Raw genomic sequence first — 71,941 nt, forward strand, 5'->3', positions numbered from 1 at the left:
TGCCGGTTTGAAGTTCCTGCAGTTTGCACTGTAAAACCGAGTTGGAGCTAGTACCTCCCCATATATATGTATGGAGTGGAGTTTGCAAGTGAAAAGAAACTTTGTGTTCCCAACAAGCTAGGTGAAGGACGGCTTTCACACACACTTATCTCTCAGAACTGAGCATGTGGAGATTCGTTCGTTCATGTAGCACAAAGAGAACGGGTTGCATGGGAAACTTTTACTCTGGTTTCTCAGTCTGTTTCCTAGTGCCGGTTTGAAATTCCTGCATTTTTCACTGTAAAACCGAGTTGGAGCTCGTACCTCCCCATATATATGTATGGAGTGGAGTTAGCAACTGAAAAGAAACTTTGTGTTCCCAACAAGCTAGGTGAAGGATGGCTTTAACACACACTCATCTCTCAGAAATGAGCATGGGGAGAGACGTTCGTTCATCTAGCACAAATGGAATGGGTTGCAGGAGAAACTTTTATTTTGGTTTCTCAGTCTGTTTCCTATTGCCGGTTTGAAGTTCCTGCAGTTTGCACTGTAAAACCGAGTTGGAGCTAGTACCTCCCCATATATATGTATGGAGTGGAGTTTGCAAGAGAAAAGAAATTTTGTGTTCCCAACAAGCTAGGTGAAGGACGGCTTTCACACACACTTATCTCTCAGAACTGAGCATGTGGAGAGACGTTCGTTCATCTAGCACAAAGGGAACGGGTTGCAGGAGAAACTTTTACTCTGGTTTCTCAGTCTGTTTCCTAGTGCCGGTTTGAAGTTCCTGAAGTTTGCACTGTAAAACCGATTTGGAGCTAGTACCTCCCCATATAAATATATGGAGTGTTGTTTGCAACTGAAAAGAATTTTCTGTTCCCAACACGCTAGGTGAAGGACGGCTTTCACACACACTTATCTCTCAGAACTGAGCATGTGGAGAGACGTTCGTTCATCTAGCAAAAAGTGAACGGGTTGCAGGAGAAACTTTTACTATGGTTTCTCAGTCTGTTTCCTAGTGCCGGTTTGAAGTTCCTGCAGTTTGCACTGTAAAACCGAGTTGGAGCTTGTACCTCCCCATATATATGTATGGAGTGGAGTTTGCAAGTGAAAAGAAACTTTGTGTTCCCAACAAGCTAGGTGAAGGACGGCTTTCACACACACTTATCTCTCAGAACTGAGCATGTGGAGAGACGTTCGTTCATATAGCACAAAGGGAACGGGTTGCAGGAGAAACTTTTACTCTGGTTTCTCTGTCTGTTTCCTAGGGCCGGTTTGAAGTTCCTGCAGTTTGCACTGTAAAACCGAGTTGGAGCTAATACCTCCCCATATATATGTATGGAGTGGAGTTTGCAAGTGAAAAGAAACTTTGTGTTCCCAACAAGCTAGGTGAAGGACGGCTTTCACACACACTTATCTCTCAGAACTGAGCATGTGGAGAGTCGTTCGTTCATGTAGCACAAAGGGAACGGGTTGCATGGGAAACTTTTACTCTGGTTTCTCAGTCTGTTTCCTAGTGCCGGTTTGAAATTCCTGCATTTTTCACTGTAAAACCGAGTTGGAGCTCGTACCTCCACATATATATGTATGGAGTGGAGATGGAACTGAAAAGAAACTTTGTGTTCCCAACAAGCTAGGTGAGGATGGCTTTAACACACACATATCTCTCAGAACTGAGCATGTGGAGAGACGTTCGTTCATCTAGCACAAATGGAACGGGTTGCAGGAGAAACTTTTACTCTGGTTTCTCAGTCTGTTTCCTAGTGCCGGTTTGAAGTTCCTGCAGTTTGCAGTGTAAGACCGATTTGGTGCTAGTACCTCCCCATATATATGTATGGAGTGGAGTTTGCAAGTGAAAAGAAACTTTGTGTTCCCAACAAGCTAGGTGAAGGATGGCTTTAACACACACTTATCTCTCAGAACTGAGCATGTGGAGAGACGTTCGTTCATCTAGCTTAAAGGGAACGGGTTGCAGGAGAAACTTTTACTCTGGTATCTCAGTCTGTTTCCTAGTGCCGGTTTGAAGTTCCTGCAGTTTTCACTGTAAAACCGAGTTGGATCTCGTACCTTCCCATATATATATATGGAATGGTGTTTGCAACTGAAAAGAACTTTCTGTTCCCAACAAGCTAGGTGAAGGACGGCTTTCACAAGCACTTATCTCTCAGAACTGAGCATGTGGAGAGACATTCGTTCATCTAGCACAAAGATAACGGGTTGCAGGAGAAACTTTTACTCTGGTTTCTCATTCTGTTTCATAGTGCCGGTTTGAAGTTCCTGCAGTTTGCACTGTAAAACCGAGTTGGAGATAGTACCTCCCCATATATATGTATGGAGTGGAGATTGCAAGTGGAAAGAAACTTTGTGTTCCCAACAAGCTATGTGTAGGACGGCTTTCACACACACTTATCTCTCAGAACTGAGCATGTGTAGAGACGTTCGTTCATCTAGCAAAAAGGGAACGGGTTGCAGGAGAAACTTTTACTCTGGTTTCTCAGTCTGTTTCCTAGTGCCGGTTTGAAGTTCCTGCAGTTTGCACTGTAAAACCGAGTTGGAGCTAGTACCTCCCCATATATATGTATGGAGTGGAGTTTGCAAGTGAAAAGAAACTTTGTGTTCCCAACAAGCTAGTTGAAGGACGGCTTTCACACACACATATCTCTCAGAACTGAGCATGTGGAGAGACGTTCGTTCATATAGCACAAAGGGAACGGGTTGCCGGAGAAACTTTTACTCTGGTTTCTCAGTCTGTTTCCTAGGGCCGGTTTGAAGTTCCTGCAGTTTGCACTGTAAAACCGAGTTGGAGCTAATACCTCCCCATATATATGTATGGAGTGGAGTTTGCAAGTGAAAAGAAACTTTGTGTTCCCAACAAGCTAGGTGAAGGACGGCTTTCACACATACTTATCTCTCAGAACTGAGCATGTGAAGAGTCGTTCGTTCATCTAGCACAAAGATAACGGGTTGCAGGAGAAACTTTTACTCTGGTTTCTCAGTCTGTTTCCTAGTGCCGGATAGAAGTTCCTGCAGTTTTCACTGTAAAACCGTGTTGGAGCTCGTACATCCCCATATATATGTATGGTGTGGAGTTTGCAACTGAAAGGAAACTATGTGTTCCCAACAAGCTAGTTGAAGAATGGCTTTCACGCACACTTATCTCTCAGAACTGAGCATGTGGAGAGACGTTCGTTCATCTAGCACAAAGGGAACGGTTTGCAGGGGAAACTTTTACTCTGGTTTCTCAGTCTGTTTCCTAGTGCCGGTTTGAAGTTCCTGCATTTTTCACTGTAAAAAGGAGTTGGAGCTCGTACCTCCACATATATATGTATGGAGTGGAGTTTGCAAGTGAAAAGAAACTTTGTGTTCCCAACAAGCTAGGTGAAGGATGGCTTTAACACACACTTATCTCTCAGAACTGAGCATGTGGAGAGACGTTCGTTCATCTAGCACAAAGGGAACGGGTTGCAGGAGAAACTTTTACTCTGGTTTCTCAGTCTGTTTCCTAGTGCCGGTTTGAAGTTCCTGCAGTTTGCAGTGTAGGACCGATTTGGTGCAAGTACCTCCCCATATATATGTATGGAGTGGAGTTTGCAAGTGAAAAGAAACTTTGTGTTCCCAACAAGCTAGGTGAAGGACGACTTTCACACACACTTATCTCTCAGAACTGAGCATGTGGAGAGACGTTCTTTCATCTAGCACAAACGGATCGGGTTGCAGGAGAAACTTTTACTCTGGTTTCTCAGTCTGTTTCCAAGTGCCGGTTTGAAGTTCCTGCAGTTTGCACTGTAAAACCGAGTTGGAGCTAGTACCTCCCCATATATATGTATGGAGTGGAGTTTGCAAGTGAAAAGAAACTTTGTGTTCCCAACAAGCTAGGTGAAGGACGGCATTCACACACACTCACCTCTCAGAACTGAGCATGTGGAGAGACGTTCGTTCATCTAGCACAAATGGAATGGGATGCAGGAGAAACTATTACTCTGGTTTCTCAGTCTGTTTCCTAGTGCCGGTTTGAAGTTCCTGCCGTTTGCACTGTAAAACCGAGTTGGAGCTAGTAACTCCCCATATATATGTATGGAGTGGAGTTTGCAAGAGAAAAAATCTTTGTGTTCCCAACAAGCTAGGTGAAGGACAGCTTTCACACACAATTATCTCTCAGAACTGAGCATGTGGAGAGACATTCGCTCATCTAGCAGAAAGGGAACGGGTTGCAGGAGAAACTTTTACTCTGGTTTCTCAGTCTGTTTCCTAGTGCCGGTTTGAAGTTCCTGCCGTTTGCACTGTAAAACCGAGTTGGAGCTAGTACCTCCCCATATATATGTATGGAGTGGAGTTTGCAAGTGAAAAGAAATTTTGTGTGCCCAACAAGCTAGGTAAAGGACGGCTTTCACACACACTTATCTCTCAGAACTGAGCATGTGGAGAGACGTTCGTTCATCTAGCACAAAGATAACGGGTTGCAGGAGAAACTTTTAATCTGGTTTCTCAGTCTGTTTCATAGTGCCGGTTTGAAGTTCCTGCAGTTTGCACTGTAAAACCGAGTTGGAGCTAGTACCTCCCCATATATATGTATGGAGTGGAGTTTGCAAGTGAAAAGAAACTTTGTGTTCCCAACAAGCTAGGTGAAGGACGGCTTTCACACACACTTATCTCTCAGATCTGAGCATGTGGAGAGACGTTCGTTCATCTAGCACAAATGGAACGGGTTGCAGGAGAAACTTTTACTCTGGTTTCTCAGTCTGTTTCCTAGTGCCGGTTTGAAGTTCCTGCAGTTTGCACTGTAAAACCGAGTTGGAGCTAGTACCTACCCATATATATGTATGGAGTGGAGTTTGCAAGTGAAAAGAAACTTTGTGTTCCTAACAAGCTAGGTGAAGGACGGCATTCACACACACTCACCTCTCAGAACTGAGCATGTGGAGAGACGTTCGTTCATCTAGCACAAATGGAATGGGATGCAGGAGAAACTTTTACTCTGGTTTCTCAGTCTGTTTCCTAGTGCCGGTTTGAAGTTCCTGCCGTTTGCACTGTAAAACCGAGTTGGAGCTAGTACCTCCCCATATATATGTATGGAGTGGAGTTTGCAACAGAAAAAATCTTTGTGTTCCCAACAAGCTAGGTGAAGGACAGCTTTCACACACACTTATCTCTCAGAACTGAGCATGTGGAGAGACATTCGCTCATCTAGCAGAAAGGGAACGGGTTGCAGGAGAAACTTTTACTCTGGTTTCTCAGTCTGTTTCCTAGTGCAAGTTTGAAGTTCCTGCCGTTTGCACTGTAAAACCGAGTTGGAGCTAGTACCTCCCCATATATATGTATGGAGTGGAGTTTGCAAGTGAAAAGAAACTTTGTGTGCCCAACAAGCTAGGTGAAGGACGGCTTTCACACACACTTATCTCTCAGAACTGAGCATGTGTAGAGACGTTCGTTCATATAGCACAAAGGGAACGGGTTGCAGGAGAAACTTTTACTCTGGTTTCTCAGTCTGTTTCCTAGGGCCGGTTTGAAGTTCCTGCAGTTTGCACTGTAAAACCGAGTTGGAGCTAATACCTCCCCATATATATGTATGGAGTGGAGTTTGCAAGTGAAAAGAAACTTTGTGTTCCCAACAAGCTAGGTGAAGGACGGCTTTCACACACACTTATCTCTCAGAACTGAGCATGTGGAGAGTCGTTCGTTCATGTAGCACAAAGGGAACGGGTTGCATGGGAAACTTTTACTCTGGTTTCTCAGTCTGTTTCCTAGTGCCGGTTTGAAATTCCTGCATTTTTCACTGTAAAACCGAGTTGGAGCTCGTACCTCCACATATATATGTATGGAGTGGAGTTAGCAACTGAAAAGAAACTTTGTGTTCCCAACAAGCTAGGTGAGGATGGCTTTAACACACATATATCTCTCAGAACTGAGCATGTGGAGAGACGTTCGTTCATCTAGCACAAATATAACGGGTTGCAGGAGAAACTTTTACTCTGGTTTCTCAGTCTGTTTCCTAGTGCCGGTTTGAAGTTCCTGCAGTTTGCAGTGTAAGACCGATTTGGTGCTAGTACCTCCCCATATATATGTATGGAGTGGAGTTTGCAAGTGAAAAGAAACTTTGTGTTCCCAACAAGCTAGGTGACGGACGACTTTCACACACACTTATCTCTCAGAACTGAGCATGTGGAGAGACGTTCTTTCATCTAGCACAAAGGGAACGGGTTGCAGGAGAAACTTTTACTCTGGTTTCTCAGTCTGTTTCCTAGTGCCGGTTTGAATTTCCTGCAGTTTTCACTGTAAAACCGAGTTGGAGCTCGTACCTCCACATATATATGTATGGAGTGGAATTTGCAACTGAAAAGAAACATTGTGTTCCCAACAAGCTAGGTGAAGGACGGCTTTAACACACACTTATCTCTCAGAACTGAGCATGTGGAGAGACGTTCGTTCATCTAGCACAAAGGGAACGGGTTGTAGGAGAAACTTTTACTCTGGTTTCTCAGTCTGTTTCCTAGTGCCGGTTTGAAGTTCCTGCAGTTTGCAGTGTAAGACCGATTTGGTGCTAGTACCTCCCCATATATATGTATGGAGTGGAGTTTGCAACTGAAAAGAAACTTTGTGTTCCCAACAAGCTAGGTGAAGGATGGCTTTAACACACACTTATCTCTCAGAACTGAGCATGTGGAGAGACGTTCGTTCATCTAGCATAAAGGAAACGGGTTGCAGGAGAAACTTTTACTCTGGTATCTCAGTCTGTTTCCTAGTGCCGGTTTGAAGTTCCTGCAGTTTTCACTGTAAAACCGAGTTGGATCTCGTAACTTCCCATATATATATATGGAATGGTGTTTGCAACTGAAAAGAACTTTCTGTTCCCAACAAGCTAGGTGAAGGACGGCTTTCACAAGCACTTATCTCTCAGAACTGAGCATGTGGAGAGACATTCGTTCATCTAGCACAAAGATAACGGGTTGCAGGAGAAACTTTTACTCTGGTTTCTCATTCTGTTTCATAGTGCCGGTTTGAAATTCCTGCAGTTTGCACTGTAAAACCGAGTTGCAGCTAGGACCTCCCCATATATATGTATGGAGTGGAGATTGCAAGTGGAAAGAAACTTTGTGTTCCCAACAAGCTATGTGTGGACGGCTTTCACACACACTTATCTCTCAGAACTGAGCATGTGTAGAGACGTTCGTTCATCTAGCAAAAAGGGAACGGGTTGCAGGAGAAACTTTTACTCTGGTTTCTCAGTCTGTTTCCTAGTGCCGGTTTGAAGTTCCTGCAGTTTGCACTGTAAAACCGAGTTGGAGCTAGTACCTCCCCATATATATGTATGGAGTGGAGTTTGCAAGTGAAAAGAAACTTTGTGTTCCCAACAAGCTAGTTGAAGGACGGCTTTCACACACACTTATCTCTCAGAACTGAGCATGTGGAGAGACGTTCGTTCATATAGCACAAAGGGAACGGGTTGCAGGAGAAACTTTTACTCTGGTTTCTCAGTCTGTTTCCTAGGGCCGGTTTGAAGTTCCTGCAGTTTGCACTGTAAAACCGAGTTGGAGCTAATACCTCCCCATATATATGTATGGAGTGGAGTTTGCAAGTGAAAAGAAACTTTGTGTTCCCAACAAGCTAGGTGAAGGACGGCTTTCACACATACTTATCTCTCAGAACTGAGCATGTGGAGAGTCGTTCGTTCATCTAGCACAAATGGAACGGGTTGCAGGAGAAACTTTTACTCTGGTTTCTCAGTCTGTTTCCTAGTGCCGGATAGAAGTTCCTGCAATTTTCACTGTAAAACCGTGTTGGAGCTCGTACATCCCCATATATATGTATGGTGTGGAGTTTGCAACTGAAAGGAAACTATGTGTTCCCAACAAGCTAGTTGAAGAATGGCTTTCACGCACACTTATCTCTCAGAACTGAGCATGTGGAGAGACGTTCGTTCATCTAGCACAAAGGGAACGGTTTGCAGGAGAAACTTTTACTCTGGTTTCTCAGTCTGTTTCCTAGTGCCGGTTTGAAGTTCCTGCATTTTTCACTGTAAAAAGGAGTTGGAGCTCGTACCTCCACATATATATGTATGGAGTGGAGTTTGCAACTGAAAAGAAACTTTGTGTTCCCAACAAGCTAGGTGAAGGATGGCTTTAACACACACTTATCTCTCAGAACTGAGCATGTGGAGAGACGTTCGTTCATCTAGCACAAAGGGAACGGGTTGCAGGAGAAACTTTTACTCTGGTTTCTCAGTCTGTTTCCTAGTGCCGGTTTGAAGTTCCTGCAGTTTGCAGTGTAGGACCGATTTGGTGCTAGTACCTCCCCATATATATGTACGGAGTGGAGTTACCAACTGAAAAGAAACTTTGTGTTCCCAACAAGCTAGGTGAGGATGGCTTTAACACACACATATCTCTCAGAACTGAGCATGTGGAGAGACGTTCGTTCATCTAGCACAAATATAACGGGTTGCAGGAGAAACTTTTACTCTGGTTTCTCAGTCTGTTTCCTAGTGCCGGTTTGAAGTTCCTGCAGTTTGCAGTGTAAGACCGATTTGGTGCTAGTACCTCCCCATATGTATGTATGGAGTGGAGTTTGCAAGTGAAAAGAAACTTTGTGTTCCCAACAAGCTAGGTGACGGACGACTTTCACACACACTTATCTCTCAGAACTGAGCATGTGGAGAGACGTTCTTTCATCTAGCACAAAGGGAACGGGTTGCAGGAGAAACTTTTACTCTGGTTTCTCAGTCTGTTTCCTAGTGCCGGTTTGAATTTCCTGCAGTTTTCACTGTAAAACCGAGTTGGAGCTTGTACCTCCACATATATATGTATGGAGTGGAATTTGCAACTGAAAAGAAACATTGTGTTCCCAACAAGCTAGGTGAAGGACGGCTTTAACACACACTTATCTCTCAGAACTGAGCATGTGTAGAGACGTTCGTTCATCTAGCAAAAAGGGAACGGGTTGCAGGAGAAACTTTTACTCTGGTTTCTCAGTCTGTTTCCTAGTGCCTGTTTGAAGTTCCTGCAGTTTGCACTGTAAAACCGAGTTGTAGCTAGTACCTCCCCATATATATGTATGGAGTGGAGTTTGCAAGTGAAAAGAAACTTTGTGTTCCCAACAAGCTAGTTGAAGAACGGCTTTCACACACACTTATCTCTCAGAACTGAGCATGTGGAGAGACGTTCTTTCATCTAGCACAAAGGGAACGGGTTGCAGGAGAAACTTTTACTCTGGTTTCTCAGTCTGTTTCCTAGGGCCGGTTTGAAGTTCCTGCAGTTTGCACTGTAAAACCGAGTTGGAGCTAATACCTCCCCATATATATGTATGGAGTGGAGTTTGCAAGTGAAAAGAAACTTTGTGTTCCCAACAAGCTAGGTGAAGGACGGCTTTCACACATACTTATCTCTCAGAACTGAGCATGTGGAGAGTCGTTCGTTCATCTAGCACAAAGATAACGGGTTGCAGGAGAAACTTTTACTCTGGTTTCTCAGTCTGTTTCCTAGTGAGGGATAGAAGTTCCTGCAGTTTTCACTGTAAAACCGTGTTGGAGCTCGTACATCCCCATATATATGTATGGTGTGGAGTTTGCAACTGAAAGGAAACTATGTGTTCCCAACAAGCTAGTTGAAGAATGGCTTTCACGCACACTTATCTCTCAGAACTGAGCATGTGGAGAGACGTTCGTTCATCTAGCACAAAGGGAACGGTTTGCAGGAGAAACTTTTACTCTGGTTTCTCAGTCTGTTTCCTAGTGCCGGTTTGAAGTTCCTGCATTTTTCACTGTAAATAGGAGTTGGAGCTCGTACCTCCACATATATATGTATGGAGTGGAGTTTGCAACTGAAAAGAAACTTTGTGTTCCCAACAAGCTAGGTGAAGGATGGCTTTAACACACACTTATCTCTCAGAACTGAGCATGTGGAGAGACGTTCGTTCATCTAGCACAAAGGGAACGGGTTGCAGGAGAAACTTTTACTCTGGTTTCTCAGTCTGTTTCCTAGTGCCGGTTTGAAGTTCCTGCAGTTTGCAGTGTAGGACCGATTTGGTGCTAGTACCTCCCCATATATATGTATGGAGTGGAGTTTGCAAGTGAAAAGAAACTTTGTGTTCCCAACAAGCTAGGTGAAGGACGACTTTCACACACACTTATCTCTCAGAACTGAGCATGTGGAGAGACGTTCTTTCATCTAGCACAAACGGATCGGGTTGCAGGAGAAACTTTTACTCTGGTTTCTCAGTCTGTTTCCAAGTGCCGGTTTGAAGTTCCTGCAGTTTGCACTGTAAAACCGAGTTGGAGCTAGTACCTCCCCATATATATGTATGGAGTGGAGTTTGAAAGTGTAAAGAAACTTTGTGTTCCCAACAAGCTAGGTGAAGGACGGCATTCACACACACTCACCTCTCAGAACTGAGCATGTGGAGAGACGTTCGTTCATCTAGCACAAATGGAATGGGATGCAGGAGAAACTTTTACTCTGGTTTCTCAGTCTGTTTCCTAGTGCCGGTTTGAAGTTCCTGCCGTTTGCACTGTAAAACCGAGTTGGAGCTAGTAACTCCCCATATATATGTATGGAGTGGAGTTTGCAAGAGAAAAAATCTTTGTGTTCCCAACAAGCTAGGTGAAGGACAGCTTTCACACACACTTATCTCTCAGAACTGAGCATGTGGAGAGACATTCGCTCATCTAGCAGAAAGGGAACGGGTTGCAGGAGAAACTTTTACTCTGGTTTCTCAGTCTGTTTCCTAGTGCAAGTTTGAAGTTCCTGCCGTTTGCACTGTAAAACCGAGTTGGAGCTAGTACCTCCCCATATATATGTATGGAGTGGAGTTTGCAAGTGAAAAGAAATTTTGTGTGCCCAACAAGCTAGGTGAAGGACGGCTTTCACACACACTTATCTCTCAGAACTGAGCATGTGGAGAGACGTTCGTTCATCTAGCACAAAGATAACGGGTTGCAGGAGAAACTTTTAATCTGGTTTCTCAGTCTGTTTCATAGTGCCGGTTTGAAGTTCCTGCAGTTTGCACTGTAAAACCGAGTTGGAGCTAGTACCTCCCCATATATATGTATGGAGTGGAGTTTGCAAGTGAAAAGAAACTTTGTGTTCCCAACAAGCTAGGTGAAGGACGGCTTTCACACACACTTATCTCTCAGAACTGAGCATGTGGAGAGACGTTCGTTCATCTAGCACAAATGGAACGGGTTGCAGGAGAAACTTTTACTCTGGTTTCTCAGTCTGTTTCCTAGTGCCGGTTTGAAGTTCCTGCAGTTTGCACTGTAAAACCGAGTTGGAGCTAGTACCTACCCATATATATGTATGGAGTGGAGTTTGCAAGTGAAAAGAAACTTTGTGTTCCCAACAAGCTAGGTGAAGGACGGCATTCACACACACTCACCTCTCAGAACTGAGCATGTGGAGAGACGTTCGTTCATCTAGCACAAATGGAATGGGATGCAGGAGAAACTTTTACTCTGGTTTCTCAGTCTGTTTCCTAGTGCCGGTTTGAAGTTCCTGCCGTTTGCACTGTAAAACCGAGTTGGAGCTAGTACCTCCCCATATATATGTATGGAGTGGAGTTTGCAAGAGAAAAAATCTTTGTGTTCCCAACAAGCTAGGTGAAGGACAGCTTTCACACACACTTATCTCTCAGAACTGAGCATGTGGAGAGACTTTCGCTCATCTAGCAGAAAGGGAACGGGTTGCAGGAGAAACTTTTACTCTGGTTTCTCAGTCTGTTTCCTAGTGCAAGTTTGAAGTTCCTGCCGTTTGCACTGTAAAACCGAGTTGGAGCTAGTACCTCCCCATATATATGTATGGAGTGGAGTTTGCAAGTGAAAAGAAACTTTGTGTGCCCAACAATCTAGGTGAAGGACGGCTTTCACACACACTTATCTCTCAGAACTGAGCATGTGGAGAGACGTTCGTTCATCTAGCACAAAGATACCGGGTTGCAGGAGAAACTTTTAATCTGGTTTCTCAGTCTGTTTCATAGTGCCGGTTTGAAGTTCCTGCAGTTTGCACTGTAAAACCGAGTTGGAGCTAGTACCTCCCCATATATATGTATGGAGTGGAGTTTGCAAGTGAAAAGAAACTTTGTGTTCCCAACAAGCTAGGTGAAAGACGGCTTTCACACACACTTATCTCTCAGAACTGAGCATGTGGAGAGACGTTCGTTCATCTAGCACAAATGGAACGGGTTGCAGGAGAAAATTTTACTCTGGTTTCTCAGTCTGTTTCCTAGTGCCGGTTTGAAGTTCCTGCAGTTTGCACTGTAAAATCGTGTTGGAGCTCGTACCTCCCCATATATATGTATGGAGTGGAGTTTGCAAGTGAAAAGAAACTTTGTGTTCCCAACAAGCTAGGTGAAGGACGGCATTCACACACACTTATCTCTCAGAACTGAGCATGTGGAGAGACGTTCGTTCATCTAGCACAAAGGGAATGGGTTGCAGGAGAAACTTTTACTCTGGTTTCTCAGTCTGTTTCCTAGAGCCGGTTTGAAGTTCCTGCAGTTTGCACTGTAAAACCGAGTTGGAGCTAGTACCTCCCCATATATATATATGGAGTGGAGTTTGCAAGTGAAAAGAACCTTTGTGTTCCCAACAAGCTAGGTGAAGGACGGCTTTCACACACACTCATCTCTCAGAACTGAGCATGTGGAGAGACTTTCGTTCATGTAGCACAAAGGGAATGGTTTGCAGGAGAAACTTTTACTCTGGTTTCTCAGTCTGTTTCCAAGTGCCGGTTTGAAGTTCCTGCAGTTTGCACTGTAAAACCGAGTTGGAGCTAGTACCTACCCATATATATGTATGGAGTGGCGTTTGAAAGTGAAAAGAAAATTTGTGTTCCCAACAAGCTAGGTGAAGGACGGCATTCATACACACTCATCTCTCAGAACTGAGCATGTGGAGAGACGTTCGTTCATCTAGCACAAATGGAATGGGTTGCAGGAGAAACTTTTACTCTGGTTTCTCAGTCTGTTTCCTAGTGCCGGTTTGAAGTTCCTGCAGTTTGAACTGTAAAACCGAGTTGGAGCTAATACCTCCCCATATATTTGTATGGAGTCGAGTTTGCAAGAGAAAAAAACTTTGTGTTCCCAACAAGCTAGGTGAAGGACAGCTTTCACACACACTTATCTCTCAGAACTGAGCATGTGGAGAGACGTTCGTTCATCTAGCACAAAGGGAACGGGTTGCAGGAGAAACTTTTACTCTGGTTTCTCAGTCTGTTTCCTAGTGCCGGTTTGAAGTTCCTGCAGTTTGCACTGTAAAACCGAGTTGGAGCTAGTACCTCCCCATATATATGTATGGAGTGGAGTTTGAAAGAGAAAAAAACTATGTGTTCCCTACAAGCTAGGTGAAGGACAGCTTTCACACACACTTATCTCTCAGAACTGAGCATGTGGAGAGACATTCGTTCATCAAGCACAAAGGGAACGGGTTGCAGGAGAAACTTTTAATCTGGTTTCTCAGTCTGTTTCCTAGTGCCGGTTTGAAGTTCCTGCAGTTTGCACTGTAAAACCGAGTTGGAGCTAGTACCTCCCCATATATATGTATGGAGTGGAGTTTGCAAGAGAAAAAAACTATGTGTTCCCAACAAGCTAGGTGAAAGACAGCTTTCACACACACTTATCTCTCAGAACTGAGCATGTGGAGAGACATTCGTTCATCTAGCACAAAGGGAACGGGTTGCAGGAGAAACTTTTACTCTGGTTTCTCAGTCTGTTTCCTAGTCCCGGTTTGAAATTCCTGCAGGTTGCACTGTAAAATCGAGTTGTAGCTAGTACCTCCCCATATATATGTATGGAGTGGAATTTGCAAGTGAAAAGTAACCATGTGTGCCCAACAAGCTAGGTGAAGGACGGCTTTCACACACACTTATCTCTCAGAACTGAGCATGTGGAGAGACGTTCGTTCATTTAGCACAACGGGAACGGGTTCCAGGAGAAACTTTTACTCTGGTTTCTCAGTCTGTTTCATAGTGCCGGTTTGAAGTTCCTGCAGTTTGCACTGTAAAACAGAGTTGGAGCTAGTATCTCCCCATATATATGTATGGAGTGGAGTTTGCAAGTGAAAAGAAACTTTGTGTTCCCAACAAGCTAGGTGAAGGACGGCTTTCACACACACTTATCTCTCAGAACTGAGCATGTGGAGAGACTTTCGTTCATCTAGCACAAATGGAACGGGTTGCAGGAGAAACTTTTACTCTGGTTTCTCAGTCTGTTTCCTAGTGCCGGTTTGAAGTTCCTGCAGTTTGCACTGTAAAACCGAGTTGGAACTAGAACCTCCCCATATATATGTATGGAGTGGAGTTTGCAAGTGAAAAGAAACTTTGTGTTCCCAACAAGCTAGGTGAAGGACGGCTTTCACACACAATTACCTCTCAGAACTGAGCATGTGGAGAGACGTTCGTTCATCTAGCACAAAGGGAACGGGTTGCAGGAGAATCTTTTACTGTGGTTTCTCAGTCTGTTTCCTAGTGCCGGTTTGAAGTTCCTGCAGTTTGCACTGTAAAACCGAGTTGGAGCTAGTACCTCCCCATATATATGTATGGAGTGGAGTTTGCAACTGAAAAGAAACTTTGTGTTCCCTACAAGCTAGGTGAAGGATGGCTTTAACACACACTTATCTCTCAGAACTGAGCATGTGGAGAGACGTTCGTTCATCTAGCATAAAGGGAACGGGGTGCAGGAGAAACTTTTACTCTGGTATCTCAGTCTGTTTCCTAGTGCCGGTTTGAAGTTCCTGCAGTTTTCACTGTAAAACCGAGTTGGATCTCGTACCTTCCCATATATATGTATGGAATGGTGTTTGCAACTGAAAAGAACTTTCTGTTCCCAACAAGCTAGGTGAAGGACGGCTTTCACAAGCACTTATCTCTCAGAACTGAGCATGTGGAGAGACATTCGTTCATCTAGCACAAAGATAACGGGTTGCAGGAGAAACTTTTACTCTGGTTTCTCATTCTGTTTCATAGTGCCGGTTTGAAGTTCCTGCAGTTTGCACTGTAAAACCGAGTTGCAGCTAGTACCTCCCCATATATATGTATGGAGTGGAGATTGCCAGTGGAAAGAAACTTTGTGTTCCCAACAAGCTATGTGTAGGACGGCTTTCACACAAACTTATCTCTCAGAACTGAGCATGTGTAGAGACGTTCGTTCATCTAGCAAAAAGGGAACGGGTTGCAGGAGAAACTTTTACTCTGGTTTCTCAGTCTGTTTCCTAGTGCCGGTTTGAAGTTCCTGCAGTTTGCACTGTAAAACCGAGTTGGAGCTAGTACCTCCCCATATATATGTATGGAGTGGAGTTTGCAAGTGAAAAGAAACTTTGTGTTCCCAACAAGCTAGTTGAAGGACGGCTTTCACACACACTTATCTCTCAGAACTGAGCATGTGGAGAGACGTTCGTTCATATAGCACAAAGGGAACGGGTTGCAGGAGAAACTTTTACTCTGGTTTCTCAGTCTGTTTCCTAGTGCCGGTTTGAAGTTCCTGCATTTTTCACTGTAAAAGGAGTTGGAGCTCGTACCTCCACATATATATGTATGGAGTGGAGTTTGCAACTGAAAAGAAACTTTGTGTTCCCAACAAGCTAGGTGAAGGATGGCTTTAACACACACTTATCTCTCAGAACTGAGCATGTGGAGAGACGTTCGTTCATCTAGCACAAAGGGAACGGGTTGCAGGAGAAACTTTTACTCTGGTTTCTCAGTCTGTTTCCTAGTGCCGGTTTGAAGTTCCTGCAGTTTGCAGTGTAGGACCGATTTGGTGCTAGTACCTCCCCATATATATGTATGGAGTGGAGTTTGCAAGTGAAAAGAAACTTTGTGTTCCCAACAAGCTAGTTGAAGGACGACTTTCACACACACTTATCTCTCAAAACTGAGCATGTGGAGAGACGTTCTTTCATCTAGCACAAACGGATCGGGTTGCAGGAGAAACTTTTACTCTGCTTTCTCAGTCTGTTTCCAAGTGCCGGTTTGAAGTTCCTGCAGTTTGCACTGTAAAACCGAGTTGCAGCTAGTACCTCCCCATATATATGTGTGGAGTGGAGTTTGAAAGTGAAAAGAAACTTTGTGTTCCCAACAAGCTAGGTGAAGGACGGCATTCACACACACTCATCTCTCAGAACTGAGCATGTGGAGAGACGTTCGTTCATCTAGCACAAATGGAATGGGATGCAGGAGAAACTTTTACTCTGGTTTCTCAGTCTGTTTCCTAGTGCCGGTTTGAAGTTCCTGCCGTTTGCACTGTAAAACCGAGTTGGAGCTAGTACCTCCCCATATATATGTATGGAGTGGAGTTTGCAAGAGAAAAAATCTTTGTGTTCCCAACAAGCTAGGTGAAGGACAGCTTTCACACACACTTATCTCTCAGAACTGAGCATGTGGAGAGTCATTCGCTCATCTAGCAGAAAGGGAACGGGTTGCAGGAGAAACTTTTACTCTGGTTTCTCAGTCTGTTTCCTAGTGCAAGTTTGAAGTTCCTGCCGTTTGCACTGTAAAACCGAGTTGGAGCTAGTACCTCCCCATATATATGTATAGAGTGGAGTTTGCAAGTGAAAAGAAACTTTGTGTGCGAACAAGCTAGGTGAAGGACGGCTTTCACACACACTTATCTCTCAGAACTGAGCATGTGGAGAGACGTTCGTTCATCTAGCACAAAGATAACGGGTTGCAGGAGAAACTTTTAATCTGGTTTCTCAGTCTGTTAAATAGTGCCGGTTTGAAGTTCCTGCAGTTTGCACTGTAAAACCGAGTTGGAGCTAGTACCTCCCCATATATATGTATGGAGTGGAGTTTGCAAGTGAAAAGAAACTTTGTGTTCCCAACAAGCTAGGTGAAGGACGGCTTTCACACACACTTATCTCTCAGAACTGAGCATGTGGAGAGGCGTTCGTTCATCTAGCACAAATGGAACGGGTTGCAGGAGAAACTTTTACTCTGGTTTCTCAGTCTGTTTCCTAGTGCCGGTTTGAAGTTCCTGCAGTTTGCACTGTAAAACCGAGTTGGAGCTAGTACCTACCCATATATATGTATGGAGTGGAGTTTGCAAGTGAAAAGAAACTTTGTGTTCCCAACAAGCTAGGTGAAGGACGGCATTCACACACACTTATCTCTCAGAACTGAGCATGTGGAGAGACGTTCGTTCATCTAGCACAAAGGGAATGGGTTGCAGGAGAAACTTTTACTCTGGTTTCTCAGTCTGTTTCCTAGAGCCGGTTTGAAGTTCCTGCAGTTTGCACTGTAAAACCGAGTTGGAGCTAGTACCTCCCCATATATATATATGGAGTGGAGTTTGCAAGTGAAAAGAAACTTTGTGTTCCCAACAAGCTAGGTGAAGGACGGCTTTCACACACACTCATCTCTCAGAACTGAGCATGTGGAGAGACTTTCGTTCATCTAGCACAAAGGGAATGGGTTGCAGGAGAAACATTTACTCTGGTTTCTCAGTCTGTTTCCTAGTGCCGGTTTGAAGTTCCTGCAGTTTGCACTGTAAAACCGAGTTGGAGCTAGTACCTCCCCATATATATGTATGGAGTGGAGTTTGCAAGAGAAAAAAACTTTGTGTTCCCAACAAGCTAGGTGAAGGAAAGCTTTCACACACAATTATCTCTCAGAACTGAGCATGTGGAGAGATATTCGTTCATCTAGCACAAAGGGAACGGGTTGCAGGAGAAACTTTTACTCTGGTTTCTAAGTCTGTTTCCTAGTGCCGGTTTGAAGTTCCTGCAGTTTGCACTGTAAAACCGAGTTGGAGCTAGTACCTCCCCATATATATGTATGGAGTGGAGTTTGCAAGTGAAAAGAAACTTTGTGTTCCCAACAAGCTAGGTGAAGGACGGCTTTCACACACACTTATTTCTCAGAACTGAGCATGTGGAGAGACGTTCGTTCATCTAGCATAAAAGGAACGGGTTGCAGGAGAAACTTTTACTCTGGTTTCTCAGTCTGTTTCCTATTGCCCGTTTGAAGTTCCTGCAGTTTTCACTGTAAAACCGAGTTGGAGCTCGTACCTCCACATATATATGTATGGAGTGGAGTTTGCAACTGAAAAGAAACTTTATGTTCCCAACAAGCTAGGTGAAGAATGGCTTTAACACACTCTTATCTCTCAGAACTGAGCATGTGGAGAGACGTTCGTTCATCTAGCATAAAGGGAACGGGTTGCAGGAGAAACTTTCACTCTGGTATCTCAGTCTGTTTCCTAGTGCCGGTTTGAAGTTCCTGCAGTTTTCACTGTAAAACCGAGTTGGATCTCGTACCTTCCCATATATATGTATGGAATGGTGTTTGCAACTGAAAAGAACTTTCTGTTCCCAACAAGCTAGGTGAAGGACGGCTTTCACAAACACTTATCTCTCAGAACTGAGCATGTGGAGAGACATTCGTTCATCTAGCACAAATATAACGGGTTGCAGGAGAAACTTTTACTCTGGTTTCTCATTCTGTTTCATAGTGCCGGTTTGAAGTTCCTGCAGTTTGCAGTGTAAAACCGAGTTGGAGCTAGTACCTCCCCATATATATGTATGGAGTGGAGTTTGCAAGTGGAAAGAAACTTTGTGTTCCCAACAAGCTATGTGAAGGACGGCTTTCACACACACTTATCTCTCAGAACTGAGCATGTGTAGAGACGTTCGTTCATCTAGCACAAAGGGAACGGGTTGCAGGAGAAACTTTTACTCTGGTTTCTCAGTCTGTTTCCTAGTGCCGGTTTGAAGTTCCTGCAGTTTGCACTGTAAAACCGAGTTGGAGCTAGTACCTCCCCATATATATGTATGGAGTGGAGTTTGCAAGTGAAAAGAAACTTTGTGTTCCCAACAAGCTATGTGAAGGACGGCTTTCACACACACTTATCTCTCAGAACTGAGCATGTGTAGAGACGTTCGTTCATCTGGCACAAAGGGAACGGGTTGCAGGAGAAACTTTTACTCTGGTTTCTCAGTCTGTTTCCTAGTGCCGGTTTGAAGTTCCTGCAGTTTGCAGTGTAAGTCCGATTTGGTGCTAGTACCTCCCCATATATATGTATGGAGTGGAGTTTGCAACTGAAAAGGAACTTTGTGTTCCCAACAAGCTAGGTGAAGGACAGCTTTCACACACACTTATCTCTCAGAACTGAGCATGTGGAGAGACGTTCGTTCATCTAGCACAAAGGGAACGGGTTGCAGGAGAAACTTTTACTCTGGTTTCTCAGTCTGTTTCCTAGTGCCGGTTTGAAGTTCCTGCAGTTTGCAGTGTAAGACCGATTTGGTGCTAGTACCTCCCCATATATATGTATGGAGTGGAGTTTGCAAGTGAAAAGATACTTTGTGTTCCCAACAAGCTAGGTGAAGGACGGCTTTCACACACACTTATCTCTCAGAACTGAGCATGTGGAGAGACGTTCTTTCATCTAGCACAAAGGGAACGGGTTGCAGGAGAAACTTTTACTCTGGTTTCTCAGTCTGTTTCCAAGTGCCGGTTTGAAGTTCCTGCAGTTTGCACTGTAAAACCGAGTTGGAGATAGTACCTCCCCATATATATGTATGGAGTGGAGTTTGAAAGTGAAAAGAAACTTTGTGTTCCCAACAAGCTAGTTGAAGGACGGCATTCACACACACTCATCTCTCAGAACTGATCATGTGGAGAGACGTTCGTTCATCTAGCACAAAGGGAATGGGTTGCAGGAGAAACTTTTACTCTGGTTTCTCAGTCTGTTTCCTAGTGCCGGTTTGAAGTTCCTGCCGTTTGCACTGTAAAACCGAGTTGGAGCTTGTACCTCCCCATATATATGTATGGAGTGGAGTTTGCAAGTGAAAAAATCTTTGTGTTCCCAACAAGCTAGGTGAAGGACAGCTTTCACACACACTTATCTCTCAGAACTAAGCATGTGGAGAGACGTTCGTTCATCTAGCACAACGGGAACGGGTTGCAGGAGAAACTTTTAATCTGGTTTCACAGTCTGTTTCATAGTGCCGGTTTGAAGTTCCTGCAGTTTGCACTGTAAAACCGAATTGGAGCTTACCTCCCCATATATATGTATGGAGTGGAGTTTGCAAGTGAAAATAAACTTTGTGTTCCCAACAAGCTAGGTGAAGTACGGCTTTCACATACACTTATCTCTCAGAACTGAGCATGTGGAGAGACGTTCGTTCATCTAGCACAAATGGAACGGGTTGCAGGAGAAACTTTTACTCTGGTTTCTCAGTCTGTTTCCTAGTGCCGGTTTGAAGTTCCTGCAGTTTGCACTGTAAAACCGAGTTGGAGCTAGTACCTCCCCATATATATGTATGGAGTGGAGTTTGCAAGTGAAAAGAAACTTTGTGTTCCCAACAAGCTAGGTGAAGGACGGCATTCACACACACTTATCTCTCAGAACTGAGCATGTGGAGAGACGTTCGTTCATCTAGCACAAAGGGAATGGGTTGCAGGAGAAACTTTTACTCTGGTTTCTCAGTCTGTTTCCTAGTGGCGGTTTGAAGTTCCTGCAGTTTGCACTGTAAAACCGAGTTGGAGCTAGTACCTCCCCATATATATTTATGGAGTGGAGTTTGCAAGTGAAAAGAAACTTTGTGTTCCCAACAAGCTAGGTGAAGGACGGCTTTCACACACACTCATCTCTCAGAACTGAGCATGTGGAGAGACTTTCGTTCATCTAGCACAAAGGGAATGGGTTGCAGGAGAAACATTTACTCTGGTTTCTCAGTCTGTTTCCTAGTGCCGGTTTGAAGTTCCTGCAGTTTGCACTGTAAAACCGAGTTGGAGCTAGTACCTCCCCATATATATGTATGGAGTGGAGTTTGCAAGAGAAAAAAACTTTGTGTTCCCAACAAGCTAGGTGAAGGACAGCTTTCACACACACTTATCTCTCAGAACTGAGCATGTGGAGAGTCATTCGTTCATCTAGCACAAAGGGAACGGGTTGCAGGAGAAACTTTTACTCTGGTTTCTCAGTCTGTTTCCTAGTGCCGGTTTGAAGTTCCTGCAGTTTGCACTGTAAAACCGAGTTGGAGCTAGTACTTCCCCATATATATGTATGGAGTGGAGTTTGCAAGTGAAAAGAAACTTTGTGTTCCCAACAAGCTAGGTGAAGTACGGCTTTCACACACACTTATTTCTGAGAACTGAGCATGTGGAGAGACGTTCGTTCATCTAGCACAAAGGGAACGGGTTGCAGGAGAAACTTTTACTCTGGTTTCTCAGTCTGTTTCCTAGTGCCGGTTTGAAGTTCCTGCAGTTTTCACTGTAAAACCGAGTTGGAGCTCGTACCTCCACATATATATGTATGGAGTGGAGTTTGCAACTGAAAAGAAACTTTGTGTTCCCAACAAGCTAGGTGAAGAATGGCTTTAACACACTCTTATCTCTCAGAACTGAGCATGTGGAGAGACGTTCGTTCATCTAGCATAAAGGGAACGGGTTGCAGGAGAAACTTTTACTCTGGTATCTCAGTCTGTTTCCTAGTGCCGGTTTGAAGTTCCTGCAGTTTTCACTGTAAAACCGAGTTGGATCTCGTACCTTCCCATATATATGTATGGAATGGTGTTTGCAACTGAAAAGAACTTTCTGTTCCCAACAAGCTAGGTGAAGGACTGCTTTCATAAACACTTATCTCTCAGAACTGAGCATGTGGAGAGACATTCGTTCATCTAGCACAAAGATAACGGGTTGCAGGAGAAACTTTTACTCTGGTTTCTCATTCTGTTTCATAGTGCCGGTTTGAAGTTCCTGCAGTTTGCCGTGTAAAACCGAGTTGGAGCTAGTACCTCCCCATATATATGTATGGAGTGGAGTTTGCAAGTGGAAAGAAACTTTGTCTTCCCAGCAAGTTATGTGAAGGACGGCTTTCACACACACTTATCTCTCAGAACTGAGCATTTGTAGAGACGTTCGTTCATCTAGCACAAAGGGAACGGGTTGCAAGAGAAACTTTTACTCTGGTTTCTCAGTCTGTTTCCTAGTGCCGGTTTGAAGTTCCTGCAGTTTGCACTGTAAAACCGAGTTGGAGCTAGTACCTCCCCATATATATGTATGGAGTGGAGTTTGCAAGTGAAAAGGAACTTTGTGTTCCCAACAAGCTAGGTGAAGGACGGCTTTCACACACTCTTATCTCTCAGAACAGAGCATGTGGAGAGACGTTCGTTCATCTAGCACAAAGGGAACGGGTTGCAGGAGAAACTTTTACTCTGGTTTCTCAGTCTGTTTCCTAGTGCCAGTTTGAAGTTCCTGCAGGTTGCACTGTAAAACCGATTTGGAGCTAGTACCTCCCCATATATATGTATGGATTGGTGTTTGCTAGTGAAAAGAAACTTTGTGTTCTCATCAATCTAGGTGAAGTACGGCTTTCAAACACACTTATCTCTCTGAACTGAGCATGTGGAGAGTCGTTCGTTCATCTAGCAAAAATGGAACGGGTTGCAGGAGAAACTTTTACTCTGGTTTCTCAGTCTGTTTCCTAGTGCCGGTTTGAAGTTCCTGCAATTTTCACTGTAAAACCGAGTTGGAGCTAGTACCTCCCCATATATATGAATGGAGTGGAGTTTGCAAGTGAAAAGAAACTTTGTGTTCCCAACAAGCTAGGTGAAGGACGGCTTTCACAAACACTTATCTCTCAGAACTGAGCATGTGGTGAGACGTTCGTTCATCTCGCACAAAGGGAACGGTTTGCCGGAGAAACTTTTACTCTGGTTTCTCAGTCTGTTTCCTAGTGCCGGTTTGAAGTTCCTGCAGTTTTCACTGTAAAACCGAGTTGGATCTCGTACCTTCCCATATATATGTATGGAATGGTGTTTGCAACTGAAAAGAACTTTCTGTTCCCAACAAGCTAGGTGAAGGACTGCTTTCACAAACACTTATCTCTCAGAACTGAGCATGTGGAGAGACATTCGTTCATCTAGAACAAAGATAACGGGTTGCAGGAGAAACTTTTACTCTGGTTTCTTATTCTGTTTCATAGTGCCGGTTTGAAGTTCCTGCAGTTTGCAGTGTAAAACCGAGTTGGAGCTAGTACCTCCCCATATATATGTATGGAGTGGAGTTGGCAAGTGGAAAGAAACTTTGTGTTCCCAACAAGCTATGTGAAGGACGGCTTTCACACACACTTATCTCTCAGAACTGAGCATTTGTAGAGACGTTCGTTCATCTAGCACAAAGGGAACGGGTTGCAAGAGAAACTTTTACTCTGGTTTCTCGGTCTGTTTCCTAGTGCCGGTTTGAAGTTCCTGCAGTTTGCACTGTAAAACCGAGTTGGAGCTAGTACCTCCCCATATATATGTATGGAGTGGAGTTTGCAAGTGAAAAGGAACTTTGTGTTCCCAACAAGCTAGGTGAAGGACGGCTTTCACACACTCTTATCTCTCTGAACAGAGCATGTGGAGAGACGTTCGTTCATCTAGCACAAAGGGAATGGGTTGCAGGAGAAACTTTTACTCTGGTTTCTCAGTCTGTTTCCTAGTGCCAGTTTGAAGTTCCTGCAGGTAGCACTGTAAAACCGAGTTGGAGCTAGTACCTCCCCATATATATGTATGGAGTGGAGTTTGCAAGTGAAAAGAAACCTTGTGTGCCCAACAAGCTAGGTGAAGGACGGCTTTCACACACACTTATCTCTCAGAACTGAGCATGTGGAGAGACGTTCGTTCATCTAGCACAACGGGAACGGGTTGCAGGAGAAACTTTTAATCTGGTTTCTCAGTCTGTTTCATAGTGCCGGTTTGAAGTTCCTGCAGTTTGCACTGTAAAACCGAGTTGGAGCTAGTACCTCCCCATATATATGTATGGAGTGGAGTTTGCAAGTGAAAAGAAACTATGTGTTCCCAACAAGCTAGGTGAAGGATGGCTTTCACACACACTTATCTCTCAGAACTGAGCATGTGGAGAGTCGTTCGTTCATCTAGCACAAAGGGAACGGGTTGCAGGAGAAACATTTACTCTGGTTTCTCAGTCTGTTTCCTAGTGCCGGTTTGAAGTTCCTGCAGTTTTCACTGTAAAACCGAGTTGGATCTCGTACCTTCCCATATATATGTATGGAATGGTGTTTGCAACTGAAAAGAACTTTCTGTTCCCAACAAGCTAGGTGAAGGACTGCTTTCACAAACACTTATCTCTTAGAACTGAGCATGTGGAGAGACATTCGTTCATCTAGCACAAAGATAACGGGTTGCAGGAGAAACTTTTACTCTGGTTTCTCATTCTGTTTCATAGTGCCGGTTTGAAGTTCCTGCAGTTTGCCGTGTAAAACCGAGTTGGAGCTAGTACCTCCCCATATATATGTATGGAGTGGAGTTTGCAAGTGGAAAGAAACTTTGTGTTCCCAACAAGCTATGTGAAGGACGGCTTTCACACACACTTATCTCTCAGAACTGAGCATTTGTAGAGACGTTCGTTCATCTAGCACAAAGGGAACGGGTTGCAAGAGAAACTTTTACTCTGGTTTCTCAGTCTGTTTCCTAGTGCCGGTTTGAAGTTCCTGCAGTTTGCACTGTAAAACCGAGTTGGAGCTAGTACCTCCCCATATATATGTATGGAGTGGAGTTTGCAATTGAAAAGGAACTTTGTGTTCCCAACAAGCTAGGTGAAGGACGGCTTTCACACACTCTTATCTCTCAGAACAGAGCATGTGGAGAGTCGTTCGTTCATCTAGCACAAAGGGAATGGGTTGCAGGAGAAACTTTTACTCTGGTTTCTCAGTCTGTTTCCTAGTGCCAGTTTGAAGTTCCTGCAGGTAGCACTGTAAAACCGAGTTGGAGCTAGTACCTCCCCATATATATGTATGGAGTGGAGTTTGCAAGTGAAAAGAAACCTTGTGTGCCCAACAAGCTAGGTGAAGGACGGCTTTCACACACACTTATCTCTCAGAACTGAGCATGTGGAGAGACGTTCGTTCATCTAGCACAACGGGAACGGGTTGCAAGAGAAACTTTTAATCTGGTTTCTCAGTCTGTTTCATAGTGCCGGTTTGAAGTTCCTGCAGTTTGCACTGTAAAACCGAGTTGGAGCTAGTACCTCCCCATATATATGTATGGAGTGGAGTTTGCAAGTGAAAAGAAACTTTGTGTTCCCAACAAGCTAGGTGAAGGACGGCTTTCACACACACTTATCTCTCAGAACTGAGCATGTGGAGAGTCGTTCGTTCATCTAGCACAAAGGGAACGGGTTGCAGGAGAAACATTTACTCTGGTTTCTCAGTCTGTTTCCTAGTGCCGGTTTGAAGTTCCTGCAGTTTGCACTGTAAAACCGAGTTGGAGCTAGTACCTCCCCATATATATGTATGGAGTGGAGTTTGCAAGTGAAAAGAAACTTTGTGTTCCCAACAAGCTATGTGAAGGACGGCATTCACACACACTCATCTCTCAGAACTGAGCATGTGGAGAGACGTTCGTTCATGTAGCACAAAGGGAATGGTTTGCAGGAGAAACATTTACTCTGGTTTCTCAGTCTGTTTCCTAGTGCCGGTTTGAAGTTCCTGCAGTTTGCACTGTAAAACCGAGTTGGAGCTAGTACCTCCCCATATATATGTATGGAGTGGAGTTTGCAAAAAAAAAAAACTTTGTGTTCCCAACAAGCTAGGTGAAGGTCGGCTTTCACACACACTTATCTCTCAGAACTGAGCATGTGGAGAGACGTTCGTTCATCTAGCACAAATGGAACGGGTTGCAGGAGAAACTTTTACTCTGGTTTCTCAGTCTGTTTCATAGTGCCGGTTTGAAGTTCCTGCAGTTTGCACTGTAAAACCGAGTTGGAGCTAGTACCTCCCCATATATATGTATGGAGTGGAGTTTGCAAGAGAAAAGAAACTTTGTGTTCCCAACAAGCTAGGTGAAGGACGGATTTCACACACACTTATCTCTCAGAACTGAGCATGTGGAGAGACGTTCGTTCATCTAGCACAAAGGGAATGGGTTGCAGGAGAAACTTTTACTCTGGTTTCTCAGTCTGTTTCCTAGTGCCGGTTTGAAGTTCCTGCAGTTTGCACTGTAAAACCGAGTTGGAGCTAGTACCTCCCCATATATATGTATGGAGTGGAGTTTGCAAGAGAAAAAAACTATGTGTTCCCAACAAGCTAGGTGAAGGACAGCTTTCACACACACTTATCTCTCAGAACTGAGCATGTGGAGAGACGTTCGTTCATCTAGCACAAAGGGAACGGGTTGCAGGAGAAACTTTTACTCTGGTTTCTCAGTCTGTTTCCTAGTGCCGGTTTGAAGTTCCTGCAGTTTGCACTGTAAAACCGAGTTGGAGCTAGTACCTCCCCATATATATGTATGGAGTGGAGTTTGCAAGAGAAAAGAAACTTTGTGTTCCCAACAAGCTAGGTGAAGGACGGATTTCACACACACTTATCTCTCAGAACTGAGCATGTGGAGAGACGTTCGTTCATCTAGCACAAAGGGAACGGGTTGCAGGAGAAACTTTTACTCTGGTTTCTCAGTCTGTTTCCTAGTGCCGGTTTGAAGTTCCTGCAGTTTGCACTGTAAAACCGAGTTGGAGCTAGTACCTCCCCATATATATGTATGGAGTGGAGTTTGCAAGAGAAAAAAACTATGTGTTCCCAACAAGCTAGGTGAAGGACAGCTTTCACACACACTTATCTCTCAGAACTGAGCATGTGGAGAGACATTCGTTCATCTAGCACAAAGGGAACGGGTTGCAGGAGAAACTTTTACTCTGGTTTCTCAGTCTGTTTCCTAGTGCCGGTTTGAAGTTCCTGCAGATTGCACTGTAAAATCGAGTTGTAGCTAGTACCTCCCCATATATATGTATGGAGTGGAGTTTGCTAGTGAAAAGAAACCATGTGTGCCCAACAAGCTAGGTGAAGGACGGCTTTCACACACACTTATCTCTCAGAACTGAGCATGTGGAGAGACGTTCGTTCATCTAGCACAACGGGAACGGGTTGCAGGAGAAACTTTTTCTCTGGTTTCTCAGTCTGTTTCCTAGTGCCTTTTTGAAGTTCCTGCAGTTTGCACTGTAAAACCAAGTTGGAGCTAGTATCTCCCCATATATATGTATGGAGTGGATTTTGCAAGTGAAAAGAAACTTTGTGTTCACAACAAGTTAGGTGAAGGACGGCTTTCACACACACTTATCTCTCAGAACTGAGCATGTGGAGAGACTTTCTTTCATCTAGCACAAATGGAACGGGTTGCAGGAGAAACTTTTACTCTGGTTTCTCAGTCTGTTTCCTAGTGCCGGTTTGAAGTTCCTGCAGTTTGCACTGTAAAACCGAGTTGGAGCTAGTACCTACCCATATATATTTATGGAGTGGAGTTTGCAAATGAAAAGAAACTTTGTGTTCCCAACAAGCTAGGTGAATGATGGCTTTCACAAACACTTATCTCTCAGAACTGAGCATGTGGTGAGACGTTCGTTCATCTAGCACAAAGGGAACGGTTTGCAGGAGAAACTTTTACTCTGGTTTCTCAGTCTGTTTCCTAGTGCCGGTTTGAAGTTCCTGAAGTTTGCACTGTAAAACCGATTTGGAGCTAGTACCTCCCCATATATATGTATGGAGTGGAGTTTGCAAGTGAAAAGAAACTTTGTGTTCCCAACAAGCTAGGTGAAGCACGGCTTTCACACACACTCATCTCTCAGAACTGAGCATGTGGAGAGACGTTCGTTCATCTAGCACAAATGGAATGGGTTGCAGGAGAAACTTTTACTTTGGTTTCTCAGTCTGTTTCCTAGTGCCGGTTTGAAGTTCCTGCAGTTTGCACTGTAAAACCGAGTTGGAGCTAGTACCTCCCCATATATATGTATGGAGTGGAGTTTGCAAGAGAAAGGAAACTTTGTGTTCCCAACAAGCTAGATGAAGGACGGCTTTCACACACACTTATCTCTCAGAACTGAGCATGTGGAGAGACGTTCGTTCATCTAGCACAAAGGAAACTGGTTGCAGGAGAAACTTTTACTTTGGTTTCTCAGTCTGTTTCCTAGTGCCGGTTTGAAGTTCCTGAAGTTTGCACTGTAAAACCGATTTGGAGCTAGTACCTCCCCATATAAATATATGGAGTGTTGTTTGCAACTGAAAAGAATTTTCTGTTCCCAACACGCTAGGCGAAGGACGGCTTTCACACACACTTATCTCTCAGAACTGAGCATGTGGAGAGATATTCGTTCATCTAGCACAAAGATAACGGGTTGCAGGAGAAACTTTTACTCTGGTTTCTCAGTCTGTTTCATAGTGCCGGTTTGAAGTTCCTGCAGTTTGCACTGTAAAACCGAGTTGGAGCTAGTACCTCCCCATATATATGTATGGAGTGGAGTTTGCAAGTGAAAATAAACCTTGTGTGCCCAACAAGCTAGGTGAAGGACGGCTTTCACACACACTTATCTCTCAGAACTGAGCACGTGGAGAGACTTTCGTTCATCTAGCACAAAGGGAACGGGTTGCAGGGGAAACTTTTACTCTGGTTTCTCAGTCTTTTTCCTAGTGCCGGTTTGAAGTTCCTGCAGTTTGCACTGTAAAACCGAGTTGGAGCTAGTACCTCCCCATATATATGTATGGAGTGGAGTTTGCAAGTGATAAGAAAATTTGTGTTCCCAACAAGCTAGGTGAAGGACGGCTTTCACACACACTTATCTCTCAGAACTGAGCATCTGGAGAGACGTTCGTTCATATAGCACGAAGGGAACGGGTTGCAGGAGAAACTTTTACTCTGGTTTCTCAGTCTGTTTCCTGGGGCCGGTTTGAAGTTCCTGCAGTTTGCAATGTAAAACCGAGTTGGAGCTAATACCTCCCCATATATATGTATGGAGTGGAGTTTGCAAGTGAAAAGAAACTTTCTGTTCCCAACAAGCTAGGTGAAGGACGGCTTTCACACACACTTATCTCTCAGAACTGAGCATGTGGAGAGTCGTTCGTTCATCTAGCACAAAGATAACGGGTTGCAGGAGAAACTTTTACTCTGGTTTCTCAGTCTGTTTCCTAGTGCCGGATTGAAATTCCTGCAGTTTTCACTGTAAAACAGAGTTGGAGCTCGTACATCCCCATATATATGTATGGAGTGGGGTTTGCAACTGAAAAGAAACTATGTGTTCCCAACAATCTAGTTGAAGAATGGCTTTCACGCACACTTATCTCTCAGAACTGAGCATGTGGAGAGACGTTCGTTCATCTAGCACAAAGGGATCGGGTTGCAGGAGAAAGTTTTACTCTGGTTTCTCAGTCTGTTTCATAGTGCCGGTTTGAAGTTCCTGCAGTTTGCACTGTAAAACCGAGTTGGAGCTAGTACCTCCCCATATATATGTATGGAGTGGAGTTTGCAAGTGAAAAGAAACTTTGTGTTCCCAACAAGCTAGGTGAAGCACGGCTTTCACACACACTCATCTCTCAGAACTGAGCATGTGGAGAGACGTTCGTTCATCTAGCACAAATGGAATGGGTTGCAGGAGAAACTTTTACTTTGGTTTCTCAGTCTGTTTCCTAGTGCCGGTTTGAAGTTCCTGCAGTTTGCACTGTAAAACCGAGTTGGAGCTAATACCTCCCCATATATATGTATGGAGTGGAGTTTGCAAGAGAAAAGAAACTTTGTGTTCCCAACAAGCTAGATGAAGGACGGCTTTCACACACACTTATCTCTCAGAACTGAGCATGTGGAGAGACGTTCGTTCATCTAGCACAAAGGGAACGGGTTGCAGGAGAAACTTTTACTTTGGTTTCTCAGTCTGTTTCCTAGTGCCGGTTTGAAGTTCCTGCAGTTTGCACTGTAAAACCGATTTGGAGCTAGTACCTCCCCATATAAATATATGGAGTGTTGTTTGCAACTGAAAAGAATTTTCTGTTCCCAACACGCTAGGTGAAGGACGGCTTTCACACACACTTATCTCTCAGAACTGAGCATGTGGAGAGATATTCGTTCATCTAGCACAAAGATAACGGGTTGCAGGAGAAACTTTTACTCTGGTTTCTCAGTCTGTTTCATAGTGCCGGTTTGAAGTTCCTGCAGTTTGCACTGTAAAACCGAGTTGGAGCTAGTACCTCCCCATATATATGTATGGAGTGGAGTTTGCAAGTGAAAAGAAACCTTGTGTGCCCAACAAGCTAGGTGAAGGACGGCTTTCACACACACTTATCTCTCAGAACTGAGCACGTGGAGAGACTTTCGTTCATCTAGCACAAATGGAACGGGTTGCAGGGGAAACTTTTACTCTGGTTTCTCAGTCTTTTTCCTACTGCCGGTTTGAAGTTCCTGCAGTTTGCACTGTAAAACCGAGTTGGAGCTAGTACCTCCCCATATATATGTATGGAGTGGAGTTTGCAAGTGAAAAGAAAATTTGTGTTCCCAACAAGCTAGGTGAAGGACGGCTTTCACACACACTTATCTCTCAGAACTGAGCATCTGGAGAGACGTTCGTTCATATAGCACGAAGGGAACGGGTTGCAGGAGAAACTTTTACTCTGGTTTCTCAGTCTGTTTCCTGGGGCCGGTTTGAAGTTCCTGCAGTTTGCAATGTAAAACCGAGTTGGAGCTAATACCTCCCCATATATATGTATGGAGTGGAGTTTGCAAGTGAAAAGAAACTTTCTGTTCCCAACAAGCTAGGTGAAGGACGGCTTTCACACACACTTATCTCTCAGAACTGAGCATGTGGAGAGTCGTTCGTTCATCTAGCACAAAGATAACGGGTTGCAGGAGAAACTTTTACTCTGGTTTCTCAGTCTGTTTCCTAGTGCCGGATTGAAGTTCCTGCAGTTTTCACTGTAAAACAGAGTTGGAGCTCGTACATCCCCATATATATGTATGGAGTGGGGTTTGCAACTGAAAAGAAACTATGTGTTCCCAACAAGCTAGTTGAAGAATGGCTTTCACGCACACTTATCTCTCAGAACTGAGCATGTGGAGAGACGTTCGTTCATCTAGCACAAAGGGAACGGGTTGCAGGAGAAACTTTTACTCTGGTTTCTCAGTCTGTTTCCTAGTGCCGGTTTGAAGTTCCTGCAGTTTGCACTGTAAAACCGAGTTGGAGCTAGTACCTCCGCATATATATGTATGGAGTGGAGTTTGCAAATGAAAAGAAACTTTGTGTTCCCAACAAGCTAGGTGAATGATGGCTTTCACAAACACTTATCTCTCAGAACTGAGCATGTGGTGAGACGTTCGTTCATCTAGCACAAAGGGAACGGTTTGCAGGAGGAACTTTTACTCTGGTTTCTCAGTCTGTTTCCTAGTGCCGGTTTGAAGTTCCTGAAGTTTGCACTGTAAAACCGAGTTGGAGCTAGTACCTCCCCATATATATGTATGGAGTGGAGTTTGCAAGTGAAAAGAAACTTTGTGTTCCCAACAAGCTAGGTGAAGCACGGCTTTCACACACACTCATCTCTCAGAACTGAGCATGTGGAGAGACGTTCGTTCATCTAGCACAAATGGAATGGGTTGCAGGAGAAACTTTTACTTTGGTTTCTCAGTCTGTTTCCTAGTGCCGGTTTGAAGTTCCTGCAGTTTGCACTGTAAAACCGAGTTGGAGCTAATACCTCCCCATATATATGTATGGAGTGGAGTTTGCAAGAGAAAAGAAACTTTGTGTTCCCAACAAGCTAGATGAAGGACGGCTTTCACACACACTTATCTCTCAGAACTGAGCATGTGGAGAGACGTTCGTTCATCTAGCACAAAGGGAACGGGTTGCAGGAGAAACTTTTACTTTGGTTTCTCAGTCTGTTTCCTAGTGCCGGTTTGAAGTCCCTGAAGTTTGCACTGTAAAACCGATTTGGAGCTAGTACCTCCCCATATAAATATATGAAGTGTTGTTTGCAACTGAAAAGAATTTTCTGTTCCCAACACGCTAGGTGAAGGACGGCTTTCACACACACTTATCTCTCAGAACTGAGCATGTGGAGAGATATTCGTTCATCTAGCACAAAGATAACGGGTTGCAGGAGAAACTTTTACTCTGGTTTCTCAGTCTGTTTCATAGTGCCGGTTTGAAGTTCCTGCAGTTTGCACTGTAAAACCGAGTTGGAGCTAGTACCTCCCCATATATATGTATGGAGTGGAGTTTGCAAGTGAAAATAAACCTTGTGTGCCCAACAAGCTAGGTGAAGGACGGCTTTCACACACACATATCTCTCAGAACTGAGCACGTGGAGAGACTTTCGTTCATCTAGCACAAAGGGAACGGGTTGCAGGGGAAACTTTTACTCTGGTTTCTCAGTCTGTTTCCTAGTGCCGGTTTGAAGTTCCTGCAGTTTGCACTGTAAAACCGAGTTGGAGCTAGTACCTCCCCATATATATGTATGGAGTGGTGTTTGCAAGTGAAAAGAAACCTTGTGTGCCCAACAAGCTAGGTGAAGGACGGCTTTCACACACACTTATCTCTCAGAACTGAGCATGTGGAGAGACGTTCGTTCATCTAGCACAACGGGAACGGGTTGCAGGAGAAACTTTTACTCTGGTTTCTCAGTCTGTTTCATAGTGCCGGTTTGAAGTTCCTGCAGTTTGCACTGTAAAACCGAGTTGGAGCTAGTACCTCCCCATATATATGTATGGAGTGGAGTTTGCAAGTGAAAAGAAACTTTGTGTTCCCAACAAGCTAGGTGAAGGACGGCTTTCACACACACTTATCTCTCAGAACTGAGCATGTGGAGAGACGTTCGTTCATCTAGCACAAAGGGAACGGGTTGCAGGAGAAACATTTACTTTGGTTTCTCAGTCTGTTTCCTAGTGCCGGTTTGAAGTTCCTGCAGTTTGCACTGTAAAACCGAGTTGGAGCTAGTACCTCCCCATATATATGTATGGAGTGGAGTTTGCAAGTGAAAAGAAACTTTGTGTTCCCAACAAGCTATGTGAAGGACGGCTTTCACACACACTTATCTCTCAGAACTGAGCATGTGGAGAGACGTTCGTTCATCTAGAACAAATGGAACGGGTTGCAGGAGAAACTTTTACTCTGGTTTCTCAGTCTGTTTCCTAGTGCCGGTTTGAAGTTCCTGCAGTTTGCACTGTAAAACCGAGTTGGAGCTAGTACCTCCCCATATATATGGATGGAGTGGAGTTTGCAAGTGAAAAGAAACTTTGTGTTCCCAACAAGCTAGGTGAAGGACGGCATTCACACCCACACATCTCTCAGAACTGAGCATGTGGAGAGACGTTCGTTCATCTAGCACAAAGTGAATGGGTTGCAGGAGAAACTTTTACTCTGGTTTCTCAGTCTGCTTCCTAGTGCCGGTTTGAAGTTCCTGCAGTTTGCACTGTAAAACCGAGTTGGAGCTAGTACCACCCATATATATGTATGGAGTGGAGTTTGCAAGAGAAAAAACTATGTGTTCCCAACAAGCTAGGTGAAGGACAGTTTTCACACCCACTTATCTCTCAGAACTGATCATGTGGATAGACATTCGTTCATCTAGCACAAAGGGAACGGGTTGCAGGAGAAACTTTTACTCTGGTTTCTCAGTCTGTTTCCTAGTGCCGGTTTGAAGTTCCTGCAGATTGCACTGTAAAATTGAGTTGTAGCTAGTACCTCCCCATATATATGTATGGAGTGGAGTTTGCAAGTGAAAAGAAACCATGTGTGCCCAACAAGCTAGGTGAAGGACGGCTTTCACACACACTTATCTCTCAGAACTGAGCATGTGGAGAGACGTTCGTTCATCTAGCACAACGGGAACGGGTTGCAGGAGAAACTTTTTCTCTGGTTTCTCAGTCTGTTTCCTAGTGCCGGTTTGAAGTTCCTTCAGTTTGCACTGTAAAACCGAGTTGGAGCTAGTACCTCCCCATATATATGTATGGGGTGGAGTTTGCAAGTGAAAAGAAACTTTGTGTTCCCAACAAGCTATGTGAAGGACGGCATTCACACACACTCATCTCTCAGAACTGAGCATGTGGAGAGACGTTCGTTCATCTAGCACAAAGGGAATGGTTTGCAGGAGAAACATTTACTCTGGTTTCTCAGTCTGTTTCCTAGTGCCGGTTTGAAGTTCCTGCAGTTGCAATGTAAAACCGAGTTGGAGCTAGTACCTCCCCATATATATGTATGGAGTGGAATTTGCAAAAAAAAAAAACTTTGTGTTCCCAACAAGCTAGGTGAAGGACGGCTTTCACACACACTTATCTCTCAGAACTGAGCATGTGGAGAGACGTTCGTTCATCTAGCACAAAGATAACGGGTTGCAGGAGAAACTTTTACTCTGGTTTCTCAGTCTGTTTCCTAGTGCCGGTTTGAAGTTCCTGCAGTTTGCACTGTAAAACCGAGTTGGAGCTAGTACCTCCCCATATATATGGATGGAGTGGAGTTTGCAAGTGAAAAGAAACTTTGTGTTCCCAACAAGCTAGGTGAAGGACGGCATTCACACACACACATCTCTCAGAACTGAGCATGTGGAGAGACGTTCGTTCATCTAGCACAAAATGAATGGGTTGCAGGAGAAACTTTTACTCTGGTTTCTCAGTCTGCTTCCTAGTGCCGGTTTGAAGTTCCTGCAGTTTGCACTGTAAAACCGAGTTGGAGCTAGTACCTCCCCATATATATGTATGGAGTGGAGTTTGCAAGAGAAAAAAACTATGTGTTCCCAACAAGCTAGGTGAAGGACAGCTTTCACACCCACTTATCTCTCAGAACTGAGCATGTGGAGAGACATTCGTTCATCTAGCACAAAGGGAACGGGTTGCAGGAGAAACTTTTACTCTGGTTTCTCAGTCTGTTTCCTAGTGCCGGTTTGAAGTTCCTGCAGATTGCACTGTAAAATCGAGTTGTAGCTAGTACCTCCCCATATATATGTATGGAGTGGAGTTTGCAAGTGAAAAGAAACCATGTGTGCCCAACAAGCTAGGTGAAGGACGGCTTTCACACACACTTATCTCTGAGAACTGAGCATGTGGAGAGACGTTCGTTCATCTAGCACAACGGGAACGGGTTGCAGGAGAAACTTTTACTCTGGTTTCTCAGTCTGTTTCCTAGTGCCGGTTTGAAGTTCCTGCAGTTTGCACTGTAAAATCGAGTTGGAGCTAGTATCTCCCCATATATATGTATGGAGTGGATTTTGCAAGTGAAAAGAAACTTTGTGTTCACAACAAGTTAGGTGAAGGACGGCTTTCACACACACATATCTCTCAGAACTGAGCATGTGGAGAGACATTCGTTCATCTAGCACAAATGGAACGGGTTGCAGGAGAAACTTTTACTCTGGTTTCTCAGTCTGTTTCCTAGTGCCGGTTTGAAGTTCCTGCAGTTTGCACTGTAAACCGAGTTGGAGATAGTACCTACCCATATATATGTATGGAGTGGAGTTTGTAAGTGAAAAGAAACTTTGTGTTCCCAACAAGCTAGGTGAATGATGGCTTTCACAAACACTTATCTCTCAGAACTGAGCATGTGGTGAGACGTTCGTTCATCTAGCACAAAGGGAACGGTTTGCAGGAGAAACTTTTACTCTGGTTTCTCAGTCTGTTTCCTAGTGCCGGTTTGAAGTTCCTGAAGTTTGCACTTTAAAACCGATTTGGAGCTAGTACCTCCCCATATATATGTATGGAGTGGAGTTTGCAAGTGAAAAGAAACTTTGTGTTCCCAACAAGCTAGGTGAAGCACGGCTTTCACACACACTCATCTCTCAGAACTGAGCATGTGGAGAGACGTTCGTTCATCTAGCACAAATGGAATGGGTTGCAGGAGAAACTTTTACTTTGGTTTCTCAGTCTGTTTCCTAGTGCCGGTTTGTAGTTCCTGCAGTTTGCACTGTAAAACCGAGTTGGAGCTAGTACCTCCCCATATATATGTATGGAGTGGAGTTTGCAAGAGAAAAGAAACTTTGTGTTCCCAACAAGCTAGGTGAAGGACGGCTTTCACACACACTTATCTCTCAGAACTGAGCATGTGGAGAGACGTTCGTTCATCTAGCACAAAGGGAACGGGTTGCAGGAGAAACTTTTACTCTGGTTTCTCAGTCTGTTTCCTAGTACCGGTTTGAAGTTCCTGAAGTTTGCACTGTAAATCCGATTTGGAGCTAGTACCTCCCCATATAAATATATGGAGTGTTGTTTGCAACTGAAAAGAATTTTCTGTTCCCAACACGCTAGGTGAAGGACGGCTTTCACACACACTTATCTCTCAGAAATGAGCATGTGGAGAGATATTCGTTCATCTAGCACAAAGATAACGGGTTGCAGGAGAAACTTTTACTCTGGTTTCTCAGTCTGTTTCATAGTGCCGGTTTGAAGTTCCTGCAGTTTGCACTGTAAAATCGAGTTGGATCTAGTACCTCCCCATATATATGTATGGAGTGGGGTTTGCAAGTGAAAATAAACCTTGTGTGCCCAACAAGCTAGGTGAAGGACGGCTTTCACACACACTTATCTCTCAGAACTGAGCACGTGGAAAGACGTTCGTTCATCTAGCACAAAGGGAACGGGTTGCAGGGGAAACTTTTATTCTGGTATCTCAGTCTGTTTCCTAGTGCCGGTTTGAAGTTCCTGCAGTTTGCACTGTAAAACCGAGTTGTAGCTAGTACCTCCCCATATATATGTATGGAGTGGAGTTTGCAAGTGAAAAGAAAATTTGTGTTCCCAACAAGCTAGGTGAAGGACGGCTTTCACACACACTTATCTCTCAGAACTGAGCATCTGGAGAGACGTTCGTTCATATAGCACGAAGGGAACGGGATGCAGGAGAAACTTTTACTCTGGTTTCTCAGTCTGTTTCCTAGGGCCGGTTTGAAGTTCCTGCAGTTTGCACTGTAAAACCGAGTTGGAGCTAATACCTCCCCATATATATGTATGGAGTGGAGTTTGCAAGTGAAAAGAAACTTTCTGTTCCCAACAAGCTAGGTGACGGACAGCTTTCACACACACTTATCTCTCAGAACTGAGCACGTGGAGAGTCGTTCGTTCATCTAGCACAAAGATAACGGGTTGCAGGAGAAACTTTTATTCTGGTTTCTCAGTCTGTTTCCTAGTGCGGGATTGAAGTTCCTGCAGTTTTCACTGTAAAACAGAGTTGGAGCTCGTACATCCCCATATATATGTATGGAGTGGGGTTTGCAACTGAAAAGAAACTATGTGTTCCCAACAAGCTAGTTGAAGAATGGCTTTCACGCACACTTATCTCTCAGAACTGAGCATGTGGAGAGACGTTCGTTCATCTAGCACAAAGGGAAAGGGTTGCAGGAGAAATTTTTACTCTGGTTTCTCAGTCTGTTTCCTAGTGCCGGTTTGAAGTTCCTGCAGTTTTCACTGTAAAACCGAGTTGGAGCTAGTACCTCCCCATATATATGTATGGAGTGGAGTTTGCAAGTGAAAAGATACTTTGTGTTCCCAACAAGCTATGTGAAGGACGGCTTCCACTCACACTTATCTCTCAGAAATGAGCATGTGGAGAGTCGTTCGTTCATCTAGCACAAAGGGAACGGGTTGCAGGAGAAACTTTTACTCTGGTTTCTCAGTCTGTTTCCTAGTGCCGGTTTGAAGTTCCTGCAGTTTGCACTGTAAAACCGAGTTTGAGCTAGTACCTCCCCATATATATGTATGGAGTGGAGTTTGCAAGTGAAAAGGAACTTTGTGTTCCCAACAAGCTAGGTGAAGGACGGCTTTCACACAAACTTATCTCTCAGAACTGAGCATGTGGAGAGACGTTCGTTCATCTAGCACAAAGGGAACGGGTTGCAGGAGAAACTTTTACTCTGGTTTCTCAGTCTGTTTCCTAGTGCCGGTTTGAAGTTCCTGCAGTTTGCACTGTAAAACCGAGTTGGAGCTAGAACCTCCCCATATATATGTATGGATTGGAGTTTGCTAGTGAAAAGAAACTTTGTGTTCCCATCAAGCTAGGTGAAGTACGGCTTTCAAACACACTTATCTCTCTGAACTGAGCATGTGGAGAGTCGTTCGTTCATCTAGCAAAAAGGGAACGGGTTGCAGGAGAAACTTTTACTCTGGTTTCTCAGTCTGTTTCCTAGTGCCGGTTTGAAGTTCCTGCAGTTTGCACTGTAAAACCGAGTTGGAGCTAGTACCTCCCCATATATATGTATGGAGTGGAGTTTGCAAGTGAAAAGAAACTTTGTGTTCCCAACAAGCTAGGTGAAGGACGGCTTTCACACACACTTATCTCTCAGAACTGAGCATGTGGAGAGTCGTTCGTTCATCTAGCACAAAGATAACGGGTTGCAGGAGAAACTTTTACTCTGGTTTCTCAGTCTGTTTCCTAGTGCCGGATTGAAGATCCTGCAGTTTTCACTGTAAAACCGAGTTGGAGCTCGTACATCCCCATATATATATATGGAGTGGAGTTTGCAAGTGAAAAGATACTTTGTGTTCAAAACAAGCTATGTGAAGGACGGCTTTCACTCACACTTATCTCTCAGAAATGAGCATGTGGAGAGTCGTTCGTTCATGTAGCACAAAGGGAACGGGTTGCAGGAGAAACTTTTACTCTGGTTTCTCAGTCTGTTTCCTAGTGCCGGTTTGAAGTTCCTGCAGTTTGCACTGTAAAAACGAGTTGGAGCTAGTACCTCCCCATATATATGTATGGAGTGGAGTTTGCAAGTGAAAAGGAACTTTGTGTTCCCAACAAGCTAGGTGAAGGACGGCTTTCACACACACTTATCTCTCAGAACTGAGCATGTGGAGAGACGTTCGTTCATCTAGCACAAAGGGAACGGGTTGCAGGAGAAATTTTTACTCTGGTTTCTCAGTCTGTTTCCTAGTGCCGGTTTGAAGTTCCTGCAGTTTGCACTGTAAAACCGAGTTGGAGCTAGTACCTCCCCATATATATGTATGGATTGGAGTTTGCTAGTGAAAAGAATCTTTGTGTTCCCATCAAGGTAGGTGAAGTACGGCTTTCAAACACACTTATCTCTCTGAACTGAGCATGTGGAGAGTCGTTCGTTCATCTAACAAAAAGGGAACGGGTTGCAGGAGAAACTTTTACTTTGGTTTCTCAGTCTGTTTCCTAGTGCCGGTTTGAAGTTCCTGCAGTTTGCACTGTAAAACCGAGTTGGAGCTAGTACCTCCCCATATATATGTATGGGGTGGAGTTTGCAAGAGAAAAGAAACTTTCTGTTCCCAACAAGCTAGGTGAAGGACGGCTTTCACACACACTTATCTCTCAGAACTGAGCATGTGGAGAGACGTTCGTTCATCTAGCACAAAGGGAACGGGTTGCAGGAGAAACTTTTACTCTGGTTTCTCCGTCTGTTTCCTAGTGCCGGTTTGAAGTTCCTGAAGTTTGCACTGTAAAACCGATTTGGAGCTAGTACCTCCACATATAAATATATGGAGTGGTGTTTGCAACTGAAAAGAATTTTCTGTTCCCAACAAGCTAGGTGAAGGGCGGCTTTCACACACAATTATCTCTCAGAACTGAGCATGTGGAGAGACATTCGTTCATCTAGCACAAAGATAACGGGTTGCAGGAGAAACTTTTACTCTGGTTTCTCAGTCTGTTTCATAGTGCCGGTTTGAAGTTCCTGCAGTTTGCACTGTAAAACCGAGTTGGAGCTAGTACCTCCCCATATATATGTATGGAGTGGAGTTTGCAAGTGAAAATAAACCTTGTGTGCCCAACAAGCTAGGTGAAGGACGGCTTTCACACACACTTATCTCTCAGAACTGAGCATGTGGAGAGACGTTCGTTCATCTAGCACAAAGGGAACGGGTTGCAGGGGAAACATTTACTCTGGTTTCTCAGTCTGTTTCCTAGTGCCGGTTTGAAGTTCCTGCAGTTTGCACTGTAAAACCGAGTTGGAGCTAGTACCTCCCCATATATATGTATGGAGTGGAGTTTGCAAGTGAAAAGAAAATTTGTGTTCCCAACAAGCTAGGTGAAAGACGTCTTTCACACACACTTATCTCTCAGAACTGAGCATGTGGAGAGACTTTCGTTCATCTAGCACAAAGGGAACGGGTTGCAGGAGAAACTTTTACTCTGGTTTCTCAGTCTGTTTCCTAGTGCCGGTTTGAAATTCCTGCAGTTTGCACTGTAAAACCGATTTGGAGCTAGTACCTCCCCATATATATGTATGGAGTGGAGTTTGCAAGTGAAAAGAAACTTTGTGTTCCCAACAAGCAAGTTGAAGGACGACTTTCACACACACTTATCTCTCAGAACTGAGCATGTGGAGAGACGTTCGTTCATCTAGCAAAAACGGAACGGGTTGCAGGAGAAACTTTTACTCTGGTTTCTCAGTGTGTTTCCAAGTGCCGGTTTGAAGTTCCTGCAGTTTGCACTGTAAAACCGATTTGGAGCTAGTACCTCCCCATATATATGTATGGAGTGGCGTTTGAAAGTGAAAAGAAACTTTGTGTTCCCAACAAGCTAGGTGAAGGACGGCATTCATACACACTCATTTCTCAGAACTGAGCATGTGGAGAGACGTTCGTTCATCTAGCACAAAGGGAATGGGTTGCAGGAGAAACTTTTACTCTGGTTTCTCAGTCTGTTTCCTAGTGCCGGTTTGAAGTTCCTGCAGTTTGCACTGTAAAACCGAGTTGGAGCTAGTACCTCCCCATATATATGTATGGAGTGGAGTTTGCAAGAGAAAAAAACTTTGTGTTCCCAACAAGCTAGGTGAAGGACAGTTTTCACACACACTTATCTCTCAGAACTGAGCATGTGGAGAGACGTTCGTTCATCTAGCACAAAGGGAACGGGTTGCAGGAGAAACTTTTACTCTGTTTTCTCAGTCTGTTTCCTAGTGCCGGTTTGAAGTTCCTGCAGTTTGCACTGTAAAACCGAGTTGGAGCTTGTACCTCCCCATATATATGTATGGAGTGGAGTTTGCAAGTGAAAAGAAACTTTGTGTTCCCAACAAGCTAGGTGAAGGACGGCATTCACACACACTCATCTCTCAGAACTGAGCATGTGGAGAGACGTTCGTTCATCTAGCACAAAGGGAATGGTTTGCAGGAGAAACATTTACTCTGGTTTCTCAGTCTGTTTCCTAGTGCCGGTTTGAAGTTCCTGCAGTTTGCACTGTAAAACCGAGTTGGAGCTAGTACCTCCCCATATATATGTATGGAGTGGAGTTTGCAAGTGAAAAGAAAATTTGTGTTCCCAACAAGCTAGGTGAAAGACGGCTTTCACACACACTTATCTCTCAGAACTGAGCATGTGGAGAGACGTTCGTTCATCTAGCACAAAGGGAACGGGTTGCAGGAGAAACTTTTACTCTGGTTTCTCAGTCTGATTCCTAGTGCCGGTTTGAAGTTCCTGCAGTTTGCACTGTAAAACCGATTTGGAGCTAGTACCTCCCCATATATATGTATGGAGTGGAGTTTGCAAGTGAAAAGAAACTTTGTGTTCCCAACAAGCAAGGTGAAGGACGACTTTCACACACACTTATCTCTCAGAACTGAGCATGTGGAGAGACGTTCGTTCATCTACCAAAAAGGGAACGGGTTGCAGGAGAAACTTTTACTCTGGTTTCTCAGTCTGTTTCCAAGTGCCGGTTTGAAGTTCCTGCAGTTTGCACTGTAAAACCGAGTTGGAGCTAGTACCTCCCCATATATATGTATGGAGTGGCGTTTGCAAGTGAAAAGAAACTTTCTGTTCCCAACAAGCTAGGTGAAGGACGGCATTCATACACACTCATCTCTCAGAACTGAGCATGTGGAGAGACGTTCGTTCATCTAGCACAAAGGGAATGGGTTGCAGGAGAAACTTTTACTCTGGTTTCTCAGTCTGTTTCCTAGTGCCGGTTTGAAGTTCCTGCAGTTTGCACTGTAAAACCGAGTTGGAGCTAGTACCTCCCCATATATATGTATGGAGTGGAGTTTGCAAGAGAAAAAAACTTTGTGTTCCCAACAAGCTATGTGAAGGACAGTTTTCACACACACTTATCTCTCAGAACTGAGCATGTGGAGAGACGTTCGTTCATCTAGCACAAAGGGAACGGGTTGCAGGAGAAACTTTTACTCTTTTTTCTCAGTCTGTTTCCTAGTGCCGGTTTGAAGTTCCTGCAGTTTGCACTGTAAAACCGAGTTGGAGCTAGTACCTCCCCATATATATGTATGGAGTGGAGTTTGCAAGTGAAAAGAAACTTTGTGTTCCCAACAAGCTAGGTGAAGGACGGCATTCACACACACTCATCTCTCAGAACTGAGCATGTGGAGAGACGTTCGTTCATCTAGCACAAAGGGAATGGTTTGCAGGAGAAACATTTACTCTGGTTTCTCAGTCTGTTTCCTAGTGCCGGTTTGAAGTTCCTGCAGTTTGCACTGTAAAACCGAGTTGGAGCTAGTACCTCCCCATATATATGTATGGAGTGGAGTTTGCAAAAAAAAAAACTTTGTGTTCCCAACAAGCTAGGTGAAGGACGGCTTTCACACACACATCTCTCAGAACTGAGCATGTGGAGAGACGTTCGTTCATCTAGCACAAATGGAACGGGTTGCAGGAGAAACTTTTACTCTGGTTTCTCAGTCTGTTTCCTAGTGCCGGTTTGAAGTTCCTGCAGTTTGCACTGTAAAACTGAGTTGGAGCTAGTACATCCCCATATATATATATGGAGTGGAGTTTGCAACTGAAAAGAAACTTTGTGTTCCCAACAAGCTAGGTGAAGTACGGCATTCACACACACACATCTCTCAGAACTGAGCATGTGGAGAGACGTTCGTTCATCTAGCACAAATGGAACGGGTTGCAGGAGAAACTTTTACTCTGGTTTCTCAGTCTGTTTCCTAGTGCCGGTTTGAAGTTCCTGCAGTTTGCACTGTAAAACAGAGTTGGAGCTAGTACATCCCCATATATATATATGGAGTGGAGTTTGCAACTGAAAAGAAACTTTGTGTTCCCAACAAGCTAGGTGAAGGACGGCATTCACACACACACATCTCTCAGAACTGAGCATGTGGAGAGACGTTCGTTCATCTAGCACAAATGGAACGGGTTGCAGGAGAAACTTTTACTCTGGTTTCTCAGTCTCTTTCCTAGTGCCGGTTTGAAGTTCCTGCAGTTTGCACTGTAAAACCGAGTTGGAACTAGTACCTCCCCATATATATGTATGGAGTGGAGTTTGCAAGTGAAAAGAAACTTTGTGTTCCCAACAAGCTAGGTGAAGGACGGCTTTCACACACACTTATCTCTCAGAACTGAGCATGTGGAGAGACGTTCGTTCATCTAGCACAAAGGGAACGGGTTGCAGGAGAAACTTTTACTGTGGTTTCTCAGTCTGTTTCCTAGTGCCGGTTTGAAGTTCCTGCAGTTTGCACTGTAAAACCGAGTTGGAGCTAGTACCTCCCCATAAATATGTATGGAGTGGAGTTTGCAAGTGAAAAGGAACTTTGTGTTCCCAACAAGCTAGGTGAAGGACGGCTTTCACACACACTTATCTCTCAGAACTGAGCATGTGGAGAGACGTTCGTTCATCTAGCACAAAGGGAACGGGTTGCAGGAGAAACTTTTACTCTGTTTTCTCAGTCTGTTTCCTAGTGCCGGTTTGAAGTTCCTGCAGTTTGCACTGTAAAACAGAGTTGGAGCTAGTACCTCCCCATATATATGTATGGAGTGGGGTTTGCAAGTGAAAATAAACCTTGTGTGCCCAACAAGCTAGGTGAAGGACGGCTTTCACACACACTTATCTCTCAGAACTGAGCATGTGGAGAGACGTTCGTTCATCTAGCACAAAGGGAACGGGTTGCAGGAGAAACTTTTACTCTGGTTTCTCAGTCTGTTTCCTAGTGCCGGTTTGAAGTTCCTGCAGTTTGCACTGTAAAACCGAGTTGGAGCTAGTACCTCCCCATATATATGTATGGAGTGGAGTTTGCAAAAAAAAAAACTTTGTGTTCCCAACAAGCTAGGTGAAGGACGGCTTTCACACACACTTATCTCTCAGAACTGAGCATGTGGAGAGACGTTCGTTCATCTAGCACAAATGGAACGGGTTGCAGGAGAAACTTTTACTCTGGTTTCTCAGTCTGTTTCCTAGTGCCGGTTTGAAGTTCCTGCAGTTTGCACTGTAAAACTGAGTTGGAGCTAGTACATCCCCATATATATATATAGAGTGGAGTTTGCAACTGAAAAGAAACTTTGTGTTCCCAACAAGCTAGGTGAAGTATGGCATTCACACACACACATCTCTCAGAACTGAGCATGTGGAGAGACGTTCGTTCATCTAGCACAAATGGAACGGGTTGCAGGATAAACTTTTACTCTGGTTTCTCAGTCTGTTTCCTAGTGCCGGTTTGAAGTTCCTGCAGTTTGCACTGTAAAACAGAGTTGGAGCTAGTACATCCCCATATATATATATGGAGTGGAGTTTGCAACTGAAAAGAAACTTTGTGTTCCCAACAAGCTAGGTGAAGGACGGCATTCACACACACACATCTCTCAGAACTGAGCATGTGGAGAGACGTTCGTTCATCTAGCACAAATGGAACGGGTTGCAGGAGAAACTTTTACTCTGGTTTCTCAGTCTGTTTCCTAGTGCCGGTTTGAAGTTCCTGCAGTTTGCACTGTAAAACCGAGTTGGAACTAGTACCTCCCCATATATATGTATGGAGTGGAGTTTGCAAGTGAAAAGAAACTTTGTGTTCCCAACAAGCTAGGTGAAGGACGGCTTTCACACACACTTATCTCTCAGAACTGAGCATGTGGAGAGACGTTCGTTCATCTAGCACAAAGGGAACGGGTTGCAGGAGAAACTTTTACTGTGGTTTCTCAGTCTGTTTCCTAGTGCCGGTTTGAAGTTCCTGCAGTTTGCACTGTAAAACCGAGTTGGAGCTAGTACCTCCCCATAAATATGTATGGAGTGGAGTTTGCAAGTGAAAAGGAACTTTGTGTTCCCAACAAGCTAGGTGAAGGACGGCTTTCACACACACTTATCTCTCAGAACTGAGCATGTGGAGAGACGTTCGTTCATCTAGCACAAAGGGAACGGGTTGCAGGAGAAACTTTTACTCTGTTTTCTCAGTCTGTTTCCTAGTGCCGGTTTGAAGTTCCTGCAGTTTGCACTGTAAAACAGAGTTGGAGCTAGTACCTCCCCATATATATGTATGGAGTGGAGTTTGCAAGTGAAAAGAAACTTTGTGTTCCCAACAAGCTAGGTGAAGTACGGCTTTCACACACACTTATCTCTCAGAACTGAGCATGTGGAGAGACGTTCGTTCATCTAGCACAAATGGAACGGGTTGCAGGAGAAACTTTTACTCTGGTTTCTCAGTCTGTTTCCTAGTGCCGGTTTGAAGTTCCTGCAGTTTGCACTGTAAAACCGAGTTGGAGCTAGTATCTCCCCATATATATGTATGGAGTGGGGTTTGCAAGTGAAAATAAACCTTGTGTGCCCAACAAGCTAGGTGAAGGACGGCTTTCACACACACTTATCTCTCAGAACTGAGCATGTGGAGAGACGTTCGTTCATCTAGCACAAAGGGAACGGGTTGCAGGAGAAACTTTTACTCTGGTTTCTCAGTCTGTTTCCTAGTGCCGGTTTGAAGTTCCTACAGTTTACACTGTAAAACCGAGTTGGAGCTTGTACCTCCCCATATATATGTATGGAGTGGAGTTGGCAAGTGAAAAGAAACTTTGTGTTCCCAACAAGCAAGGTGAAGGACGACTTTCACACACAATTATCTCTCAGAACTGAGCATGTGGAGAGACGTTCGTTCATCTAGCACAAAGGGAACGGGTTGCAGGAGAAACTTTTACTCTGGTTTCTCAGTCTGTTTCCAAGTGCCGGTTTGAAGTTCCTGCAGTTTGCACTGTAAAACCGAGTTGGAGCTAGTACCTCCCCATATATATGTATGGAGTGGCGTTTGAAAGTGAAAAGAAAATTTGTGTTCCCAAAAAGCTAGGTGAAGGACGGCATTAATACACACACATCTCTCAGAACTGAGCATGTGGAGAGACGTTCGTTCATCTAGCACAAAGGGAATGGGTTGCAGGAGAAACTTTTACTCTGGTTTCTCAGTCTGTTTCCTAGTGCCGGTTTGAAGTTCCTGCAGTTTTTACTGTAAAACCGAGTTGGAGCTAGTACCTCCCCATATATATGTATGGAGTGGAGTTTGCAAGTGAAAAGAAACCTTGTGTGCCCAACAAGCTAGGTGAAGGACGGCTTTCACACACACTTATCTCTCAGAACTGAGCATGTGGAGAGACGTTCGTTCATCTAGCACAACGGGAACGGGTTGCAGGAGAAACTTTTACTCTGGTTTCTCAGTCTGTTTCCTAGTGCCGGTTTGAAGTTCCTGCAGTTTGCACTGTAAAACCGAGTTGGAGCTAGTACCTCCCCATATATATGTATGGAGTGGAGTTTGCAAGAGAAAAAAACTTTGTGTTCCCAACAAGCTAGGTGAAGGACAGCTTTCACACACACTTATCTCTCAGAACTGAGCATGTGGAGAGACGTTCGTTCATCTAGCACAAAGGGAACGGGGTGCAGGAGAAACTTTTACTCTGGTTTCTCAGTCTGTTTCCTAGTGCCGGTTTGAAGTTCCTGCAGTTTGCACTGTAAAACCGAGTTGGAGCTAGTACCTCCCCATATATATGTATGGAGTGGAGTTTGCAAGTGAAAAGAAACTTTGTGTTCCCAACAAGCTAGGTGAAGGACGGCATTCACACACACTCATCTCTCAGAACTGAGCATGTGGAGAGACGTTCGTTCATCTAGCACAAAGGGAATGGTTTGCAGGAGAAACATTTACTCTGGTTTCTCAGTCTGTTTCCTAGTGCCGGTTTGAAGTTCCTGCAGTTTGCACTGTAAAACCGAGTTGGAGCTAGTACCTCCCCATATATATGTATGGAGTGGAGTTTGCAAAAAAAAAACTTTGTGTTCCCAACAAGCTAGGTGAAGGACGGCTTTCACACACACTTATCTCTCAGAACTGAGCATGTGGAGAGACGTTCGTTCATCTAGCACAAATGGAACGGGTTGCAGGAGAAACTTTTACTCTGGTTTCTCAGTCTGTTTCCTAGTGCCGGTTTGAAGTTCCTGCAGTTTGCACTGTAAAACCGAGTTGGAGCTAGTACCTCCCCATATATATGTATGGAGTGGAGTTTGCAAGAGAAAAAACCTATGTGTTCCCAACAAGCTAGGTGAAGGACAGCTTTCACACACACTTATCTCTCAGAACTGAGCATGTGGAGAGACATTCGTTCATCTAGCACAAAGGGAACGGGTTGCAGGAGAAACTTTTACTCTGGTTTCTCAGTCTGTTTCCTAGTCCCGGTTGGAAATTCCTGCAGATTGCACTGTAAAATCGAGTTGTAGCTAGTATATCCCCATATATATGTATGGAGTGGAGTTTGCAAGTGAAAAGAAACCATGTGTGCCCAACAAGCTAGGTGAAGTACGGCTTTCACACACACTTATCTCTCAGAACTGAGCATGTGGAGAGACGTTCGTTCATGTAGCACAACGGGAACGGGTTCCAGGAGAAACTTTTACTCTGGTTTCTCAGTCTGTTTCATAGTGCCGGTTTGAAGTTCCTGCAGTTTGCACTGTAAAACAGAGTTGGAGCTTGTATCTCCCCATATATATGTATGGAGTGGAGTTTGCAAGTGAAAAGAAACTTTGTGTTCCCAACAAGCTAGGTGAAGGACGGCTTTCACACACACTTATCTCTCAGAACTGAGCATGTGGAGAGACTTTCGTTCATCTAGCACAAATGGAACAGGTTGCAGGAGAAACTTTTACTCTGGTTTCTCAGTCTGTTTCCTAGTGCCGGTTTGAAGTTCCTGCAGTTTGCACTGTAAAACCGAGTTGGAACTAGAACCTCCCCATATATATGTACGGAGTGGAGTTTGCAAGTGAAAAGAAACTTTGTGTTCCCAACAAGCTAGGTGAAGGACGGCTTTCACACACAATTATCTCTCAGAACTGAGCATGTGGAGAGACGTTCGTTCATCTAGCACAAAGGGAACGGGTTGCAGGGAACCTTTTACTGTGGTTTCTCAGTCTGTTTCCTAGTGCCGGTTTGAAGTTCCTGCAGTTTGCACTGTAAAACCGAGTTGGAGCTAGTACCTCCCCATATATATGTATGGAGTGGAGTTTGCAAGTGAAAAGGAACTTTGTGTTCCCAACAAGCTAGGTGAAGGACGGCTTTCACACACACTTATCTCTCAGACCTGAGCATGTGGAGAGACGTTCGTTCATCTAGCACAAAGGGAACGGGTTGCAGGAGAAACTTTTACTCTGCTTTCTCAGTCTGTTTCCTAGTGCCGGTTTGAAGTTCCTGCAGTTTGCACTGTAAAACCGAGTTGCAGCTAGTACCTCCCCATATATATGTATGGAGTGGAGTTTGCAATTGAAAAGAAACTTTGTGTTCCCAACAAGCTAGGTGAAGGACGGCATTCACACACACTCATCTCTCAGAACTGAGCATGTGGAGAGACGTTCGTTCATCTAGCAAAAACGGAACGGGTTGCAGGAGAAACTTTTACTCTGGTTTCTCAGTGTGTTTCCAAGTGCCGGTTTGAAGTTCCTGCAGTTTGCACTGTAAAACCGAGTTGGAGCTAGTACCTCCCCATATATATGTATGGAGTGGCGTTTGAAAGTGAAAAGAAACTTTGTGTTCCCAACAAGCTAGGTGAAGGACGGCTTTCACACACACTTACCTCTCAGAACTGAGCATGTGGAGAGACGTTCGTTCATCTAGCACAAATGGAACGGGTTGCAGGAGAAACTTTTACTCTGGTTTCTCAGTCTGTTTCCTAGTGCCGGTTTGAAGTTCCTGCAGTTTGCACTGTAAAACCGAGTTGGAGCTAGTACCTCCCCATATATATGTATGGAGTGGAGTTTGCAAGAGAAAAAAACTATGTGTTCCCAACAAGCTAGGTGAAGGACAGCTTTCACACACACTTATCTCTCAGAACTGAGCATGTGGAGAGACATTCGTTCATCTAGCACAAAGGGAACGGGTTGCAGGAGAAACTTTTACTCTGGTTTCTCAGTCTGTTTCCTAGTCCCGGTTTGAAATTCCTGCAGATTGCACTGTAAAATCGAGTTGTAGCTAGTATATCCCCATATATATGTATGGAGTGGAGTTTGCAAGTGAAAAGAAACCATGTGTGCCCAACAAGCTAGGTGAAGTACGGCTTTCACACACACTTATCTCTCAGAACTGAGCATGTGGAGAGACGTTCGTTCATGTAGCACAACGGGAACGGGTTCCAGGAGAAACGTTTACTCTGGTTTCTCAGTCTGTTTCATAGTGCCGGTTTGAAGTTCCTGCAGTTTGCACTGTAAAACAGTGTTGGAGCTTGTATCTCCCCATATATATGTATGGAGTGGAGTTTGCAAGTGAAAAGAAACTTTGTGTTCCCAACAAGCTAGGTGAAGGACGGCTTTCACACACACTTATCTCTCAGAACTGAGCATGTGGAGAGACTTTCGTTCATCTAGCACAAATGGAACAGGTTGCAGGAGAAACTTTTACTCTGGTTTCTCAGTCTGTTTCCTAGTGCCGGTTTGAAGTTCCTGCAGTTTGCACTGTAAAACCGAGTTGGAACTAGAACCTCCCCATATATATGTACGGAGTGGAGTTTGCAAGTGAAAAGAAACTTTGTGTTCCCAACAAGCTAGGTGAAGGACGGCTTTCACACACAATTATCTCTCAGAACTGAGCATGTGGAGAGACTTTCGTTCATCTAGCACAAAGGGAACGGGTTGCAGGAGAATCTTTTACTGTGGTTTCTCAGTCTGTTTCATAGTGCCGGTTTGAAGTTCCTGCAGTTTGCACTGTAAAACCGAGTTGCAGCTAGTACCTCCCCATATATATGTATGGAGTGGAGTTTGCAAGTGAAAAGGAACTTTGTGTTCCCAACAAGCTAGGTGAAGGACGGCTTTCACACACACTTATCTCTCAGACCTGAGCATGTGGAGAGACGTTCGTTCATCTAGCACAAAGGGAACGGGTTGCAGGAGAAACTTTTACTCTGGTTTCTCAGTGTGTTTCCAAGTGCCGGTTTGAAGTTCCTGCAGTTTGCACTGTAAAACCGAGTTGGAGCTAGTACCTCCCCATATATATGTATGGAGTGGCGTTTGAAAGTGAAAAGAAACTTTGTGTTCCCAACAAGCTAGGTGAAGGACGGCTTTCACACACACTTACCTCTCAGAACTGAGCATGTGGAGAGACGTTCGTTCATCTAGCACAAATGGAACGGGTTGCAGGAGAAACTTTTACTCTGGTTTCTCAGTCTGTTTCCTAGTGCCGGTTTGAAGTTCCTGCAGTTTGCACTGTAAAACCGAGTTGGAGCTAGTACCTCCCCATATATATGTATGGAGTGGAGTTTGCAAGAGAAAAAAACTATGTGTTCCCAACAAGCTAGGTGAAGGACAGCTTTCACACACACTTATCTCTCAGAACTGAGCATGTGGAGAGACATTCGTTCATCTAGCACAAAGGGAACGGGTTGCAGGAGAAACTTTTACTCTGGTTTCTCAGTCTGTTTCCTAGTCCCGGTTTGAAATTCCTGCAGATTGCACTGTAAAATCGAGTTGTAGCTAGTATATCCCCATATATATGTATGGAGTGGAGTTTGCATGTGAAAAGAAACCATGTGTGCCCAACAAGCTAGGTGAAGTACGGCTTTCACACACACTTATCTCTCAGAACTGAGCATGTGGAGAGACGTTCGTTCATGTAGCACAACGGGAACGGGTTCCAGGAGAAACGTTTACTCTGGTTTCTCAGTCTGTTTCATAGTGCCGGTTTGAAGTTCCTGCAGTTTGCACTGTAAAACAGTGTTGGAGCTTGTATCTCCCCATATATATGTATGGAGTGGAGTTTGCAAGTGAAAAGAAACTTTGTGTTCCCAACAAGCTAGGTGAAGGACGGCTTTCACACACACTTATCTCTCAGAACTGAGCATGTGGAGAGACTTTCGTTCATCTAGCACAAATGGAACAGGTTGCAGGAGAAACTTTTACTCTGGTTTCTCAGTCTGTTTCCTAGTGCCGGTTTGAAGTTCCTGCAGTTTGCACTGTAAAACCGAGTTGGAACTAGAACCTCCCCATATATATGTACGGAGTGGAGTTTGCAAGTGAAAAGAAACTTTGTGTTCCCAACAAGCTAGGTGAAGGACGGCTTTCACACACAATTATCTCTCAGAACTGAGCATGTGGAGAGACTTTCGTTCATCTAGCACAAAGGGAACGGGTTGCAGGAGAATCTTTTACTGTGGTTTCTCAGTCTGTTTCATAGTGCCGGTTTGAAGTTCCTGCAGTTTGCACTGTAAAACCGAGTTGGAGCTAGTACCTCCCCATATATATGTATGGAGTGGAGTTTGCAAGTGAAAAGGAACTTTGTGTTCCCAACAAGCTAGGTGAAGGACGGCTTTCACACACACTTATCTCTCAGACCTGAGCATGTGGAGAGACGTTCGTTCATCTAGCACAAAGGGAACGGGTTGCAGGAGAAACTTTTACTCTGCTTTCTCAGTCTGTTTCCTAGTGCCGGTTTGAAGTTCCTGCAGTTTGCACTGTAAAACCGAGTTGGAGCTAGTACCTCCCCATATATATGTATGGAGTGGAGTTTGCAAGTGAAAAGAAAATTTGTGTTCCCAACAAGCTAGGTGAAGGACGGCTTTCACACACACTTATCTCTCAGAACTGAGCATGTGGAGAGACGTTCGTTCATCTAGCACAAATGGAACGGGTTGCAGGAGAAACTTTTACTCTGGTTTCTCAGTCTGTTTCCTAGTGCCGGTTTGAAGTTCCTGCAGTTTGCACTGTAAAACCGAGTTGGAGCTTGTACCTCCCCATGTATATGTATGGAGTGGGGTTTGCAAGTGAAAATAAACCTTGTGTGCTCAACAAGCTAGTTGAAGGACGGCTTTCACACACACTTATCTCTCAGAACTGAGCATGTGGAGAGACGTTCGTTCATCTAGCACAAAGGGAACGGGTTGCAGGGGAAACTTTTACTCTGGTTTCTCAGTCTGTTTCCTAGTGCCGGTTTGAAGTTCCTGCAGTTTGCACTGTAAAACCGAGTTGGAGCTAGTACCTCCCCATATATATGTATGGAGTGGAGTTTGCAAGTGAAAAGAAAATTTGTGTTCCCAACAAGCTAGGTGAAGTACGGCTTTCACACACACTTATCTCTCAGAACTGAGCATGTGGAGAGACGTTCGTTCATCTAGCACAAAGGGAAAGGGTTGCAGGAGAAACTTTTACTCTGGTTTCTCAGTCTGTTTCCTAGTGCCGGTTTGAATTTCCTGCAGTTTGCACTGTAAAACCGATTTGGAGCTAGTACCTCCCCATATATATGTATGGAGTGGTGTTTGCAAGTGAAAAGAAACTTTGTGTTCCCAACAAGCAAGGTGAAGGACGACTTTCACACACACTTATCTCTCAGAACTGAGCATGTGGAGAGACGTTCGTTCATCTAGCACAAAGGGAATGGTTTGCAGGAGAAACTTTTACTCTGGTTTCTCAGTCTGTTTCCAAGTGCCGGTTTGAAGTTCCTGCAGTTTGCACTGTAAAACAGAGTTGGAGCTAGTACCTCCCCATATATATGTATGGAGTGGCGTTTGAAAGTGAAAAGAAAATTTGTGTTCCCAACAAGCTAGGTGAAGGACGGCATTCATACACACTCATCTCTCAGAACTGAGCATGTGGAGAGACGTTCGTTCATCTAGCACAAAGGGAATGGGTTGCAGGAGAATCTTTTACTCTGGTTTCTCAGTCTGTTTCCTAGTGCCGGTTTGAAGTTCCCGCAGTTTGCACTGTAAAACCGAGTTGGAGCTAATACCTCCCCATATATTTGTATGGAGTGGAGTTTGCAAGAGAAAAAAACTTTGTGTTCCCAACAAGCTAGGTGAAGGACAGCTTTCACACACACTTATCTCTCAGAACTGAGCATGTGGAGAGACGTTCGTTCATCTAGCACAAAGGGAACTGGTTGCAGGAGAAACTTTTACTCTGGTTTCTCAGTCTGTTTCCTAGTGCCGGTTTGAAGTTCCTGCAGTTTGCACTGTAAAACCGAGTTGGAACTAGAACCTCCCCATATATATGTATGGAGTGGAGTTTGCAAGTGAAAAGAAACTTTGTGTTCCCAACAAGCTAGGTGAAGGACGGCTTTCACACACAATTATCTCTCAGAACTGAGCATGTGGAGAGACGTTCGTTCATCTAGCACAAAGGGAACGGGTTGCAGGAGAATCTTTTACTGTGGTTTCTCAGTCTGTTTACTAGTGCCGGTTTGAAGTTCCTGCAGTTTGCACTGTAAAACCGAGTTGGAGCTAGTACCTCCCCATATATATGTATGGAGTGGAGTTAGCATTGAAAAGGAACTTTGTGTTCCCAACAAGCTAGGTGAAGGACGGTTTCACACACACTTATCTCTCAGACCTGAGCATGTGGAGAGACGTTCGTTCATCTAGCACAAAGGGAACGGGTTGCAGGAGAAACTTTTACTCTGCTTTCTCAGTCTGTTTCCTAGTGCCTGTTTGAAGTTCCTGCAGTTTGCACTGTAAAACCGAGTTGGAGCTAGTACCTCCCCATATATATGTATGGAGTGGAGTTTGCAAGTGAAAAGAAAATTTGTGTTCCCAACAAGCTAGGTGAAGTACGGCTTTCACACACACTTATCTCTCAGAACTGAGCATGTGGAGAGACGTTCGTTCATCTAGCACAAATGGAACGGGTTGCAGGAGAAACTATTACTCTGGTTTCTCAGTCTGTTTCCTAGTGCCGGTTTGAAGTTCCTGCAGTTTGCACTGTAAAACCGAGTTGGAGCTAGTACCTCCCCATACATATGTATGGAGTGGAGTTTGCAAGTGAAAAGAAAATTTGTGTTCCCAACAAGCTAGGTGAAGTACGGCTTTCACACACACTTATCTCTCAGAACTGAGCATGTGGAGAGACGTTCGTTCATCTAGCACAAAGGGAACGGGTTGCAGGAGAAACTTTTACTCTGGTTTCTCAGTCTGTTTCCTAGTGCCGGTTTGAATTTCCTGCAGTTTGCACTGTAAAACCGATTTGGAGCTAGTACCTCCCCATATATATGTATGGAGTGGTGTTTGCAAGTGAAAAGAAACTTTGTGTTCCCAACAAGCAAGGTGAAGGACGACTTTCACACACACTTATCTCTCAGAACTGAGCATGTGGAGAGACGTTCGTTCATCTAGCACAAAGGGAATGGTTTGCAGGAGAAACTTTTACTCTGGTTTCTCAGTCTGTTTCCAAGGGCCGGTTTGAAGTTCCTGCAGTTTGCACTGTAAAACCGAGTTGGAGCTAGTACCTCCCCATATATATGTATGGAGTGGCGTTTGAAAGTGAAAAGAAAATTTGTGTTCCCAACAAGCTAGGTGAAGGACGGCATTCATACACACTCATCTCTCAGAACTGAGCATGTGGAGAGACGTTCGTTCATCTAGCACAAAGGGAATGGGTTGCAGGAGAAACTTTTACTCTGGTTTCTCAGTCTGTTTCCTAGTGCCGGTTTGAAGTTCCTGCAGTTTTCACTGTAAAACCGAGTTGGAGCTAATACCTCCCCATATATTTGTATGGAGTAGAGTTTGCAAGAGAAAAAAACTTTGTGTTCCCAACAAGCTAGGTGAAGGACAGCTTTCACACACACTTATCTCTCAGAACTGAGCATGTGGAGAGACGTTCGTTCATCTAGCACAAAGGGAACGGGTTGCAGGAGAAACTTTTACTCTGGTTTCTCAGTCTGTTTCCTAGTGCCGGTTTGAAGTTCCTGCAGTTTGCACTGTAAAACCGAGTTGGAGCTAGTACCTCCCCATATATATGTATGGAGTGGAGTTTGCAAGTGAAAAGAAACCATGTGTGCCCAACAAGCTAGGTGAAGGACGGCTTTCACACACAGTTATCTCTGAGAACTGAGCATGTGGAGAGACGTTCGTTCATCTAGCACAACGGGAACGGGTTGCAGGAGAAACTTTTACTCTGGTTTCTCAGTCTGTTTCCTAGTGCCGGTTTGAAGTTCCTGCAGTTTGCACTGTAAAATCGAGTTGGAGCTAGTATCTCCCCATATATATGTATGGAGTGGATTTTGCAAGTGAAAAGAAACTTTGTGTTCACAACAAGTTAAGTGAAGGACGGCTTTCACACACACATATCTCTCAGAACTGAGCATGTGGAGAGACATTCGTTCATCTAGCACAAATGGAACGGGTTGCAGGAGAAACTTTTACTCTGGTTTCTCAGTCTGTTTCCTAGTGCCGGTTTGAAGTTCCTGCAGTTTGCACTGTAAACCGAGTTGGAGCTAGTACCTACCCATATATATGTATGGAGTGGAGTTTGTAAGTGAAAAGAAACTTTGTGTTCCCAACAAGCTAGGTGAATGATGGCTTTCACAAACACTTATCTCTCAGAACTGAGCATGTGGTGAGACGTTCGTTCATCTAGCACAAAGGGAACGGTTTGCAGGAGAAACTTTTACTCTGGTTTCTCAGTCTGTTTCCTAGTGCCGGTTTGAAGTTCCTGAAGTTTGCACTTTAAAACCGATTTGGAGCTAGTACCTCCCCATATATATGTATGGAGTGGAGTTTGCAAGTGAAAAGAAACTTTGTGTTCCCAACAAGCTAGGTGAAGCACGGCTTTCACACACACTCATCTCTCAGAACTGAGCATGTGGAGAGACGTTCGTTCATCTAGCACAAATGGAATGGGTTGCAGGAGAAACTTTTACTTTGGTTTCTCAGTCTGTTTCCTAGTGCCGGTTTGTAGTTCCTGCAGTTTGCACTGTAAAACCGAGTTGGAGCTAGTACCTCCCCATATATATGTATGGAGTGGAGTTTGCAAGAGAAAAGAAACTTTGTGTTCCCAACAAGCTAGGTGAAGGACGGCTTTCACACACACTTATCTCTCAGAACTGAGCATGTGGAGAGACGTTCGTTCATCTAGCACAAAGGGAACGGGTTGCAGGAGAAACTTTTACTCTGGTTTCTCAGTCTGTTTCCTAGTACCGGTTTGAAGTTCCTGAAGTTTGCACTGTAAAACCGATTTGGAGCTAGTACCTCCCCATATAAATATATGGAGTGTTGTTTGCAACTGAAAAGAATTTTCTGTTCCCAACACGCTAGGTGAAGGACGGCTTTCACACACACTTATCTCTCAGAAATGAGCATGTGGAGAGATATTCGTTCATCTAGCACAAAGATAACGGGTAGCAGGAGAAACATTTACTCTGGTTTCTCAGTCTGTTTCATAGTGCCGGTTTGAAGTTCCTGCAGTTTGCACTGTAAAATCGAGTTGGAGCTAGTACCTCCCCATATATATGTATGGAGTGGGGTTTGCAAGTGAAAATAAACCTTGTGTGCCCAACAAGCTAGGTGAAGGACGGCTTTCACACACACTTATCTCTCAGAACTGAGCACGTGGAAAGACGTTCGTTCATCTAGCACAAAGGGAACGGGTTGCAGGGGAAACTTTTATTCTGGTATCTCAGTCTGTTTCCTAGTGCCGGTTTGAAGTTCCTGCAGTTTGCACTGTAAAACCGAGTTGGAGCTAGTACCTCCCCATATATATGTATGGAGTGGAGTTTGCAAGTGAAAAGAAAATTTGTGTTCCCAACAAGCTAGGTGAAGGACGGCTTTCACACACACTTATCTCTCAGAACTGAGCATCTGGAGAGACGTTCGTTCATATAGCACGAAGGGAACGGGATGCAGGAGAAACTTTTACTCTGGTTTCTCAGTCTGTTTCCTAGGGCCGGTTTGAAGTTCCTGCAGTTTGCACTGTAAAACCGAGTTGGAGCTAATACCTCCCCATATATATGTATGGAGTGGAGTTTGCAAGTGAAAAGAAACTTTCTGTTCCCAACAAGCTAGGTGACGGACAGCTTTCACACACACTTATCTCTCAGAACTGAGCATGTGGAGAGTCGTTCGTTCATCTAGCACAAAGATAACGGGTTGCAGGAGAAACTTTTATTCTGGTTTCTCAGTCTGTTTCCTAGTGCGGGATTGAAGTTCCTGCAGTTTTCACTGTAAAACAGAGTTGGAGCTCGTACATCCCCATATATATGTATGGAGTGGGGTTTGCAACTGAAAAGAAACTATGTGTTCCCAACAAGCTAGTTGAAGAATGGCTTTCACGCACACTTATCTCTCAGAACTGAGCATGTGGAGAGACGTTCGTTCATCTAGCACAAAGGGAAAGGGTTGCAGGAGAAATTTTTACTCTGGTTTCTCAGTCTGTTTCCTAGTGCCGGTTTGAAGTTCCTGCAGTTTTCACTGTAAAACCGAGTTGGAGCTAGTACCTCCCCATATATATGTATGGAGTGGAGTTTGCAAGTGAAAAGATACTTTGTGTTCCCAACAAGCTATGTGAAGGACGGCTTCTACTCACACTTATCTCTCAGAAATGAGCATGTGGAGAGTCGTTCGTTCATCTAGCACAAAGGGAACGGGTTGCAGGAGAAACTTTTACTCTGGTTTCTCAGTCTGTTTCCTAGTGCCGGTTTGAAGTTCCTGCAGTTTGCACTGTAAAACCGAGTTTGAGCTAGTACCTCCCCATATATATGTATGGAGTGGAGTTTGCAAGTGAAAAGGAACTTTGTGTTCCCAACAAGCTAGGTGAAGGACGGCTTTCACACAAACTTATCTCTCAGAACTGAGCATGTGGAGAGACGTTCGTTCATCTAGCACAAAGGGAACGGGTTGCAGGAGAAACTTTTACTCTGGTTTCTCAGTCTGTTTCCTAGTGCCGGTTTGAAGTTCCTGCAGTTTGCACTGTAAAACCGAGTTGGAGCTAGAACCTCCCCATATATATGTATGGATTGGAGTTTGCTAGTGAAAAGAAACTTTGTGTTCCCATCAAGCTAGGTGAAGTACGGCTTTCAAACACACTTATCTCTCTGAACTGAGCATGTGGAGAGTCGTTCGTTCATCTAGCAAAAAGGGAACGGGTTGCAGGAGAAACTTTTACTCTGGTTTCTCAGTCTGTTTCCTAGTGCCGGTTTGAAGTTCCTGCAGTTTGCACTGTAAAACCGAGTTGGAGCTAGTACCTCCCCATATATATGTATGGAGTGGAGTTTGCAAGTGAAAAGAAACTTTGTGTTCCCAACAAGCTAGGTGAAGGACGGCTTTCACACACACTTATCTCTCAGAACTGAGCATGTGGAGAGTCGTTCGTTCATCTAGCACAAAGATAACGGGTTGCAGGAGAAACTTTTACTCTGGTTTCTCAGTCTGTTTCCTAGTGCCGGATTGAAGATCCTGCAGTTTTCACTGTAAAACCGAGTTGGAGCTCGTACATCCCCATATATATGTATGGAGTGGAGTTTGCAAGTGAAAAGATACTTTGTGTTCCCAACAAGCTATGTGAAGGACGGCTTTCACTCACACTTATCTCTCAGAAATGAGCATGTGGAGAGTCGTTCGTTCATGTAGCACAAAGGGAACGGGTTGCAGGAGAAACTTTTACTCTGGTTTCTCAGTCTGTTTCCTAGTGCCGGTTTGAAGTTCCTGCAGTTTGCACTGTAAAAACGAGTTGGAGCTAGTACCTCCCCATATATATGTATGGAGTGGAGTTTGCAAGTGAAAAGGAACTTTGTGTTCCCAACAAGCTAGGTGAAGGACGGCTTTCACACACACTTATCTCTCAGAACTGAGCATGTGGAGAGACGTTCGTTCATCTAGCATAAAGGGAACGGGTTGCAGGAGAAATTTTTACTCTGGTTTCTCAGTCTGTTTCCTAGTGCCGGTTTGAAGTTCCTGCAGTTTGCACTGTAAAACCGAGTTGGAGCTAGTACCTCCCCATATATATGTATGGATTGGAGTTTGCTAGTGAAAAGAATCTTTGTGTTCCCATCAAGGTAGGTGAAGTACGGCTTTCAAACACACTTATCTCTCTGAACTGAGCATGTGGAGAGTCGTTCGTTCATCTAACAAAAAGGGAACGGGTTGCAGGAGAAACTTTTACTTTGGTTTCTCAGTCTGTTTCCTAGTGCCGGTTTGAAGTTCCTGCAGTTTGCACTGTAAAACCGAGTTGGAGCTAGTACCTCCCCATATATATGTATGGGGTGGAGTTTGCAAGAGAAAAGAAACTTTCTGTTCCCAACAAGCTAGGTGAAGGACGGCTTTCACACACACTTATCTCTCAGAACTGAGCATGTGGAGAGACGTTCGTTCATCTAGCACAAAGGGAACGGGTTGCAGGAGAAACTTTTACTCTGGTTTCTCCGTCTGTTTCCTAGTGCCGGTTTGAAGTTCCTGAAGTTTGCACTGTAAAACCGATTTGGAGCTAGTACCTCCACATATAAATATATGGAGTGGTGTTTGCAACTGAAAAGAATTTTCTGTTCCCAACAAGCTAGGTGAAGGGCGGCTTTCACACACAATTATCTCTCAGAACTGAGCATGTGGAGAGACATTCGTTCATCTAGCACAAAGATAACGGGTTGCAGGAGAAACTTTTACTCTGGTTTCTCAGTCTGTTTCATAGTGCCGGTTTGAAGTTCCTGCAGTTTGCACTGTAAAACCGAGTTGGAGCTAGTACCTCCCCATATATATGTATGGAGTGGAGTTTGCAAGTGAAAATAAACCTTGTGTGCCCAACAAGCTAGGTGAAGGACGGCTTTCACACACACTTATCTCTCAGAACTGAGCATGTGGAGAGACGTTCGTTCATCTAGCACAAAGGGAACGGGTTGCAGGGGAAACATTTACTCTGGTTTCTCAGTCTGTTTCCTAGTGCCGGTTTGAAGTTCCTGCAGTTTGCACTGTAAAACCGAGTTGGAGCTAGTACCTCCCCATATATATGTATGGAGTGGAGTTTGCAAGTGAAAAGAAAATTTGTGTTCCCAACAAGCTAGGTGAAAGACGTCTTTCACACACACTTATCTCTAGGAACTGAGCATGTGGAGAGACTTTCGTTCATCTAGCACAAAGGGAACGGGTTGCAGGAGAAACTTTTACTCTGGTTTCTCAGTCTGTTTCCTAGTGCCGGTTTGAAATTCCTGCAGTTTGCACTGTAAAACCGATTTGGAGCTAGTACCTCCCCATATATATGTATGGAGTGGAGTTTGCAAGTGAAAAGAAACTTTGTGTTCCCAACAAGCAAGTTGAAGGACGACTTTCACACACACTTATCTCTCAGAACTGAGCATGTGGAGAGACGTTCGTTCATCTAGCAAAAACGGAACGGGTTGCAGGAGAAACTTTTACTCTGGTTTCTCAGTGTGTTTCCAAGTGCCGGTTTGAAGTTCCTGCAGTTTGCACTGTAAAACCGATTTGGAGCTAGTACCTCCCCATATATATGTATGGAGTGGCGTTTGAAAGTGAAAAGAAACTTTGTGTTCCCAACAAGCTAGGTGAAGGACGGCATTCATACACACTCATCTCTCAGAACTGAGCATGTGGAGAGACGTTCGTTCATCTAGCACAAAGGGAATGGGTTGCAGGAGAAACTTTTACTCTGGTTTCTCAGTCTGTTTCCTAGTGCCGGTTTGAAGTTCCTGCAGTTTGCACTGTAAAACCGAGTTGGAGCTAGTACCTCCCCATATATATGTATGGAGTGGAGTTTGCAAGAGAAAAAAACTTTGTGTTCCCTACAAGCTAGGTGAAGGACAGTTTTCACACACACTTATCTCTCAGAACTGAGCATGTGGAGAGACGTTCGTTCATCTAGCACAAAGGGAACGGGTTGCAGGAGAAACTTTTACTCTGTTTTCTCAGTCTGTTTCCTAGTGCCGGTTTGAAGTTCCTGCAGTTTGCACTGTAAAACCGAGTTGGAGCTAGTACCTCCCCATATATATGTATGGAGTGGAGTTTGCAAGTGAAAAGAAACTTTGTGTTCCCAACAAGCTAGGTGAAGGACGGCATTCACACACACTCATCTCTCAGAACTGAGCATGTGGAGAGACGTTCGTTCATCTAGCACAAAGGGAATGGTTTGCAGGAGAAACATTTACTCTGGTTTCTCAGTCTGTTTCCTAGTGCCGGTTTGAAGTTCCTGCAGTTTGCACTGTAAAACCGAGTTGGAGCTAGTACCTCCCCATATATATGTATGGAGTGGAGTTTGCAAGTGAAAAGAAAATTTGTGTTCCCAACAAGCTAGGTGAAAGACGGCTTTCACACACACTTATCTCTCAGAACTGAGCATGTGGAGAGACGTTCGTTCATCTAGCACAAAGGGAACGGGTTGCAGGAGAAACTTTTACTCTGGTTTCTCAGTCTGATTCCTAGTGCCGGTTTGAAGTTCCTGCAGTTTGCACTGTAAAACCGATTTGGAGCTAGTACCTCCCCATATATATGTATGGAGTGGAGTTTGCAAGTGAAAAGAAACTTTGTGTTCCCAACAAGCAAGGTGAAGGACGACTTTCACACACACTTATCTCTCAGAACTGAGCATGTGGAGAGACGTTCGTTCATCTACCAAAAAGGGAACGGGTTGCAGGAGAAACTTTTACTCTGGTTTCTCAGTCTGTTTCCAAGTGCCGGTTTGAAGTTCCTGCAGTTTGCACTGTAAAACCGAGTTGGAGCTAGTACCTCCCCATATATATGTATGGAGTGGCGTTTGAAAGTGAAAAGAAACTTTGTGTTCCCAACAAGCTAGGTGAAGGACGGCATTCATACACACTCATCTCTCAGAACTGAGCATGTGGAGAGACGTTCGTTCATCTAGCACAAAGGGAATGGGTTGCAGGAGAAACTTTTACTCTGGTTTCTCAGTCTGTTTCCTAGTGCCGGTTTGAAGTTCCTGCAGTTTGCACTGTAAAACCGAGTTGGAGCTAGTACCTCCCCATATATATGTATGGAGTGGAGTTTGCAAGAGAAAAAAACTTTGTGTTCCCAACAAGCTATGTGAAGGACAGTTTTCACACACACTTATCTCTCAGAACTGAGCATGTGGAGAGACGTTCGTTCATCTAGCACAAAGGGAACGGGTTGCAGGAGAAACTTTTACTCTTTTTTCTCAGTCTGTTTCCTAGTGCCGGTTTGAAGTTCCTGCAGTTTGCACTGTAAAACCGAGTTGGAGCTAGTACCTCCCCATATATATGTATGGAGTGGAGTTTGCAAGTGAAAAGAAACTTTGTGTTCCCAACAAGCTAGGTGAAGGACGGCATTCACACACAATCATCTCTCAGAACTGAGCATGTGGAGAGACGTTCGTTCATCTAGCACAAAGGGAATGGTTTGCAGGAGAAACATTTACTCTGGTTTCTCAGTCTGTTTCCTAGTGCCGGTTTGAAGTTCCTGCAGTTTGCACTGTAAAACCGAGTTGGAGCTAGTACCTCCCCATATATATGTATGGAGTGGAGTTTGCAAAAAAAAAAACTTTGTGTTCCCAACAAGCTAGGTGAAGGACGGCTTTCACACACACTTATCTCTCAGAACTGAGCATGTGGAGAGACGTTCGTTCATCTAGCACAAATGGAACGGGTTGCAGGAGAAACTTTTACTCTGGTTTCTCAGTCTGTTTCCTAGTGCCGGTTTGAAGTTCCTGCAGTTTGCACTGTAAAACTGAGTTGGAGCTAGTACATCCCCATATATATATATGGAGTGGAGTTTGCAACTGAAAAGAAACTTTGTGTTCCCAACAAGCTAGGTGAAGTACGGCATTCACACACACACATCTCTCAGAACTGAGCATGTGGAGAGACGTTCGTTCATCTAGCACAAATGGAACGGGTTGCAGGAGAAACTTTTACTCTGGTTTCTCAGTCTGTTTCCTAGTGCCGGTTTGAAGTTCCTGCAGTTTGCACTGTAAAACAGAGTTGGAGCTAGTACATCCCCATATATATATATGGAGTGGAGTTTGCAACTGAAAAGAAACTTTGTGTTCCCAACAAGCTAGGTGAAGGACGGCATTCACACACACACATCTCTCAGAACTGAGCATGTGGAGAGACGTTCGTTCATCTAGCACAAATGGAACGGGTTGCAGGAGAAACTTTTACTCTGGTTTCACAGTCTGTTTCCTAGTGCCGGTTTGAAGTTCCTGCAGTTTGCACTGTAAAACCGAGTTGGAACTAGTACCTCCCCATATATATGTATGGAGTGGAGTTTGCAAGTGAAAAGAAACTTTGTGTTCCCAACAAGCTAGGTGAAAGACGGCTTTCACACACACTTGTCTCTCAGAACTGAGCATGTGGAGAGACTTTCGTTCATCTAGCACAAAGGGAACGGGTTGCAGGAGAAACTTTTACTGTGGTTTCTCAGTCTGTTTCCTAGTGCCGGTTTGAAGTTCCTGCAGTTTGCACTGTAAAACCGAGTTGGAACTAGTACCTCCCCATATATATGTATGGAGTGGAGTTTGCAAGTGAAAAGGAACTTTGTGTTCCCAACAAGCTAGGTGAAGGACGGCTTTCACACACACTTATCTCTCAGAACTGAGCATGTGGAGAGACGTTCGTTCATCTAGCACAAAGGGAACGGGTTGCAGGAGAAACTTTTACTCTGTTTTCTCAGTCTGTTTCCTAGTGCCGGTTTGAAGTTCCTGCAGTTTGCACTGTAAAACAGTGTTGGAGCTAGTACCTCCCCATATATATGTATGGAGTGGAGTTTGCAAGTGAAAAGAAACTTTGTGTTCCCAACAAGCTAGGTGAAGTACGGCTTTCACACACACTTATCTCTCAGAACTGAGCATGTGGAGAGACGTTCGTTCATCTAGCACAAATGGAACGGGTTGCAGGAGAAACTTTTACTCTGGTTTCTCAGTCTGTTTCCTAGTGCCGGTTTGAAGTTCCTGCAGTTTGCACTGTAAAACCGAGTTGGAGCTAGTATCTCCCCATATATATGTATGGAGTGGGGTTTGCAAGTGAAAATAAACCTTGTGTGCCCAACAAGCTATGTGAAGGACGGCTTTCACACACACTTATCTCTCAGAACTGAGCATGTGGAGAGACGTTCGTTCATCTAGCACAAAGGGAACGGGTTGCAGGAGAAACTTTTACTCTGGTTTCTCAGTCTGTTTCCTAGTGCCGGTTTGAAGTTCCTGCAGTTTGCACTGTAAAACCGAGTTGGAGCTAGTACCTCCCCATATATATGTATGGAGTGGAGTTTGCAAAAAAAAAAACTTTGTGTTCCCAACAAGCTAGGTGAAGGACGGCTTTCACACACACTTATCTCTCAGAACTGAGCATGTGGAGAGACGTTCGTTCATCTAGCACAAATGGAACGGGTTGCAGGAGAAACTTTTACTCTGGTTTCTCAGTCTGTTTCCTAGTGCCGGTTTGAAGTTCCTGCAGTTTGCACTGTAAAACTGAGTTGGAGCTAGTACATCCCCATATATATATATAGAGTGGAGTTTGCAACTGAAAAGAAACTTTGTGTTCCCAACAAGCTAGGTGAAGTATGGCATTCACACACACACATCTCTCAGAACTGAGCATGTGGAGAGACGTTCGTTCATCTAGCACAAATGGAACGGGTTGCAGGAGAAACTTTTACTCTGGTTTCTCAGTCTGTTTCCTAGTGCCGGTTTGAAGTTCCTGCAGTTTGCACTGTAAAACAGAGTTGGAGCTAGTACATCCCCATATATATATATGGAGTGGAGTTTGCAACTGAAAAGAAACTTTGTGTTCCCAACAAGCTAGGTGAAGGACGGCATTCACACACACACATCTCTCAGAACTGAGCATGTGGAGAGACGTTCGTTCATCTAGCACAAATGGAACGGGTTGCAGGAGAAACTTTTACCCTGGTTTCTCAGTCTGTTTCCTAGTGCCGGTTTGAAGTTCCTGCAGTTTGCACTGTAAAACCGAGTTGGAACTAGTACCTCCCCATATATATGTATGGAGTGGAGTTTGCAAGTGAAAAGAAACTTTGTGTTCCCAACAAGCTAGGTGAAGGACGGCTTTCACACACACTTATCTCTCAGAACTGAGCATGTGGAGAGACGTTCGTTCATCTAGCACAAAGGGAACGGGTTGCAGGAGAAACTTTTACTGTGGTTTCTCAGTCTGTTTCCTAGTGCCGGTTTGAAGTTCCTGCAGTTTGCACTGTAAAACCGAGTTGGAGCTAGTACCTCCCCATAAATATGTATGGAGTGGAGTTTGCAAGTGAAAAGGAACTTTGTGTTCCCAACAAGCTAGGTGAAGGACGGCTTTCACACACACTTATCTCTCAGAACTGAGCATGTGGAGAGACGTTCGTTCATCTAGCACAAAGGGAACGGGTTGCAGGAGAAACTTTTACTCTGTTTTCTCAGTCTGTTTCCTAGTGCCGGTTTGAAGTTCCTGCAGTTTGCACTGTAAAACCGAGTTGGAGCTAGTACCTCCCCATATATATGTATGGAGTGGAGTTTGCAAGTGAAAAGAAACTTTGTGTTCCCAACAAGCTAGGTGAAGTACGGCTTTCACACACACTTATCTCTCAGAACTGAGCATGTGGAGAGACGTTCGTTCATCTAGCACAAATGGAACGGGTTGCAGGAGAAACTTTTACTCTGGTTTCTCAGTCTGTTTCCTAGTGCCGGTTTGAAGTTCCTGCAGTTTGCACTGTAAAACCGAGTTGGAGCTAGTATCTCCCCATATATATGTATGGAGTGGGGTTTGCAAGTGAAAATAAACCTTGTGTGCCCAACAAGCTAGGTGAAGGACGGCTTTCACACACACTTATCTCTCAGAACTGAGCATGTGGAGAGACGTTCGTTCATCTAGCACAAAGGGAACGGGTTGCAGGAGAAACTTTTACTCTGGTTTCTCAGTCTGTTTCCTAGTGCCGGTTTGAAGTTCCTGCAGTTTACACTGTAAAACCGAGTTGGAGCTAGTACCTCCCCATATATATGTATGGAGTGGAGTTGGCAAGTGAAAAGAAACTTTGTGTTCCCAACAAGCAAGGTGAAGGACGACTTTCACACACAATTATCTCTCAGAACTGAGCATGTGGAGAGACGTTCGTTCATCTAGCACAAAGGGAACGGGTTGCAGGAGAAACTTTTACTCTGGTTTCTCAGTCTGTTTCCAAGTGCCGGTTTGAAGTTCCTGCAGTTTGCACTGTAAAACCGAGTTGGAGCTAGTACCTCCCCATATATATGTATGGAGTGGCGTTTGAAAGTGAAAAGAAAATTTGTGTTCCCAAAAAGCTAGGTGAAGGACGGCATTAATACACACACATCTCTCAGAACTGAGCATGTGGAGAGACGTTCGTTCATCTAGCACAAAGGGAATGGGTTGCAGGAGAAACTTTTACTCTGGTTTCTCAGTCTGTTTCCTAGTGCCGGTTTGAAGTTCCTGCAGTTTTTACTGTAAAACCGAGTTGGAGCTAGTACCTCCCCATATATATGTATGGAGTGGAGTTTGCAAGTGAAAAGAAACCTTGTGTGCCCAACAAGCTAGGTGAAGGACGGCTTTCACACACACTTATCTCTCAGAACTGAGCATGTGGAGAGACGTTCGTTCATCTAGCACAACGGGAACGGGTTGCAGGAGAAACTTTTACTCTGGTTTCTCAGTCTGTTTCCTAGTGCCGGTTTGAAGTTCCTGCAGTTTGCACTGTAAAACCGAGTTGGAGCTAGTACCTCCCCATATATATGTATGGAGTGGAGTTTGCAAGAGAAAAAAACTTTGTGTTCCCAACAAGCTAGGTGAAGGACAGCTTTCACACACACTTATCTCTCAGAACTGAGCATGTGGAGAGACGTTCGTTCATCTAGCACAAAGGGAACGGGGTGCAGGAGAAACTTTTACTCTGGTTTCTCAGTCTGTTTCCTAGTGCCGGTTTGAAGTTCCTGCAGTTTGCACTGTAAAACCGAGTTGGAGCTAGTACCTCCCCATATATATGTATGGAGTGGAGTTTGCAAGTGAAAAGAAACTTTGTGTTCCCAACAAGCTAGGTGAAGGACGGCATTCACACACACTCATCTCTCAGAACTGAGCATGTGGAGAGACGTTCGTTCATCTAGCACAAAGGGAATGGTTTGCAGGAGAAACATTTACTCTGGTTTCTCAGTCTGTTTCCTAGTGCCGGTTTGAAGTTCCTGCAGTTTGCACTGTAAAACCGAGTTGGAGCTAGTACCTCCCCATATATATGTATGGAGTGGAGTTTGCAAAAAAAAAACTTTGTGTTCCCAACAAGCTAGGTGAAGGACGGCTTTCACACACACTTATCTCTCAGAACTGAGCATGTGGAGAGACGTTCGTTCATCTAGCACAAATGGAACGGGTTGCAGGAGAAACTTTTACTCTGGTTTCTCAGTCTGTTTCCTAGTGCCGGTTTGAAGTTCCTGCAGTTTGCACTGTAAAACCGAGTTGGAGCTAGTACCTCTCCATATATATGTATGGAGTGGAGTTTGCAAGAGAAAAAACCTATGTGTTCCCAACAAGCTAGGTGAAGGACAGCTTTCACACACACTTATCTCTCAGAACTGAGCATGTGGAGAGACATTCGTTCATCTAGCACAAAGGGAACGGGTTGCAGGAGAAACTTTTACTCTGGTTTCTCAGTCTGTTTCCTAGTCCCGGTTGGAAATTCCTGCAGATTGCACTGTAAAATCGAGTTGTAGCTAGTATATCCCCATATATATGTATGGAGTGGAGTTTGCAAGTGAAAAGAAACCATGTGTGCCCAACAAGCTAGGTGAAGTACGGCTTTCACACACACTTATCTCTCAGAACTGAGCATGTGGAGAGACGTTCGTTCATGTAGCACAACGGGAACGGGTTCCAGGAGAAACTTTTACTCTGGTTTCTCAGTCTGTTTCATAGTGCCGGTTTGAAGTTCCTGCAGTTTGCACTGTAAAACAGAGTTGGAGCTTGTATCTCCCCATATATATGTATGGAGTGGAGTTTGCAAGTGAAAAGAAACTTTGTGTTCCCAACAAGCTAGGTGAAGGACGGCTTTCACACACACTTATCTCTCAGAACTGAGCATGTGGAGAGACTTTCGTTCATCTAGCACAAATGGAACAGGTTGCAGGAGAAACTTTTACTCTGGTTTCTCAGTCTGTTTCCTAGTGCCGGTTTGAAGTTCCTGCAGTTTGCACTGTAAAACCGAGTTGGAACTAGAACCTCCCCATATATATGTACGGAGTGGAGTTTGCAAGTGAAAAGAAACTTTGTGTTCCCAACAAGCTAGGTCAAGGACGGCTTTCACACACAATTATCTCTCAGAACTGAGCATGTGGAGAGACGTTCGTTCATCTAGCACAAAGGGAACGGGTTGCAGGAGAACCTTTTACTGTGGTTTCTCAGTCTGTTTCCTAGTGCCGGTTTGAAGTTCCTGCAGTTTGCACTGTAAAACCGAGTTGGAGCTAGTACCTCCCCATATATATGTATGGAGTGGAGTTTGCAAGTGAAAAGGAACTTTGTGTTCCCAACAAGCTAGGTGAAGGACGGCTTTCACACACACTTATCTCTCAGACCTGAGCATGTGGAGAGACGTTCGTTCATCTAGCACAAAGGGAACGGGTTGCAGGAGAAACTTTTACTCTGCTTTCTCAGTCTGTTTCCTAGTGCCGGTTTGAAGTTCCTGCAGTTTGCACTGTAAAACCGAGTTGGAGCTAGTACCTCCCCATATATATGTATGGAGTGGAGTTTGCAAGTGAAAAGAAACTTTGTGTTCCCAACAAGCTAGGTGAAGGACGGCATTCACACACACTCATCTCTCAGAACTGAGCATGTGGAGAGACGTTCGTTCATCTAGCACAAAGGGAATGGTTTGCAGGAGAAACATTTACTCTGGTTTCTCAGTCTGTTTCCTAGTGCCGGTTTGAAGTTCCTGCAGTTTGCACTGTAAAACCGAGTTGGAGCTAGTACCTCCCCATATATATGTATGGAGTGGAGTTTGCAAAAAAAAAACTTTGTGTTCCCAACAAGCTAGGTGAAGGACGGCTTTCACACACACTTACCTCTCAGAACTGAGCATGTGGAGAGACGTTCGTTCATCTAGCACAAATGGAACGGGTTGCAGGAGAAACTTTTACTCTGGTTTCTCAGTCTGTTTCCTAGTGCCGGTTTGAAGTTCCTGCAGTTTGCACTGTAAAACCGAGTTGGAGCTAGTACCTCCCCATATATATGTATGGAGTGGAGTTTGCAAGAGAAAAAAACTATGTGTTCCCAACAAGCTAGGTGAAGGACAGCTTTCACACACACTTATCTCTCAGAACTGAGCATGTGGAGAGACATTCGTTCATCTAGCACAAAGGGAACGGGTTGCAGGAGAAACTTTTACTCTGGTTTCTCAGTCTGTTTCCTAGTCCCGGTTTGAAATTCCTGCAGATTGCACTGTAAAATCGAGTTGTAGCTAGTATATCCCCATATATATGTATGGAGTGGAGTTTGCAAGTGAAAAGAAACCATGTGTGCCCAACAAGCTAGGTGAAGTACGGCTTTCACACACACTTATCTCTCAGAACTGAGCATGTGGAGAGACGTTCGTTCATGTAGCACAACGGGAACGGGTTCCAGGAGAAACTTTTACTCTGGTTTCTCAGTCTGTTTCATAGTGCCGGTTTGAAGTTCCTGCAGTTTGCACTGTAAAACAGAGTTGGAGCTTGTATCTCCCCATATATATGTATGGAGTGGAGTTTGCAAGTGAAAAGAAACTTTGTGTTCCCAACAAGCTAGGTGAAGGACGGCTTTCACACACACTTATCTCTCAGAACTGAGCATGTGGAGAGACTTTCGTTCATCTAGCACAAATGGAACAGGTTGCAGGAGAAACTTTTACTCTGGTTTCTCAGTCTGTTTCCTAGTGCCGGTTTGAAGTTCCTGCAGTTTGCACTGTAAAACCGAGTTGGAACTAGAACCTCCCCATATATATGTACGGAGTGGAGTTTGCAAGTGAAAAGAAACTTTGTGTTCCCAACAAGCTAGGTGAAGGACGGCTTTCACACACAATTATCTCTCAGAACTGAGCATGTGGAGAGACTTTCGTTCATCTAGCACAAAGGGAACGGGTTGCAGGAGAATCTTTTACTGTGGTTTCTCAGTCTGTTTCATAGTGCCGGTTTGAAGTTCCTGCAGTTTGCACTGTAAAACCGAGTTGGAGCTAGTACCTCCCCATATATATGTATGGAGTGGAGTTTGCAAGTGAAAAGGAACTTTGTGTTCCCAACAAGCTAGGTGAAGGACGGCTTTCACACACACTTATCTCTCAGACCTGAGCATGTGGAGAGACGTTCGTTCATCTAGCACAAAGGGAACGGGTTGCAGGAGAAACTTTTACTCTGCTTTCTCAGTCTGTTTCCTAGTGCCGGTTTGAAGTTCCTGCAGTTTGCACTGTAAAACCGAGTTGGAGCTAGTACCTCCCCATATATATGTATGGAGTGGAGTTTGCAAGTGAAAAGAAAATTTGTGTTCCCAACAAGCTAGGTGAAGGACGGCTTTCACACACACTTATCTCTCAGAACTGAGCATGTGGAGAGACGTTCGTTCATCTAGCACAAATGGAACGGGTTGCAGGAGAAACTTTTACTCTGGTTTCTCAGTCTGTTTCCTAGTGCCGGTTTGAAGTTCCTGCAGTTTGCACTGTAAAACCGAGTTGGAGCTTGTACCTCCCCATGTATATGTATGGAGTGGGGTTTGCAAGTGAAAATAAACCTTGTGTGCTCAACAAGCTAGTTGAAGGACGGCTTCCACACACACACTTATCTCTCAGAACTGAGCATGTGGAGAGACGTTCGTTCATCTAGCACAAAGGGAACGGGTTGCAGGGGAAACTTTTACTCTGGTTTCTCAGTCTGTTTCCTACTGCCGGTTTGAAGTTCCTGCAGTTTGCACTGTAAAACCGAGTTGGAGCTAGTACCTCCCCATATATATGTATGGAGTGGAGTTTGCAAGTGAAAAGAAAATTTGTGTTCCCAACAAGCTAGGTGAAGTACGGCTTTCACACACACTTATCTCTCAGAACTGAGCATGTGGAGAGACGTTCGTTCATCTAGCACAAAGGGAAAGGGTTGCAGGAGAAACTTTTACTCTGGTTTCTCAGTCTGTTTCCTAGTGCCGGTTTGAATTTCCTGCAGTTTGCACTGTAAAACCGATTTGGAGCTAGTACCTCCCCATATATATGTATGGAGTGGTGTTTGCAAGTGAAAAGAAACTTTGTGTTCCCAACAAGCAAGGTGAAGGACGACTTTCACACACACTTATCTCTCAGAACTGAGCATGTGGAGAGACGTTCGTTCATCTAGCACAAAGGGAATGGTTTGCAGGAGAAACTTTTACTCTGGTTTCTCAGTCTGTTTCCAAGTGCCGGTTTGAAGTTCCTGCAGTTTGCACTGTAAAACCGAGTTGGAGCTAGTACCTCCCCATATATATGTATGGAGTGGCGTTTGAAAGTGAAAAGAAAATTTGTGTTCCCAACAAGCTAGGTGAAGGACGGCATTCATACACACTCATCTCTCAGAACTGAGCATGTGGAGAGACGTTCGTTCATCTAGCACAAAGGGAATGGGTTGCAGGAGAATCTTTTACTCTGGTTTCTCAGTCTGTTTCCTAGTGCCGGTTTGAAGTTCCCGCAGTTTGCACTGTAAAACCGAGTTGGAGCTAATACCTCCCCATATATTTGTATGGAGTGGAGTTTGCAAGAGAAAAAAACTTTGTGTTCCCAACAAGCTAGGTGAAGGACAGCTTTCACACACACTTATCTCTCAGAACTGAGCATGTGGAGAGACGTTCGTTCATCTAGCACAAAGGGAACTGGTTGCAGGAGAAACTTTTACTCTGGTTTCTCAGTCTGTTTCCTAGTGCCGGTTTGAAGTTCCTGCAGTTTGCACTGTAAAACCGAGTTGGAACTAGAACCTCCCCATATATATGTATGGAGTGGAGTTTGCAAGTGAAAAGAAACTTTGTGTTCCCAACAAGCTAGGTGAAGGACGGCTTTCACACACAATTATCTCTCAGAACTGAGCATGTGGAGAGACGTTCGTTCATCTAGCACAAAGGGAACGGGTTGCAGGAGAATCTTTTACTGTGGTTTCTCAGTCTGTTTACTAGTGCCGGTTTGAAGTTCCTGCAGTTTGCACTGTAAAACCGAGTTGGAGCTAGTACCTCCCCATATATATGTATGGAGTGGAGTTAGCAAGTGAAAAGGAACTTTGTGTTCCCAACAAGCTAGGTGAAGGACGGTTTCACACACACTTATCTCTCAGACCTGAGCATGTGGAGAGACGTTCGTTCATCTAGCACAAAGGGAACGGGTTGCAGGAGAAACTTTTACTCTGCTTTCTCAGTCTGTTTCCTAGTGCCTGTTTGAAGTTCCTGCAGTTTGCACTGTAAAACCGAGTTGGAGCTAGTACCTCCCCA

Source organism: Camelus dromedarius, chromosome 22, assembly GCF_036321535.1.
Source record: "Camelus dromedarius isolate mCamDro1 chromosome 22, mCamDro1.pat, whole genome shotgun sequence".
Taxonomy (NCBI): Eukaryota; Metazoa; Chordata; class Mammalia; order Artiodactyla; family Camelidae; genus Camelus; species Camelus dromedarius.